The 72,089-nt window shown below is 34.9% G+C and overlaps 2 protein-coding genes across 4 annotated transcripts; one reads left to right on the top strand and one right to left on the bottom strand.

Moving 5' to 3' along the window:
- The first annotated feature begins 12,106 nt into the window (after positions 1–12,106).
- LOC129256762 (proton myo-inositol cotransporter-like) lies at positions 12,107–27,527 on the top strand. Of its 3 annotated transcripts, XM_064097645.1 has the most exons (11): positions 12,107–12,216; positions 12,984–13,533; positions 16,306–16,462; positions 16,836–17,038; positions 17,266–17,377; positions 18,298–18,461; positions 19,281–19,383; positions 20,182–20,426; positions 23,731–23,883; positions 26,308–26,475; positions 27,153–27,527. In XM_064097645.1, the coding sequence occupies exons 2-11, from the start codon at positions 13,026–13,028 to the stop codon at positions 27,200–27,202; spliced, it is 1,863 nt and encodes a 620-aa protein (XP_063953715.1). In that variant the 5' UTR covers positions 12,107–12,216; positions 12,984–13,025; the 3' UTR covers positions 27,203–27,527. The 3 variants fall into 3 exon arrangements, with proteins under 3 accessions (XP_063953715.1, XP_054750905.1, XP_063953714.1); XM_054894930.2 differs by lacking the exon at positions 12,107–12,216 and having other exon boundaries at positions 12,717–13,533; XM_064097644.1 differs by lacking the exon at positions 12,107–12,216 and having other exon boundaries at positions 12,841–13,533; positions 19,332–19,383.
- Positions 27,528–42,698: 15,171 nt separating this feature from the next.
- On the bottom strand, positions 42,699–65,931 carry LOC129255376 (uncharacterized). Its single transcript, XM_064097643.1, has 13 exons — positions 65,785–65,931; positions 60,173–60,212; positions 58,806–58,950; positions 58,174–58,312; positions 55,468–55,588; positions 54,647–54,921; positions 54,297–54,393; positions 50,063–50,650; positions 48,178–48,769; positions 46,687–46,729; positions 45,962–46,019; positions 45,583–45,634; positions 42,699–44,799 (listed from the first exon to the last, which is right to left on the bottom strand). The coding sequence occupies exons 1-13, from the start codon at positions 65,805–65,807 to the stop codon at positions 44,123–44,125; spliced, it is 2,850 nt and encodes a 949-aa protein (XP_063953713.1). The 5' UTR covers positions 65,808–65,931; the 3' UTR covers positions 42,699–44,122.
- Positions 65,932–72,089: the final 6,158 nt, after the last annotated feature.

Genomic DNA, 72,089 nt, shown 5'->3' with positions numbered 1-72,089 from the left:
GCCAGTTCACTGAAAAAGGTTCAGTAATTAAGTACATGTACATTTATTTTAAAATATGTATGAATGTTCTTGGCAAAGGGCACTAACATGACTAAATCATAACAACTATACATTTTAGTGCCCTTTGCCAAAATGATTTATGTTTGTACATTTTTAAGTGAATATTTTGAATTGAGTACAATAAAAGTAAAAATCGGCAACGTCCCTGCTTACCCAATACACCGATATTTTAACATTTCTATTCCTTTACATGTTCCTGTATTCAAATAAATAGGCCGACTCAGTAGTATAAGGGAACCCGTTTTCTTATTTTAGCAAAACTGCTGCTAAAATACTAGTTTTCCAGTTTATTGTAAACGAAATCATTTAAATCAACTTGCAAGTTTGTCAAAACTTTGCAAGCCAATGCTTTGAAACAGTCAAATAGTTCCAACTATAGCTCAAAGAAGAACTTAAAGGAATTGTCCAGGCTGGAGAAATTATGATACATGTATCAATAAATAAAGTAAAATTCACAGAGTAAAATACTGAAATTTGATCAAAATCGGATAACAAATAACAAAGTTATTGAATTTTAAAGATTTCTTTTCGATTATTCCGGTAAAACATTTCTAGGCATGTCTTCATGAATATCCGTTAGTTGGGCTTATGATGGCATATCTCCACTTGTTCTTTTGATTATGATTATGTGAAATTAGGTTTATTAAAAAGGAATTTACCAAGAACTAAAAACAATTGAATTGGCAACTAATTAAGTACATTAGTTATTTATTGCCGCAACTTATTTCATCATAATGGAGACACATTATTTACACATGTATAAAAAAAATGAAACAATTATGATTTCATGTTATAAGAAAAAGGAAAGAGGGGACGTGACATCATCAACCCACCAAATGAACATTCATGACGATGTAAATATAACTGTTTTCACAAAATACTGATAAACTTTAAAATACAATAACTTTGTTATTTGTCATCCAATTTTGGTGAAATTTTCATCATTTTACTCTATTTATTTAGATCTGAATATTTTCAGCCCGGTCCATTCCTTTAAGGTTGATACAAACAAAAATAAATGCAGTCGGTCAAAGCTTTGAAAGCCAATGCTTTGAAACAGTCGTTCCAACTGTGGCTCAAAGAACAACTTGGGGTTGAAACAAACAAAAGATAAATGCAGTTTTCTTTAACATGTATGATCTTCAATCCTTGACCTGAAAATAAAATTTAAAAAATATATCTCTTTGGAGAACTTGAATCTCTGAGTCATGGAATTCTTCCAAATAAACTGATCCTCATTAAATACCAAGAGCTTTGAAAATGAGCACCAACTTTGCATGTTTGCAGCATTAGCTGTACCAAGACAGTTCCTTTGAACCAATAAGTAGAAGCTCTCTACATGTACTTTAGACACAGCAGAAAATGTCAGCTTCTTTATGGCTTTAATATTTTCTATAAATTATATTTTGACTGGATTTGATTATGAAATAGTTAAGAATAATTTTGGTGGTGAAATGCATAATTTTAAAATTGATGTCAGTGTAAAGGGTTATATTTTGGGTGTTTGCACTTTGTTAAAAAAAAATTGTTAGAAAAAATCAGATTGAAATTTAAAAAAATCTGATTTAAATCAAATAGATCCGATTTAGGTTTATATAAAAAAATTGCCAACATTTTCATTCAGCATACTTTTGAGTTTGAAAGTACCTGATTATCACATACATTATGGCTGGCATAAAAACACTTTTAATACAAAGGTGAACGAATGTTGCTGGGCATGACAACTTACACAAGGCTAATTAAGGCTAATTAATATCAAACTGAGCTAACATAACAGTAAAACAGGTTGAATACAGTAGCATGGAGAAGTGACTACAAATACAAGATCCAATCAAGAAACTATGGTTAGAAGTTAATTCCAAACAGAAACAAAATAAAACATAGCTATCCTGTTTGATTAAAAGTATGATAGTTTACAAACTTACAATCGTGAAATTTAAGATTTTCATTTTGTAAACTATCATATTTAATATTTAAGTTCTGAATTTTATGAGAATGGTGTTTTTGAGTTTGATATTTTGGGTTTTAAGTACCATATGATAAATGTTTTAAGGAATACTGGTTTAATTTACAAACTTAAGCTTAGTTTGCTTCATAAAAATCTGATAACTTTATACCATTCCATGATTTTCTCTTATTTAAAATATTGCAATACCAATGTAACCTCATATGAATTGGACTCAATATTCAAAAGAAATGTTTAAGAATAATTACCTATTCTAATAGCACCATCCGCACCTTTATTTAATAAGCGAGAACTCACAATATTTATCTATAAGTTCAAGAAGAGGTAGTTGTTACCCATGTAGTTTTCAGATCTTTTTCAATGCAATAATCAAGTTCATAACCATTAACCCGTTCTTCCAATAAATTTCATTTATGGTCTATTAGGTCTATAGTCACGAAGCTGAGTTATGTAGGTCCCAAACAATGGAATGAGATTCCCCAAATAATAACTAATTCACAATTTATATATTCTTTTAGAAAACAGTATTCAAATTTTCTAGTAAATTATTATTAATTCTCACACATGATATCAATGCATACTTGTAACGTATCTACCCCCCTCAACTCGTGTTTTTTTCCTCCTTTTTATATACACTATTAACTATAATGATATGATATTCTGTTTTGTATTAATGTTGTTTTGTTTTTACTATGTTTTGGCGAGCCTCACATGTTTCTTATTACCTTCATGGGAAGCCACGCAATTTATTTTTATTATCTAATCACATTATTTGATGTTTCCTTGTATTTTTATCCTATTTGCGAAATAAAGATTGAATTGAATTGAATATATATATACAGCTATGATAAAACCATCCACTATTTTGGGCCATGGAGCAAGGTTTTGGCCATACATGCAGCTGCTCAGTGGAATGTCATATGTAAACACTGTCTGATGGCCTGAGCGAGGGTATTACATAATAACCCTGCTCATGGCTCTGTGGTTGAAGTAGGGGATTATCTATACTCCTCAGTGGTCATAAAATTTGGTTTACAGACAGATGAAGTTATCCAATGAAAGCTCTCTGAAATTTGGGGTGGGTGGGACTTATTTTGACCGTGGGAACAAGATTTCCAAAGAAGAAGCAGACTCTGAAACGGCTCGCTTCGCTCGCCCTTTCAGGCTGGTTTGCTTCGCAAACCAGCTGCAGATCCCACTTCACGAGCCATTCAGAGTCTGCATAGCAGACTAATTCATACTCGTGATACCGTCCCCTCACAACATAAAATCGTGCTCGTTCAACAAGGGGATGGGGACAGTTTCCCGATGCATTGTGACAAGGATAAAACATTTTAGGGTATGGCTGCGGAAGCTGAGGGAGGGGGGGGGGGGGGGGGGGGACTTCAGCCCCTACCTTTTTCCAAAACATTGTGAATCCTTCTGAACTAAAATCCTATAGAAATGCCTTCATATAACATAAAAGTGCAAAGTCTTTTTTCCAGACCCGGTTAATTAAAAATTGTAATATAAGTTCAAAGTCTTTTTTTCCAGACCCGGTTGTTTAAAAAATTATAATATAAGTTCAAAGTCTTTTTTCCAGACCCACTTTTACAAATCATTTCTTAAAGAGTAAAAAAGTAACAAAGATCCCCAATCTCTTATTATTGTTAAATAACTTCTTCTTCTTCTTCTTCTTCTTCTTCTTTCCTTGGTTGGCAACCAGTCAGGATTGACTATTTTTGCCACAGCTTTTGTTCATTTTCAGTAGCTTCTTATAATTTTTTTTTTCCTTCTCTCTTTTAATATTTTTTTTCTTTTTCCTTCATTTTCTTTTCTGTTATTTTCTTCTTTTTTTTTTCTTTTTCCTTTTCATGTTATTTTTTTTTCTTTTCTTTTTTGTCTTCTCTTTTCTTTTTTTCTATTTTTTTCTTTTTCTTTTCTTCTTATTTTTCTTCTTTTGTCTCTTTTTTGTATTCTTTTTCTTTTTCTTTTTTTCTTTTCTTTTCTTTTCTCTTTTTTCTTTTTATTTCTTTTTCTTTTTTTCTTTTCTTTTCTTTTCTTTTCTCTTTTTTCTTTTTATTTCTTTTTCTTTCCCTTCCTTTTCTTTCTTTATTTATTTTTCTTTTGTATGCGTTCTTATTCTTGCAGCACGTTTGATATTCTTCTGCTACAGTAAGCTGCAACAGAGAAAACAAAAGAAAACTGGATTTGTGGCCTGATAAAACTTCAGGTTTCGGGAAACCGAAACTAAAGTATGAGATGAAAGTGCAAAAAACAAACAAAAACAAAACAAAGACAAAACCAAAAATTTGAAAAAAGAACTAAACAAACCAACAAATAAACAACGAAACTTCTCTTTTCATCCTTATCTCCTTTCTGTCCCCCTGACAAAACGCCAAATTAAAAAAAAAAAAAACTCGGATAATTAGCAAAAGGAAAGAAAGGAGGATATATATATATATATTTTTTTTCCCCTCATTCAGATTTATATATAGTCGTTTTGTTCTGAGCACGAAACGGACTAGTGCAGATTGGGATTCTACCTTAGTACTCTTTAAGAGATCCATTATTTTTTGGGGGGTTGATAGATTTGTTTCTGTAAGTAGCATGGCTCTCTCTATTATATATTTGGAACATTCGATTAAGAAATGCTCAACTGTTTCAAATTTTTTAGGCTGACATGTATCACAAAGTCCCGTGGGGTGTATATTAAGTCTTTTTAAATCGTAGTTCAATCCTATTACGCCAAAGCGGAGTCTGTGGATAATGGTTTCGTGGAATCTAATTAGGGAACAAAAAAATGGAGAATTAACAGTGGGATGGTATAATTTGAGTAGGCGGTGGGATTCATTCCATCTTTTTTGCCATTCTAGATTGTATCTTTTGAAAATGAGATGTTTTATTTCTGTTAAAGATAATTTGTTGTTGATTTCGATTTTTTTCTTCAATGCATTTTTTGCTTTCATGTCCGCCATCTCGTTCCCACTAATACCGCAGTGGCTGGGGATCCATTCAAAGTTTATATCTATGCCTAAATATGTTAGATTTGTTAGTAGGGTAAGAATTTCTGAGACAAAAGGTACTTCTTTTTGTTCTGATATTGCTACGAGGGAGCTTAATGAGTCACTAAATATTACTACTCCTACGTATATATCAAGATTTTCTAACCAGTGGAGGGCTAAGATAATTGCTGCTAATTCAGCTCTATATGATGAAGTATAATCAGTGAGGCGTTTAGACTGGGAGTAATGGAAAGCTGGAGCGTAAAAGGAGGCAGCACAGGCTCCAGTGACGGGTTCTTTGGATCCATCTGTGTAAATATGGAGTTGATTTGACCATTTTGAGTTAATAAGATTGAGGCTTTTTTGTTTTTGGTATAATGGATGGTCATGTTTATTTAATTCCTTGTTCAGTTCTACTGAAACCTTCGGGCGTTGAAAAAGCCATGGAGGAAAAGCGTATATATATGATTCTACAGAATAGTTTATTTTTTCTGCTCTGATTCCAAAAGGTTTATTATTTTTTGAGTTTTGGATAAATCGAACTGCCAGCATGGTTTTATATTAAGCAAAATTGGATGGTCTTCATGTGTTTCAATCTTTGTCCTGAACTTATCTGTGAGTGCTCTTCTTCTCAGGTCGAGGGGCATTTCCCCGAGTTCAGCCTGTAGGGCTTCTAGTGAAGTAAGAGGGAGCCCTCCAACACAAATCCTTAATGCTTGATATTGAATTGCATCTAATTTTGCTTTCATTGTTTGGGATGCACTATCATAAGCCTCGCATCCATAATCCATTAGCGATCTTATTATTGCCCTATAAACAATGAGGAGGGATTTGGAGGAGCTTCCAAATAATGTTCCAGTAAGGCTTCTGAGAATGTTCAGTTTCCTTTTACACCTTGTCACTATATCCTCGATATGGGCATGCCATGTAAGTCGGTGATCAAAAGTGACACCTAAAAACTTTTTAACAGAGTTGAAAGTTAGACGATAGTCTCCTAGTTTTATCTCAGGGCAATTATTTTGGGGAGCTTTTGTAAATAAAACCAGAGCGGTTTTATGAGAGGAGAGACGGAAACCCCATTTATTAAACCATTCGTGTAATTTATTAAGATATTCTTGAATTTTGTTTGAGGTTACATCTAATTGATTCCCGGACATCCAGACTGCTATATCATCTGCATATATAGATGTGGTGACTGGATTGATGATAGGGATGTCCCTCATCATGATATTATATAATATGGGACTAAGAGTACTTCCTTGTGGGAGTCCGTTTTGCATTACATATATTTTTGATTCACTCTTTCCAATTGTAACTTGAAATGTTCTATTTGAAAGGTAGTTGTAGAGAAAAGTTAGCATTTTACCCTTTATACCACACTGCAATAATTTGTAAATTAGACCTTTTATCCACAATCTATCGTACGCCTTTTCGACGTCTAAAAATAGAGCCAAAGTATGTTCTCCATTGTTAATAGTTTTTTTAATAGTGTTTTCCAAATCAACAATACTGTCAGTGGTGTTGTGGTTTTTTCGGAAGCCGCTGATTATGGGAGGCAAAATATGATGTTTTTCAATGTACCATTCAAGTCTTCCTTTAACCATGCGTTCAAATATTTTGGAGAAGCACGAAGAAAGAGCTATAGGTCTATATGAAGAGACAAGTTTAGGATCTTTCTTTTCCTTAAGAATCGGAACGAGAGTAGAATGTTTCATTTCATGTGGTATATCTCCCGAGTCCCAAATTTTGTTCATTATTTTCAACATTACTTTTTTAGATTTAAGAGGAAGATTTTGATAAACGATATAAGGGATGTTGTCTTTACCTGGGGCTGAATTTTTGCAGGTTTTGAGAACCTTTTCTAGTTCCAAAATTGTGAAAGATTCATTTATTACATGATCTAAACCTTCAGATTGTGCCTGAAAAATCTCAAATTCAAGGTTGGGTAATTGTTTTTTTGTTGGAAAGGTAGATGATCCTATTTCCTGAAAATGATTACCTAATAATTCTGATTTGTCTGGATCTTTTGTTATTACCTTGTTATTTTCAATAAGTGCCGACATTCTGTTAGATTTCTTGCTAGTTATGCCGTTCATCCGTTTGATTGTTGCCCATATTTTGCCTTCGGGAACGAAACGGTTGAGTTTTTTGCAGAATAAATCCCAATATTCCTTTTTCGTTTTACGTAGAATTTTTTGTGCTTCTGCCTTTTTTTCCTTGAAAGAGGCAAGATTTTGTACAGATATATGTCTTGTTAGTTTATTTTTAGCTCTATTCCTCGCTTTTATGCTTTTGGTACATTCGGGAGTCCACCAAGGAATAGGGTTATGCTGTGTTTTTGTGTTAGAAGGAACTGTCTTAAGAATAACATCTGTAAGACTTTTTATGAAAAAAGTATAAAATTCTTGAGGACTTTCAAAATTTATGAATTCATCCATCAATTCTTCACACTTCTTTGCGAAATCAGCCCATTTTGTATTTTTGAAAGACCAACATTTCCTATGAGTAGAATTATCTTTTCGAGGTGCGGTGTCTTTAGAGATATCCATAAAAAGCTCTATCGATATAGGGAAATGATCACTGCCAAAAGAATTGTTGAGGACCTCCCAGGAGCATCGGTTCGATAAAGCTGGGGAAGTTAAACTAAGATCCAAATTGGACATTTTTCCAGAGAGAGGATCAAGTCTTGTTCCTGAAAGATCGTTTAATATAACTAAATGGTGTTTATTAATGAAATCTTCTATGATAAGTCCGTTATGATCATTTTTCACACTGCCCCAAAGGCTGTTATGGGAATTAAAATCTCCTAGTATGAGAAACCTATCAGTACCACAGGCTACAGTTAGTAATTTATTTAAAATATTTTCATTTAATTTTTGACATGGATTGTAAAAATTGACTATGCCAATATGGGACTCGCCAAAATACACTTTAATATGTTGGATTTCATGTTCCTTATCAAAATGAGGGGTTAAGTAGTCGACCGTGTTGTGGATGTAAAATGCACACCCTCCTCTATTTTGATTCATACGGTTCCTGGGTATACATGTATAATTGGGAATGTTAAAAATATGATCTTCCCCGAACCAAGTTTCTTGTATGCAAATAATGTGATAGAATAAATTGTGAGGATTGCTTAGGTATCTAATAAGTTCACTGCCATGGCAGTGTAGGCCCTGTGCGTTCCACTGCAATATTGCTAGGGACGCCATGATAAGAAAAGAACTAGCTACCTCCTTCTGCCTGTGGGGTAGGGATAGATCCACTTCTTAGCAATCGTCCAGTTACCGATTCCACCAGAGCTAAAACTTCATTCTTTGTTTTTCCTTCCACAAAAATGAATATAAGATAGGTAATAAAATTTATAATCTGTTCATTGTCTGCTGTTGTTAAAAAATTACCTTCCGTTTTAGGCTCGTATCTATGTTCTTCTTTTGTATGTTCATAATTAAGATCCATTGGTACTTCTGTTTGTGGTGCAGCCTTTTGGGGGAGGGGTTCTTTTGGACGGACCATCGGAGGGGCGGATTTAGTTTGAGCTACAAGCCCAGGACCAAAATCCAATTGAAACCAGTTGGATTTCCAACTGGTTTCAATTGGTTTCAATTGGTTTTAACTGGTTTCAATTGGTTTTAACTGGAATTTAACAATTTCCAGTTGAAACCAATTGAAACTAGTTGGGCAACTGGAAATCCTAACTGGAACCAGTTGGGTAACTGGAAATGACTTCTAGTTGGAAATGATTTCTAACTGGAACCAGTTGAGTAACTGGAAATCCCAACTGGAACCAGTTGGGCAACTGGAAATCCCAACTGGAACCAGTTGGGCAACTGGAAATCCTAACTGGAACCAGTTGGGTAACTGGAAATGACTTCCAACTGGAAATGATTTCTAACTGGAACCAGTTGGGTAACTGGAAATCCTAACTTGAACCATGCAGTTGTGTAACTGGAAATCCTAACTGGTACCAATTGGGTAACTGGAGATGACTTCTAACTGGAAAGATGGGTACTGGAAATGAATTCTAATTGGAACCAGTTGGGTAACTGGAAATAAAACTGGAACCAGTTGGGTAACTGGAAATGATTTCCAATTGGTTTCCAATTGGAAATTTTCCAGTTACCCAACTGGATCCAATTGAAACCAGTTAATTTGCATATTATCTGCCAGTGTGCACAGATTAATGTTTTATGAGATTCATCATCATTAACAATGTATCTATTTGATTCTTTTCAATTTCAAGTACCACACTTTTTAAAGATAAGTATTTAGAATACTTAGCAGTGAAAACCATGTTCATAAATGTTATGGATTATAATTAAAACAGATTAAAGGATAATTAGTACACCACTAACTGTTACCAAATTACATCAAATAAAAATACATATATTTGAAGATCTTCCATATAAATATATTCATATGAAAGTCTATATTTTATCAATGCCCTTTACATTGGTATTAATAGACATATAACACTGCTTCTATATTGGCATGAGCAATAGTTAGTGCAAATGCTAATTAATTTGTAACTAATTAAGTTCATTCCAACTGGAAGTTCCAACTGGATCCAGTTGGAAACCAATTGGTTTCAACTGGTTCCAGTTGAAACCAGTTGCCTCCAATTGGTTTCAACTGGAACCAATTGAAACCAGTTGCCTCCAATTGGATTCAATTGGTTTTAATAGGGAAATTGGAACAACTGGAACCAATTGACACCAACTGCCAACTGGTTCCAGTTGCCCAATTGGTTTTAACTGGAACCAATTGGCAACTGGTTTTCAATTGGAACCAATTGGTTTTAACTGGAACCAATTGGCAACTGGTTTTCAATTGGAACCAGTTGTTCCAATTTCCCTATTGAAACCAGTTGGCCAACTGGTTTCAATTGGTTTTGCCCTAATTGGTTTTAACTGGATTTTGGTCCTGGGAGGGGATCAATTTGGTGCTTGTTAGTGGAGTCTACATTATGAGGCGTGGTCAAGTTATTTTCTGCTGTTTTTTCTTCATTAGCGAGCATTTTTGCGGCGTTAGCATAAGTTATGTTCTTAGTTACTTTTATGTGTTGTATTTTCTGTGCCTTTTTAGCCACAGCGCAGCCATTGTATGCTGCAGAATGTCTGCCCCCGCAATTGATACATTTCCTATCTTCTTTCTTTTGACATTCCTCAAAAGTATGTGCTTCTCCGCACCTTACACAACGTATCTTTGCTCTGCATTGAGCTATGCCGTGGCCAAACCGTTGACATTTGAAGCATCTTGAAGCACGGGGTACAAAGATCTTAACTGGGAAAATTTGAAAACATAAGTTTACTTGTTGGGGTAGATTTGTTTTATTGAATGTTAGAATCACACTTTTGAGGGGTACCTCTTCGATGGGGCCATTTTCATTTTGTTTTGTTTTCTTAGTAATTCTCTTTGCAAAAGAAACTCCTTGGGTCTTTAGCTCTTGCTTGATTTCCTCTTCTGAGATAGCTGTAGAGACCCCATGAATAACGCCCTTCACTCCGGCTCGCTTTTCTTCTATTTTTACTGGGATGTTGCCAATTTGGGTTATTTGTTGAAGAGCGGTCATTTGCTTTTGGTTTTTGCACTTGACAATAATGCAATGAGGGAGAGAGATAATATTGTCAATTGGATTGGGACAAGTGCATTTAATTGCTCTTGCTATTTCTATGGGATTAACGTTGTTGAAATTCTTGTTTTTTTCTATTGGGCTAATATATATACAGAGTAAAATTGACCCTTCTGTTTGTGGATGGGGTACTGTGTATCGTAAAAGTTGTGTTGCTTGTACTATCTGACGAAGATTCCGCCCTGCATGGGCGTGATATTTTCCACGTCCAAGCTTCCTTCACGTCTTCGTTTGCCGCGAAATTTGATTTTAGGTGATCGTGCGTACGTGACAGTCCGGAATTCATCGTCAGTGGTATCTTGCAATGGCGGTCCCGTTTTCGCGTGACCCTCTGCCATGATTGGTCCGCCGCTACAGGGCGGGGTATTCAAAAGAATACGTGTTAGCCTATGCGTTAGTGTGTGCGGAATGGGAATTAGTTGAGGGCCAACAAATCCTGCTTACCTTTGCTTTCTCTTTGCAGAAGAAATCCAAATATTGGTCCGAAAAGATCCGTAAAAGATGCGGTTCGATGAAAAAATAGCAATTCTGATAATGAACACCAAAAATTGGAAGGAAATGAAGAGCTCCGCGAGAACCCTTCCTCTTCCGCGCGCCTTCCTCCAGACCCAGTTATAAAAATCGTTAAAAACACAACAAAACAAAAACCCTGCAATCTTATCAACATTGAATAGCACGGAAATATGGTGTAGTCTTTGCTCCAGTTATTTCAAAATAGGAAATCATGAGAAACAATAAAAACAAACAAACAATATTAATTAACCAAGGCCCCCCTAATATTATTGATGTAGAATAACGTTGTTGTTGTTGTTGTTGTATTATTATTTATAATTTTGGAATAACAGGGTTTGGAGAAAAGACTAAACTCGATTTTTAATTTTTGTTCCACTGGAATATCATTATGGTATCTTAGTTGGGACTTATATGATAATTTTTGAAACAACCGGGTCTGGAAAAAAAGACTTTGGACTTATATTATAATTTTTAATTAACCGGGTCTGGAAAAAAAGACTTTGAACTTATATTACAATTTTTAATTAACCGGGTCTGGAAAAAAGACTACACTTTTATGTTATATATGAAGGCATTTCTATAGGATTTTAGTTCAGAAGGATTCACAATGTTTTGGAAAAAGGTAGGGGCTGAAGTCCCCCCCCCCCCCTCCCTCAGCTTCCGCAGCCATACCATGTTTTACCCTTGTCACAATTCGGGAAACTGTCCCCATCCCCTTGTTGAACGAGCACGATTTTATGTTGTGAGGGGACAGTATCACGAGTATGAATACTGTTGGAGCTATCCCCACTGCGTGCCAAACGAACTGTGTATCCCATAGCGTGGGGACTGGATCACGAGTATACTATACTGTTGGAACTGTCCCCACCGCCGTGAAATCAAACTGGATTTCCCATTGAGTGGGGACTGTATCACGAGTATATAATAGGGAGAGAACCCTAGTGTTTATATACAGTGTGTGTTTCATTTGTGTGTGTTATCATTTTGCCACAGAGTTGTGCGAGAGTTGGGGACTGTGTTCTGGAAAAACTTCAGAAAGGAAGTGATTTTCATGCGTTCTGGTAGGTGTGATTCTAATAATCCCCACTTTTGGATTTGGGGACTATATCACGATTAACAAGGCTACAATAAGAATTTAGGATACGAAACTAGTAATTTATGGCACCACATACATCTCACCTCTCGGTCTCCTAACGACCCGTGGGGGACCAGCCGAACCTTACATCCAGCCCGACAGTTCCGGGGGAAATTAGTGCAGCGTCCCGCTCGCTACCAGCAGCAGTGAGCATTTACGGCTTGCGACGAACTCGGTTGCCATTTTTCAAATCAACGATATTTCACGTATTTTGTTATAAGATCGTACAAATTTGATAAATTTAGGTGGTCGCTAATATATTGATATGAATGTGTAGTGTAAAAATAAATTTCTAACGTCAATTTCCAATATATTTATAAAAAATGATTAAAAATTTTGCACGCATTTCCAATGGTAGCAGTCGACAAAAAGGCCCGGTTGGAACTATGAGTATTCGAGCCCCTTCAAATTTGACCTTTGACCCCTGTTGTCGCAAGAGATACGTATTTCTAGTTCAGTGGCCTTGACAAGCGCAGCGTAGAGCAACACGCTTGTCAAGGCCCTATATATGTTTATATAGGGCCTTGACGCTTGTGTGTTGCTGCCCTCTACGTTCGTTGGTAATAACTAATAATACGAGGGTCGAGGATGAGCAACTCCCACTTCCTAGACCTAGTAGCTGTCAAACATTTCATGAATGACTTAATTTATGGGTTTGTCTTTTTCCTGTATATATTGAAATTGTTTTATCAGGAAACATAGGTCACATGCTATATCCTTAGGAAATCATGTTCAATGTCATGTGATTTTGAAATGTCGACTTTTCATCGAGAGACGTCGAAGCTGTCAGACGAACACCATCATCGAAACAATAACATGTCGCAGCCCGAGAGTTCTGGCGAGAGAAGCATTCAGCATCCTGTTGACAGCGGGAGAACGGTCTCGCAGGCCCAGGGCCAGGGCAAGCCCCCTCCTATTCGACCTCTGGTGAAAGTGTTGGCATGCTTTGCAGCAATTGGAGGCTTTCTCTTCGGTTATGATACAGGGGTTGTATCAGGGGCTATGATTCTTTTGAAAAAGGAATTTGGTTTAAATACAATATGGCAAGAATTGATTGTGAGTGTGACAATTGGCGCTGCTGCACTATCTGCACTCTGTGGTGGAATATTCAATGAAAAGTTGGGCAGAAGGAAAGTGATTTTGTTCGCTAGTACTGTCTTTACTGCTGGAGCACTAATGATGGGACTTACACCAAATAAGGAGCTGCTTCTAGCTGGAAGACTTGTTGTTGGTATTGGTGTAGGTACGATTATCATTGATTTAGTTTGAAATTAAGATAGAATTCCAGTCAAAATTTAAGATTGAATTTGAATTGAACAAAGAAATTATCAAATAGCTCTGTTTGCTATAATCTGCATGGAATCTTCTGTCTTTTGATCTTGGTCGGAGAAATAAGGGTGGACAAGTGTCACTGATCATTTGGAATTAATGTCACATCACATGATTAAAGTCAAATGTCAACATGGTCAGTGAATTTAGAGCATGTATTTGTATAGACAGGAATAACCGTCGTTTCTGGGGATTTATTCAACAATTTCTGACATTTTACTGTAATCCCCATTTACCGACGGTAGGGTGTACGTGTGGGCTCGCATGTGTTCTCATTCCCTCCCTTTTGTCAATTCACAGTCCAAAGTTTGATGTAATTTTACACATCGAATTAACAATCTAAGGATGTATAAACAACAAACTTTTAAAACTTGATTTTTTAATGTTTAAATACTTTAAACGATATAGATGAAAAAGGCATGAAAAATATACTTTACCGATGTTTAATTGGGTTGAACACGATAAAAATGGTCAAAATGGCAGCCAAACTATAAAATATTTACAAACGAACGTCAACAATTATGAATGTGATATCGATATTGCTTTCGATATTATACGATCTGCTCCATATGCGAACGAAACCGAAGATAAACGATACTAGTTATACTAGTACTAGTTCTAGTTATAATCACGATATATCGATTCGAGACATTAAGTTAATAACGATAATGACGTCATTCAAGATGGCAACTTGCAAGAAAAACCGTCAGGTCAGGTGAAAATGTCTTAGATGACAGATTTCTCAATCATCCAGAGGATTTTTTTCAATAACTCCGGCCCAAGGTATGCAATTACTAATTATTATTTATATTTCCCTGATAATGGAAACCATGAAACTTTCAATTTTGCTTAAAAAACAGTTTTAAATCGCGATCTATAAAACGCTAGTTCACTATACGTTGGCTGTAGGTACGGGGCCCCATCCCCTTCAGTCTATGTATGGTGAGTGGAGCCAACGTAGTTCAGCGGAACAACCAAAATACAGAGACTGAAGCTTTTGGTCTAGTATTTGTATCACAATCGATATTAGAAATAAAAACCTCAACCAAGGTTAAGTCAGATTTCTATTTTTCAAGATCTCTTTGATGCTTAAGTCTCCATTCCATAATTATGTTTTAATCAAATATCAACAAATGGATGAATATAATTTCAGATCACTAAGCCATCATAGCCATGGTCAAAGGTCATTTGGGGATCAGTAAACTTAACTGGTATGAAAAAAATTGAGGAATTTGAATTTTCAAAATTATTTTGAAATCTTAATTAAAGGGGAATCAAACCCAAATAAAAACTTGTTTTTATAAGGAAAAGAAAAATCAGACAAGTTGATAGGTGAAAGTTTGAACAATATTGGACAAACAACAAGAAAGTTATGAATTTTTAAAAGTTGTAAATATTGGTAATCACTATACCCATGGAGACTTCAAATTGGCCACATATGGGATGTCATAGTGATGTAAGGCAAGGACTACTCTTCCATGTACTCCAATACATATTATGGCTAAAATGTCATTTTTCCCAAAAGTTTTATTTCAAATTATATTTTTCTTTCATGAGGACATAAAACAATATACTACCTGGGTTATATTTAGATTACTGCCCCAGGGGAATGGGTACTTAGGAGAAAACCACAAATCCTTGATAATAAAGTACATGGCCTATGGGAAAGTTGTCCTTGCCCCTTGTCATAATTTACTTACCCAGTTGCCAATTTGAAATCTACATAGTATTAGTGATCTTAATTTTAAAGCAGCTATAACTTTCTTATTGCTTGTCCGATTTCTTTCAGACTTTCACCATTCTGTTTAATTTATTTTCTCCTTCCCAACACAACATTTTATGGCCAAGACTGGATTCCCCTTTAAGTTCTTAGTCCTTTCCATTTAACCTTGTATTTACTCTCTAGTTTTAATAATTTATCTCCTAGTTGAGGTCATTTTAGGCCAGTGAAATTAGGGTTTTATTAAATAAATAATTTCTTTAGTTTGAAAATTATCTGTCCTGTTCCCATATACCATGAAGCTTTTGTAAAAGGAGTATTAAGCTCCCAGGCCGATACGAGTCTCAGAGTGGCATTAGCCTACCTATTCATGGCCTTGGGTTATTGCATCAATTGTATATTTCAAATAAATTCAAAAAGATAATTTAATATTTGATATTTTATGCTACTTAGTCAGCAATGTTCACTGCTAGAAATGCAGGTGAGATTGCCAGGGGCGTTCCACTTGTTTGAATCATATTTGTGTTTAGATTTAAATGTTTTAATTAGGAAATCAAAATTTGCATTTCACAATTAAAAGATTTGTGGGGTATCTGTTGGGGTTTATCTTTGTAACAATGTTGAAGGCCTCATCCTCTTATCTCATTTCTTGGTTCTGCTGTACATACCATTTGCTGTTTGACTACTATGTATTTCTCTCTCTTTGGAGTAATTTATCAGAAAATTGGGTACATCATCTGTATGTACGCTCAAGCAACATTTTGTATGAAAACAAATATCACTGCTCATCATGGTGACAAAACTGTGTTGATAAAGAAATTCCTTTCCAGCATTTAATATTATATCACACAGTCATGTTGGATTAGTAGTCTAGAAATCAAGTGTATACTGTATTGAATGTATTCCTGCTGTACGTAGAAGTGTTCATTAGTTTATAAATTGTTCTTTTTTGTACCTAACATGTAGGTCTGGCTTCCATGACGGTTCCCATGTACATTGCTGAAGTAGCTCCAGTCCATGTGAGAGGAAGATTGGTTACAATTAATAATCTCTTCATCACTGGAGGCCAGTTTGTAGCTTCAGTGATTGACGGGGCTTTCTCTTACTGGCCATGGGGATGGAGGTAAATTTAAATACTTTCATTATTGAACATAAGATGATCAAATTTACCAAGATCCCTTTCTTAAAGTTAACGTTCCTGTTATTTATTTGGTATCTGAGTCTTCTGAGACAAGCAAAACAACTTGTCACAAATCTTTAGAGATGTTAGTAACTGAGATTTCATGGTTTTAACTGGTTTCACAGCCTTAGTGGAAACACTGGTAAAAGTAATTCACAGTTCAGGACAAGAGGTTTTATTTCTAACAGTGAATAGTAATTATATAATTTTTAAGTCCAATGGCTGGTCTAAAATATTGAAAGTTGGTCAGTCAGCCTGGGCTTTATTATGGAAAAAACCCAGAAAAAACACATTACAACTGTGTCATTATTTTCAGGGCAATGTTAGGTTTAGCTGGAGTTCCATCTGCTATTCAGTTAATTGGTTTCATCTTTCTTCCGGAGTCTCCTCGTTGGTTGATTGATCATGGACACCTTGAAAAGGCTAAGGCTGTTCTCATCAGGACAAGTGGTTTGGATCATTGGGAAGAGCATTATCGACAGATAGTCCAAGACACAGAGAATACAAAGAGGGATTCTGGTAAGTCACTTCATTGCTTCAGAAGTATTGTTTTTTAATTGCATCATGTAAACAATGTAATGACAAGAATTTAAGCTAATTATTTGTAAGGCTTTGATAAAAGTGCGTCAGAGTAACTAAGCTTTTGCAGTCAAACAATAATATTCTGCTTCTTATGAACTTGCCAAATAAAATATTTTTTAATTTCATTAATTATGTTTTTTTTTTGCTATCATGTACCTGTACAGCTGATGGAGTACCCATTGTAAGGATTTTCAGGACACCACCTGTACTAAGAGCACTGATTATTGGATGTAGTCTTCAAATGTTCCAGCAGTTAGCCGGCATTAATACTATTATGTAAGTATATTTTTTTTTTATATGTCTTGAAATTTTTAATGTATAAAAAAAAGTGGAAAAGTATTTGTTGTGATATGGGATCCTTGCTTATTGGTGCCTGATTTTGTCTAGCCATCATTGTGTATGTAAGATGTAGTTTTCAAATGCAAATCCATGTGAGCTTGTTTCTTGTTGATTACAGGAGTTTTGTTTAATGTTGGGTGCAGTCTTGGATGAAAGAAGAGAATGATAACCATGTCAGTATAAGGCTTAATAGTGGCATACATAACGTATGTGTATCAGGCAGATACCAATTATGGTCATCAGGTTGATCTGCTGTCAACATGTACATTACGTACTGGGAGTCTGGTAACCCCACTTATTATTTTTCAAGGGCAGATCAAGTTTTTCACCAAGGGGGGGGGGGCAAAAATTTGTGACAATGGGGGTCAAATTTTAGGGCAAGCAGTTAAAAGGGGCTTCTCGCAAAATGGGTGTATTTCTTTCATCTTCACTTTCAAGAGGGGGACTATACAATGTTTAACTTTCAGCCAAATAGACCCCCCCCCCCAATTCGGATTTGTGCCCCTTATTTGGTAATTTGCTGTAGTTTATCTTTTGACAGTTATTTGCGATACTTCAAAATTGAAAAAAAAAATTCCTATGATACATCTTCAAAATTATGAAACAGATACATTTGCATGTATCTCTTTTTTATATGCTCGTGAACGTTTAAATAATGCAGAATTAGAAGTATGTAAAAGAGTTGATATGTCCGTTGACAAGTCTTACAAAAAATAATCCCTAAATCTGGTGGAGGTTGATATTCATAAAAGTATGTTTTACAGTGTACTTTGCCAAACTATCCATTTAGTAACAGTTCAATTCTGCATATTTTCAATACTGTTTCTTCAACAAATGGCATGTTTTTGTATTACCAGGTATTACAGTGCAACTATTATCCGTATGTCTGGTGTAAAGGATGATTCAACAGTCATATGGCTATCAGCAGTTGTAGCTTTTGTAAACTTTATTTTCACTCTGGCTGGTGTTTATCTGGTTGAAAAGGTTGGAAGAAGAATTCTCACTCTCAGTAGCTTTACAGGTGAGAAACCCCTTTTTAAAATCACAAACAGCTAAAATCATATGGATCTATGAAGAGGAAGATGTAAATGCTATGCCAATATATAAGATGTATTGATCTCATGATGCTAAAATAAAACTTGCAGTTTTGAAAGCTTATGATTTATTGTACTGTCAAGAAAAGTTTAGATTGTTTAAAAAGAAATCTTTAAAGATGAATTTGAAATAACACATGCCTCAGGGAACTGCTTTTCTTTAACATGAAATGTTTGTGACTTTCTATACTTAGGCCCGTATTCTGAAGTCAGGTTTAACTTAGACCATGGTCTAACTCTGTGCTAAAATTATGGGAAGCCAAGAGTGTTAGAATTTGTATTGATTCATCAATGATGCAGACAATAATCTATTTATACTTCCTACACAATTATGAATGATTTGAGAGCCAAATGAGGTGAAATATTATATCTTTACTGTTAGTGATTTATGTAACAATTGGCTGTCTATACTTAAACCACAACTTTGAACCTGAGTTTAAGTTAAACCCGACTTCCGAATACGGGCCTTAGTCTTTTAATGTGTCATTATTGAGATGCAATTGTATTTGTGAACTACAAGGTGATCATTATTTCTCCTTTAAAGTATTTTGATATTGTAGTTTGAATTTTATTCTGAAATTGATTTTGATTAAGATTGACTGTGTATATTTTCATTCATTCATCATTTGTCTAGGTTTGTTTTGTGTTTATACTTTTTGTTATTCATCATTATTAAATAATAATTTGTCCAAGTAATGATTTTCAGACAACTGACCATTGTTATAACAGATAATTTGTTTTAATAGGTGTTGCAGCATCAGTTCTCTTTCTTGCTGTGGCTTTCCTTCTGATTGCAGAAAGTTCTCCAGAAATTGATGTCCATTCAGCTGATAGATGCTCTATATACAAGTGAGTCATGTAACTGATTTTCTTATATAAAACCAACCTGACTTATTCATTTCTCAATTAAGCAAGCATCAGACCTTGCCTAATGTGCATTAAGAACTTGAGACACATCATATCTGCCATCTGAATGAGGCATTATTTATTTTGGATTAGGAATTGTTGATTTTATCCTCCTATTCGAGAAAAATAGTCAAATAGTAATCATCATTACTTTGTTTATTCTTCTTGTCAAGTGATTCTATTTTACCTGTCCATACTATGAAAAAGAAGCAAAATATGAATTATCCTAAATCTAGTTGCAGAACAGTTAAATGTGAAGTGACATTCAGAGACACCTGGTTTCCCATTAAAGTATATATTTGATAAATCATAGTTTACAGACAGAATACTAGTAGGTCTGGATGAATTTTGATCACAATAATGACAATGTAAACTTTTATTTGAAAAGGTTTCTTAACACGTTGCTTGCATGTGCCAGAGGAGAGTTTCATTAAATGCAATGATTTTCGCTAGTGAATTCCCTCTCAGCCAATCCGATGCAAGTAGCTTGTAACAGTTGCCAATCTCTTGACTATTTGTTTCAAGAAATGCTCCCTAGATGGCATATAGTTTGATTTTCAGTAATCCAGACAAGTTCATACAAAAAATAGATCACCCTGCCTACCTTCCCAATGGATCATGTAAACAAGGAAACATATTGCTTATAGTGCAATATACCTAAGAATAGATCCGATACACTCTATATAGCGTAGATTTAGAAGTAATATTAGTATTGTTGTTATTATCATGCTTTCTTTTTAGTACGTGTGATGCTTGTATTCTCCAAGATGAGTGTGGATTCTGCTTCCAATCATTGAATAATACAATCTACAATGGGACGTGTTTAGTTGCTGATCAACTGCATGGAAACCAATCCTTGGATGGCCTTTGTTCTCAGAGTCATCTCCTTAAACATGAGAGTGAATGGGCTTATGATTACTGCCCATCTCCATATGCATTCCTATCATTCCTGGGACTCATACTTTACCTCATTTTCTTTGCACCAGGTATTATCTTCAATTATCTCATTTTCTGTAGTTTGTATTGAAAGTTTTAACTCGGAAAGGTTTAGAAGTCAAATTGATGACTTAAGTTGCCATAATTAAGAAACACAAACTGTTTGATTTAAGATTGATTTTTTTAAGGCGCAATTTTCTGATAGTGATACCAAAGAAAGAATCAGTATCTACATGAATGACAGTATCAAAAGAAGAGATGGCAACCATATTTTGAAATGAACACTTTTCACTTTGTATTGCATTGCGACTCTACAGACCTATATTGTAGTTGCTTACCGAAATGACACCTTTGTTTAGTACACAATTTGATATTTATTTACCTTCTCATACCCCTCTTTGTATTTGTTTGTATCCACTTGGTCTACAATCAGATACTCTCAGATCATTTAACACCATCATGGCTAAACCCACTTGGTCTACAATCAGATACTCTCAGATCATTTAACACCATCATGTCTAAACCCACTTGGTCTACTTTCAGATATTCTCAGAGCATTAAAACCATCGTGGCTAAACCCACTTGGTCTACTTTCAGATACTCTCAGATCATTTAACACCATCATGGCTAAACCCACTTGGTCTACTATCAGATATTCTCAGATCATTTAACACCATCATGGCTAAACCCACTTGGTCTACTATCAGATATTCTCAGAGCATTTAACACCATCATGGCTAAACCCACTTGGTCTACTTTCAGATACTCTCAGATCATTTAACACCATCATGGCTAAACCCACTTGGTCTACAATCAGATACTCTCAGATCATTTAACACCATCATGGCTAAACCCACTTGGTCTACAATCAGATACTCTCAGATCATTTAACACCATCATGGCTAAACCCACTTGGTCTACTTTCAGATATTCTCAGATCATTTAACACCATCATGGCTAAACCCACTTGGTCTACTTTCAGATATTCTCAGATCATTTAACACCATCATGGCTAAACCCACTTGGTCTACAATCAGATACTCTCAGATCATTTAACACCATCATGGCTAAACCCACTTGGTCTACAATCAGATACTCTCAGATCATTTAACACCATCATGGCTAAACCCACTTGGTCTACTATCAGATATTCTCAGAGCATTTAACACCATCATGGCTAAACCCACTTGGTCTACTATCAGATATTCTCAGAGCATTTAACACCATCGTGGCTAAACCCACTTGGTCTACAATCAGATACTCTCAGATCATTTAACACCATCGTGGCTAAACCCACTTGGTCTACTTTCAGATATTCTCAGATCATTTAACACCATCATGGCTAAACCCACTTGGTCTACTTTCAGATATTCTCAGATCATTTAACACCATCATGGCTAAACCCACTTGGTCTACTTTCAGATACTCTCAGATCATTTAACACCATCATGGCTAAACCCACTTGGTCTACTATCAGATATTCTCAGAGCATTTAACACCATCATGGCTAAACCCACTTGGTCTACAATCAGATACTCTCAGATCATTTAACACCATCATGGCTAAACCCACTTGGTCTACAATCAGATACTCTCAGATCATTTAACACCATCATGGCTAAACCCACTTGGTCTACAATCAGATACTCTCAGATCATTTAACACCATCATGGCTAAACCCACTTGGTCTACAATCAGATATTCTCAGAGCATTTAACACCATCATGGCTAAACCCACTTGGTCTACTTTCAGATATTCTCAGATCATTTAACACCATCGTGGCTAAACCCACTTGGTCTACAATCAGATATTCTCAGATCATTTAACACCATCATGGCTAAACCCACTTGGTCTACTTTCAGATATTCTCAGATCATTTAACACCATCATGGCTAAACCCACTTGGTCTACTTTCAGATATTCTCAGATCATTTAACACCATCATGGCTAAACCCACTTGGTCTACAATCAGATACTCTCAGATCATTTAACACCATCATGGCTAAACCCACTTGGTCTACTATCATATATTCTCAGAGCATTTAACACCATCATGGCTAAACCCACTTGGTCTACTATCAGATATTCTCAGAGCATTTAACACCATCATGGCTAAACCCACTTGGTCTACTATCAGATATTCTCAGAGCATTTAACACCATCATGGCTAAACCCACTTGGTCTACTATCATATATTCTCAGAGCATTTAACACCATCATGGCTAAACCCACTTGGTCTACAATCAGATACTCTCAGATCATTTAACACCATCATGGCTAAACCCACTTGGTCTACTATCATATATTCTCAGAGCATTTAACACCATCATGGCTAAACCCACTTGGTCTACTTTCAGATATTCTCAGAGCATTTAACACCATCGTGGCTAAACCCACTTGGTCTACTTTCAGATACTCTCAGATCATTTAACACCATCATGGCTAAACCCACTTGGTCTACTTTCAGATATTCTCAGATCATTTAACACCATCGTGGCTAAACCCACTTGGTCTACAATCAGATACTCTCAGATCATTTAACACCATCATGGCTAAACCCACTTGGTCTACTTTCAGATATTCTCAGATCATTTAACACCATCATGGCTAAACCCACTTGGTCTACTTTCAGATATTCTCAGATCATTTAACACCATCGTGGCTAAACCCACTTGGTCTACAATCAGATACTCTCAGAGCATTTAACACCATCGTGGCTAAACCCACTTGGTCTACTTTCAGATATTCTCAGATCATTTAACACCATCATGGCTAAACCCACTTGGTCTACAATCAGATACTCTCAGATCATTTAACACCATCGTGGCTAAACCCACTTGGTCTACAATCAGATACTCTCAGATCATTTAACACCATCATGGCTAAACCCACTTGGTCTACTATCAGATATTCTCAGAGCATTTAACACCATCATGGCTAAACCCACTTGGTCTACTTTCAGATATTCTCAGATCATTTAACACCATCGTGGCTAAACCCACTTGGTCTACTTTCAGATATTCTCAGATCATTTAACACCATCATGGCTAAACCCACTTGGTCTACTATGGATTTGGTCCAGTTAACATTAGTTCCAACCATCACTTTGTCTAACTGCTGTATGCCAGGAGATCTAATTTCCACTTTGATTACTTATCAGAAGAATCAGAGCAAATGGTTGGAAGATGAAGTGGTTGCAGACAATCAAGAATTAAACAGTGTGGAATAGGATCACATGAAAGTAGATAAAATAGTTGTAGTCCAAGTGAAAATTTACCCCTGTATCCACTCCCATCTCTTTACCCCTCCCCTTTTCCTTACTCTGTCATTCTTTTTTTTTAATTATTATTAAAGGTATGGGTCCAATGCCATGGACCATCAACTCAGAGATCTATCCTCAGTGGGCTAGAAGTACTGGCAATGCAGTAGCCTCTACTGTCAATTGGTCTTTCAACCTTCTTATTGCAATGACATTCCTTAGCCTTACAGAAATAATTACACGACAAGGTAAATTAATAGACTTTCTGATTAGAAAAAGCATTAAGTAGATGATTCCTGCCTTCACTATGTCAATCATGTCAAATTTCTTGTTGGTCTGCATATTTCATTTTCAAAAAGTATATTTATTTTGATAATACTATTATGTTAATGCAAAAAAAGAAGCATTATTATTGTAAATTTGATGTTTGGAAGATATGCAATTCATAGACAGCAGAGGCGTCGATCCTGGGGGGGCGATCGCCCCACCAATGAAAATATTGGGGGGCAAACATATCATTTTGCCCCCCCCCCCCAATAATTCCTCATGTGCAAAAATAAAATAAGATTGTAATGTTACACAGAAATCAGAAAGCGAGATTGAAATACACAACTCGTTCTTTATTTAAAATCGTGCTCAAAATTTCTGCTTTTCAGATTGGAATATAAAAATGTTCAGCTCGCGCTTCGCGCTCGCATCATTTCTGTAGCGAAAACCCATACTTTTCATGATTAAATAGGTGAACAGAATGTCCCGTTTTCAGTTCTAAACCTCAAAAGAACTCCCGCTTCGATTTGCAATAATCTTTTGTGGGTATATATCTTGTTCTTTATCAAGAACGTCCATTAAACTGTCAATTTTTTTCAGATCGAAATATCAAAATTTTCAGCTTGCGCTTCGCGCTTGTATCTATTGTTATTTTAGACACCCATCTTAATCGTACCAAAAATTCTTAGATATCAAGCTTTCAGGTCAGAATATAAAAAAAAATCAGCTCGCTCTCGGCACTTGCATTATCTATGTAGTGAGATCCTCCTCATGATTTACTACAAACAATCCTAAACAGGTACCTTTTTCCTGTTTTCAGTTCAGTAATATAAAAAAATTTCAGCTCGCGCTTTGCGTTCGCATCAATTTCTTGGTGAGATATGTGTCTCTTTCTCACGAGTCATATATATGTAGGGGAAGGCGGGGTAAGTTGTGACACTTTTTGCATTTTGCATGTTAGAATTGATATGACTAGTAATATTGTAGAAATAAGTACCTTGCCTTTAAATTTGATTCTTGGGAAATATTTTTCACCTATATATAACTTTCTACCCCCACACTGAAAGTCGTTGTGAACTTTGAAAAAAATTATGTCAAATGGCTCAACTTGCCCCATCTGTGGGGTAAGTTGTGCCACCGTCTGGGGTAAGTTGAGCCACAAAAACTATGTACAAAATGTATGCGGGAGAACCAGGATGTCAATTTTTCATTTAAAGTCGTTTCACTTGCTAATTCTCTATAAATACTAACATCTTCTAAAAGTAAAAGAACTGTCATGTGAATTTGCTCCTTTCTGCCTGCATATCAATGGCTTTTTATGTTTTTTAATTTTTTATTATACATTACCATAAGAATTACCATGGCTCAACTTGCCCCATGTTGGTTGGCTTAAATTAGCCCCGTCCGAACTTTTTGCGATATTTTCACATCCACACATTTCTTATGCATCCATCATGTAAAAGACTATGACAAGAGTGAGAATCCATACTGGACTAACAATATTCTTATTTCTATAATATATTTAAAGATGTGTGTGGGTAAAAAGCACTTATGTATTTCACACACTTTTTTACTTTTTTGGCTGAAATTTGTATTTTTCCCTCTAAAAAAGTACTTTTTGTTTCAAAGTTGAAAACAATGTGGTGGGGTTAAGGGTTATGCAATGGGTCATCAATAAATGACACCACCACAATGTCTGACTCATTCATTATTAGCCTGGGGGTGGTGGCTCAACTTGCCCCTATGCTCAACTTACCCCGCCTTCCCCTATGTATATATATATATATATATGACTCGTGAGAAAGAGACACATATCTCACCAACAAATTATATATATACATATTGTGATGAGGCCAACTCAAAAGATGACGCAGGTCACCATTTTAGCTTTAACTTTCGTCTTTAATAAGACTTCGTCAGAAGCGTCTGAAAAAATATAAGGAGATACAACATCCAAGTTTGTCTTGCACATCAATGAATTATCATTAAATTAAATATATTCCATAATCTCATTAGAAAGATGAATGAATGAATAAATTAATTAATTGATAAATAACAAATAATTAATTCAATTGAAATAATAATTATATAAATGAAGATGACATACCTGTAATTACAGACTATTATGGTCAGGATGCCTATTCTATCTTGTTCTTATATATATATATACATATATATATATATGTATATATATATATATATACATGCCTATGTGTGTGTGTTTGTGTGTGGGTGAGTTTGTTTGTTTTGTGTGATCATGCGCCTTTGGAAAGTTGAGTCATGATTTTGCCCCCCCAATCTGAAAAATGGATCGACGCCTCTGATAGACAGTATCAGTCTAAGATTGTAGATGTTTACTTATCTTATAGTAAACAGTCTATTATTTAATTGTATTAAACCTGCAGGTGCGTTCTTCTTATACTTTGGTATATGTGTGCTTGGCATCATCTTTGTCTTCCTATTCCTGCCTGAGACAAAAGGGACACGTCTGGAAGATATTCAAAAACTATTTGAGAAACCATTCTGCTGTAGCTCAACCAATCTACTCAAACCCAATGTCAGTGTCTCTGAAGGTAGAAATTAATTCTTCTTTTATTTTCCTTACATTTCAGTTCAAAGAGATAAAAATTCAAGTAAATTTATCTGCTCCTCAATTCCGAAGCTTTAGCAATACATAATTCTATGCAGTCATTATACAGTGTCCAAATGATGTGTACATTATCTCAACAGGAATGGGAAACAGGCTGGAGGACAAAGAATTTTAATACGGATATGAAAAAAAAAAAAAACAAGTTAACTGACACAAAGCTGTATTATCTCAAAGATGGAGTGAACATATAACTTCATATTCCCATCACTGCTGTGTCTACACATACTTCTCATGCTTGTTGATGTTTGGTATCAACAATCTATATCATTTCATTTGAAAAGAAACCTATAAAATTTAAATATTTAGAATATTCCCCTTAAATCACTAACGTAAGAGGCTTGTCTGAATTGATTTTGATAGCTCTTTATTTGAATGTACCAAAAAAGCAAGTGCACCTCTTATTTAAGCTAAACCAATGTTAGAATTCAGATTAGCCATGATTACAAGAACCTACCTTTAACCATTTAAACCATTTAAAGAAGCACACAAGACATTAATTCCAGTTTTTTTGTGCATGCACAAATGTTTTTATAATCAATTCTCAAAGTTGATATATAATGACTTTCTTCAATTATAATTTCTCTTTTGAATTTCTTTCAGGATCAGATGCATCCAAACCTTTACTTAACAGTGATGCAGAATTTAATTAAAGATGATGGTCTCTGCTAGATATTTTTCTGGGATTATGGTGAAATTCTTGTTTGCTTTTGTAAAATCTCATGATAATCACAAATTTGTCAGTGCATTTTTATTTGACCTAAAAACAATGACTAGATATCTAGACTGTCTTCTTTATTTGGTAAGTATTTTTCTTGATTCTATCTTAATAGATACAAGGAAGTTTGTAATTGGTGAAAGAATCATGACTTCATGGTTCCATAATAGTTATGATTGAGTAGAGAAAAGATTATACTTGACTTTGCCATGAATGCTATTTGTTCACATTTGTTGCAATAAATCATATTTACGACACTATTTTTCTATTACAGTGCATATTTTATTGTAAAGTTTATATCTCTTTATCTCAGGCAGAGCATTATAATATTTTATATCTAATATTTTAAAGTTTATGAAGTTATAGTAACTGAATTCATGTTGAAATTGCCTCACCTAAACCTCAAACTTTTGGTTCATTACCATTTTTGCAAAGTGTCCCAAGAGGGTAAAATCAATGACAAAATTTGTTTAAACTAGATTGTTAAATGCCTAAAATTTCTCAGACTTTTAGATTTTCTAGACATAAAAAATGTCATATGAAATCAAATTCTAATCTATCATGTTATGATTATAAGCATTAAAAGCACTTCTTGTCTATATCATATCACATTATAATAAATCATCTTAATGCACTTCCAAAAGACTTGGATATCATTACAATCTTGTCATGATACAGATTTACAGGAAGGTCAGGAGAATATTGAAAATGTAACCTGCAACAGAGTCATATCATTCCGAGCCATTTGATGTGAGCAATATGGTTCTTTTAAAGGCAACATTTTTATGTTGAACTCCAAAAGTAGAACCAGTGAATAAGAATATCATTACCTACAGCTGTACAATGTTTGATTCAAACTGTTATTTGTAGAATTTATATGCCTGTTTGCCTGCCATTATTTCTTAGGCACAACAGGAAAATGACAGATTTTGTGTTGGGGTGTATGAAGTAATCAGTTTGACAGACAAAATACATCTTTTAAAAAAATCTTATTTCCAGACTGCTTCATACAGTTAATGCCTATTATGTAGCCCTTATAATTCTATGTATTGCTATTTAAATAATCACTTTACCAACATTTTGTCTGTCTACATTCCATATGCTCTTATAATATTCATTAAATACAATATTAAGATTTAATATGCACAGTAACATTTCTAATGATTGAAAAATAGTTTGTATTCATTAGACTGTAGACTGTTTTTTAGTTACATTCATATTTACAACATTTCAAATAAAATTAAATGAAATAAATAAAAAAACATTCAGGATTTTTTGTTTTGTAACATAGACTAGAAGAAACACCTTTTTTTGTCCTTAATTATATAATAATTAATTTATAATTATTAGTTCTTTTAATAGTAAATTGAGTACCAGGTGAACCATAAAAAAGTATTGCATTAAATCCCTCTTATTGAATCTTAAAACTAATGGATTCAATCTTCTGATGTTTATTTCTTTATAGTGCAGAGATAATTTTTTCAAATAACTGCATTTTACAAGAATGAATAGTATTTGGCGATATTATTTTATTATATTCCTCTTGCAGTTCTTAAATCCAAGAAATCATAGGGGATCGGTCATTTGCACGTGCTGGACCATCCTTGTGGAATCAGTTGCCATATTCCATTTGTCGCATTTCAAACATTGTTTCAAATTTGCTCTAAAAACCAATTTGTTTAAAGGTCAAGTCCACCCGAGCAAAATGTTGATTTGAATAAATAGAGAAAAATCAAACTAGCATAACACTGAAAATTTCATCAAAATCGGATGTAAAATAAGAAAGTTATGGCATTTTAAAGTTTCGCTTATTTTTAACAAAACAGTGATATGCACAACTCAGTAACACGCGAATGAGTCAGTCAATGATGTCCATCACTCACTATTTCTTTTGTTTTTTATTGTTTGAATTATACAATATTTCATTTTTTACAGATTTGACCATAGGGACCGACTTGACTGAATCATATCGTATTAAACAATGCTAAATCCACATGTTCATGGAAGAATTAATCATTGTTTCACTGAACAATGAGGAGAAAATTAGAATGTTTCATATTTCATATGATAAAATACAAAAGAAATAGTGTGTGGATGATGTCATCAGTCTCCTCATTTGCATACCAACCAGAATGTGCATATAACTGTTTTGTGAAATTAAGCGAAAATTTAAAATGTCATAACTTTCTTATTTTACATCCGATTTTGATGAAATTTTCAGTGTTATGCTTGTTGGATTGTTCTCTTTATATTCAAATCAATTTTTTGTTGGGGTGGACTTGTCCTTTAAAATTGCCTTCCAGTAGTTTCCTCTCATTTTCATGACTGTGTTTCTTTTATCCTTGTCTCTTCCTGCTCCATGTTATTTTCTTATTTCCTTTTCGCAGCGCCTTGAGCACAATCAATGTGGATTTGTCACTTTAGAAATACTCTATATTATTATTATGAATATTGTATTGCATTTTATTTATTTAATCACAGTTAAAAAGCCTGCTTTCAGCTAGAAGCTGCTTTTCAGCAAGGCCATGAACAAATGATAATAACAAATAATACTAACATAAAATAAGAACGAAAAACGTAATATATCAAAGCATGAATAAAATACAATTGGCAAAAGTAAAATTGGAGTATACAAATTAAAATGAAAAATAAAGAGACGTAATAATATACAAAGTAATGTCGAAATTACACATTAAAATAAACAAAAATGAGGGTATATAATGCAGTATCAACATGAGTGGTCAGGGGTGGAGAATTGAATTAAGAAAGTAGTATGAGACGTGCAAATGTAGTCGGGGTTTTATAATCGGGTTGTTGCGGGTAGGTTATTGAATAATTTAGAAGCTGAATAAAAGGGGGCTGTTTTTAGCTCATCCGGCCCGAAGGGCCAGATGAGCTTGTGGGGTGGCGTCCGTCGTCTGTCCACCATTTCAAAATGCTTCTTCTTCACCATTTCAAGTCCGATTTCAATTCTGTTTGCTTTATATGATAGCACTAGGTGGGGGATTCAAAACTTGTACACAGAATTTTGAAACTCATTAAATATTCTAATTTATGCGCATTTTTCAAAATTCACAAAAAATGCTTCTTTATTTGTTGACCGATTTTGATTTTTTGCTTCCATCTGGTAGAGTTTTATGAGGTTCACCAAACTTCTACACAGAAATTTGACATTTGGAGTAGAAAATTATTTATGCTAATTTATGCAAAATTCATAAATCACAGAAAATGCCTCTTCTTTATTTGTTGACTGAATTTCAAAATGCTTCTTCTTTGTCATTTTAAGTCTGATTTCAATTCTGTTTGTTTTATATGATAGCATTAGGTGGGGGATTCAAAACTTTTACACAGAATTTTGAAACTCATTAAATATGTTAATTTATGCGTATTTTTAAAAATTCACATAAAATGTTTCTTCTTTAATTGTTGACCGATATTGATTTTTTTTCTTCCATCTGGTAGAATTTCATGAGGTTCACCAAACTTCTACACAGAGTTTTGAAATTTTCAGTAGAAACTAATTTATGCAAAATTTATTCATAAATCACAGAAAATGTTTTTTTTCCTTCATTTCTTGATCCATTTCAACTTTGTTTGCTTTATATGATAGCTCTAGGTAATGATACAAAATTTCAACACAGAATTTTGAAACTCATTAAATATGCTAATTCATTCATATATTTTCAAAACTCACAAAAATACTTATTTATTTGTTGATTGATTTTGATTATTTTTGTTCCATCTGAGAGCTACATGAGGTTCACCAAGGTTCTACACAAGAGTTTAGAAATTTCGACTAGAAAATTATTTTTGCTAATTTATATGAAATTTATTCATAGATCACAAAAAATGCTTCTTTGTCATTTCTTCATCAATTTCAATTCTATATCCTCAATTTATGTCACCAATATCATTCACTACAGTGTCAACTGGGCTGAAATTAAAATTGTGTTAAATTTTGTTGCGAGATGCCGGATGAGCTCCACATCATTGATGTGCTAGTTTTAGATAATTAGAGTGAGGCTTTGGTAATTGAATTTGTCGGTCTATGTTTCTTAGAAGATATTCTCATGATTTAAGTGTGATTTAGTACAAAGTACAGATGGAGCTAGATTATTGACCAATTTGAAAATGGTAAAAATTGACTGATTGTTCCATCTCTCGTTGAGTTGATCAACCTTTAAAATGGCATATATGTTCGCTGTACTAAATCGACTGCTTACTTCTAAGACAGATTTCAGTGCCCTGTTTTGTAGAACTTAGACTCTAAGTACAATTTAGTTGGCTTTTATTGTCATTACTCCAGATTGTACAATAGTCAAATATCGGTTGGATTAAAGCCTTGTACAGCATAAGAGCTGTGTTTTTGTCTCGCCCACCAGAGGTGAAGGCAAGACTTAGTGATCCAAATGTCATCCGTCCGTCACAAACCTTATGACACAAAACTCCACAACCGTAAGTTACTTTTCAATCAAACTTGGATGGTAGATGGACTTGGGGGACCTGCATGTTATGCTGCAGTTGGAGGTCACATGGTAAGGTCAAAGGTCATTTTCAGGTCAACGTTAAAGTTTACATGCAAGACTCTCTTATGACACCTAACTCCACAACCGTAAGTCACTTTTCAACCAAACTTGGATGTTAGATGGACTTAGGGGACCTGCATGTAAGGCTGCAGTCGGAGGTCACATGGTAAGCTCAAAGGTCATTGTCAACGTTAAAGTTTACATGCAAGACTCTCTTATGACACCTAACTCCGCAACCGTAAGTCACTTTTCAACCGAACTTGGATGGTAGATGTACTTAGGCGACCTGCATGTTATGCTGCAGTCGGAGGTCACATGGTAAGGTCAAAAGTCATTTTCAGGTCAACATTATAGTTTACGCGCAAGGTCCTTATGACAAGTTTTATTCCATCCCAGTCATTTCACAATGAAGTTTCGATACAATTCTGTTGCGTACCCTCGCAAATCACAATATTTCTGGTTATTTTCATAAGTGGGCGAGACACAAAATCGCTTTTGCCTTGTTTGGTATATAACATCGAATGCGTTTTAAAGAATGTCTGTAAAACTTTTTTCCAAACGCTCAATATGGGGGGTCCAGATTAGGGAGCTGTCTATTATATTATATTGGCTATTAACATTGGCTTACCCTTTACCTTTTATAATTTTGCATTTGTATTTTTATATCATCAAAAAGACAGAGCTTTGCTTTTGATCCTAATAACATAAATTGACACTTATTGGTGTTGATTAATAGTTCATTATTAGAGAACCATCAAGAAATTAACTGTAAATCTTTGTTAATAGTCATTTCTAAATTTCTGGGCTCTATAGATGCAAAGTAAATGGATGTATCATCTGCATAATATAAAGAGAGGGAACATTCATGAGTATTCTAGATAAACGATTGGTCAATTTGTGATCATGTGACAAAGTATGATTTCAAAAGGAAAACACATCACTGCAAATAGCTCCGTATATTTTTTGATATACTTTCATGGGCAGAACTGCACACTGTCATGCTCGATATGTTCTCTCAACGTTGAACTGCGCATGCTCCATTACTTTACCGGATCCCAGGGGGGGGGGGGGGGCACGTGCCCCCCTTTTGAGAAGAAAAACCAAGGTGTGCCCCCCCCCCCTTTGAAATTGAAGACCTTTTTTGCTTGTCAAATTTTTTCGGGTACGAAATATCCTGAATTTGTGGTTGAAAACCATTTTTTTGCTTGTCAAATTTTTCCTCCAAAAAATTTGCCCCCCCCCCTTTTGGAAAATCCTGGATCCACCCCTGCCTGATCCAGATCCGTTACTGTTATTCGCAAATATAAATAAAGTAAAATACAAGCTCTTGATCAAATTACTTGCCGCCAATCTCAAAAGTGTGGAATTGGGTCAGATTATCACGCGGAAAATGAAATTCCGTGACGGCCATTCGTACAGGATCCTTAAATTTGGAATAAACATACCTAACAAGGTGAGTCATGATCCGATACTATAGTCTATATTAATATTTAGCCTGGGCATAGACCTATTTATTTACATCTTGAGTGCAACTGCAACGACGCAGCGCAGCGTACCTCATTAACTGCAGTCTGGTAGAAGTCGGGGGCGCAGCCTACCCAGGAATTGTTTAGCATTAGCTCGGCAGGCCTAGAGTACGACTAGGTGTGGCAATGTTAGAATTGGTCTAGATTGGTTAAATATCAGCAAGGACTAGGTCTACAAGTTAAAGAGAGATATAAAACAAATATATCAGGCGTTTCCTTCTAAAGCACATTGGGAATCATTAATTCTTGGACCAGCAATATAACTATTTTTCCTAGTAATTACCAGTCCAACCTTGGATAAATAATTCCCACTATAATTTCTCAAAGCCTGATATATTTGTATGTTATATTGTTATTTAGCTGAGAATTTGATAATTGTCTGTTTTATGTTTATAGTGAACATATTGTTTTGTTTTAGAATTCCAAATATGCCTTTTCTACAATGTAGAGTGCCTTCTTATCTTGTGGAGGTCTCATTTATGATACTGGCAATATGTAACTTCTTGTGGGCAATGGATGACAAACTTAACCAATTTATGTCAGTTTAAGAGGTCATATAATTCTGAGTAATGAGCTTGTAACTAATGTAATAATACTATTTAATGTACACAGCACTTAATAGTATACATAAAAGTATTTCTGTTCTTCATTCCTAAATATTTTATGTTAGGGTTATTCTGGGACAATTTAAATCAAGTTGTTTTAGATTTTGCTTTAATAGTAAGAATGCCTGTTATTGTATTTTACTTTTTTATCAACCCTGACATATGATCTGTTACTAAGTGGTTTACTATTAAAGTACTTCTTCTGAAATGCAATGTAAAGAGTGGCAACACACAAATAAATCCATACTTTTTGCTTGTATTGCCAAAATATTAATAGTAATTGTTTTTATGTAAAGAAAAAAAGAAAGGAAATTAACTCTTTTCTGGAGGGAGGGCTAAAAATGATAATCAAATCAGTACTATTCTTACAATGTATTTTTCACATTTGGCTCTATGTGCCTGGGTAATTGATTTAAAGTTTGAAATAAAGGTGCACTGACAATACTTCAAATTACATAGTTAAGTTTCGTGATCACCTTTTAGCAACTCAATTTGGGCAAATGCAAGAAAATATAATGAAAATAATAATAGGTCCATTTATATAGCACAGCTACTGTATACATTTATTCTACTGTGCTTAATGCTTGGTATCTTATGATTACCTTGGCTGTAGCTGCAAAATTCTATAGGAGCTACAGCATTCAAGCATAAAACCTACCAGGTACCAATTCACCCAATCTGGATCAAGAGCAGCCAATATGGATAAATATCTTGCTGAAGAAAATGAATGCCTGAAGTAGGATTAAACCCAACCCCCCACCTTTAATTTCAAGGCAAGAGTCAGAACTATCACACTGTGATGCTTCCATGAAATGGTTCAATTGTGTTTATTCATTGCTACTCTTCAAGAAGTTAAAAGTTAACACTTCAGATGATATGATGATAAATAGAACAAGACAACTCACTTAAACACAATGCATTGAGAAATAACATGAATTTCAATATAGGTGTTTGAACTTACCCTAATGTCCAATTGTTTTAATTCTTAAACATTAAGGCCCGAATTCACAAAGGTGGTTTTGAAAACCCACGGTTGAGTCCATGGTTTATGCTGATTTCCTGTATAAATTACGCTTATTTACCGCGTATACTAAAACATGTCCAATGCTGATGCACGCTTTTGTCACAGTGCGCCAAATTGACGCCTGTTGCCCTGGTTATCCACGCTATTTTATTAATGAGTCCACTGTTTTGAATAATGAGTCCACTCTTCAAACAGTGGACTCATGAATAAAATAGTGATCTAACCATGGTAACAGGCGTCAATTTGGCTTACTGTGACAAAAACGCGCATCAGCATTGGTCATTTTTTATACACGCGCCCGATTTGCGCTAAATTATTAAAGCGTAATTTATACAGGAAATCTGCATAAACCATGGATTCAACCGTGGGTTTTCAAAACCACCTTTGTGAATTCGGGCCAATAAATACAGATTGAGATGCTAATTCAAAGAAAGAATAGGATTATCAAAATGATCAAATAGCAACATGAAAGGGGCATTGTTAAACTGAATATAAATACCTGAAATCAAGCAAGTGAAAATTTCATCAAAATCAGATTAAAATAATGATAAAGTTATTATTCAAATTAGTGAATTAGGCTGCGCCCAAGAGAATGGGATGATGAAAAATACTCAACTCTTTGGAGGTATTTATTACATAACATTACAAATGTGTAAATTTTCTGTTCTTAAAGCTAGAAAATGGCTTGGCTCCATATGGACTACGAAAAAAAAACTGCCTTTGACTTATTTTGATCTGAGGAAAATACTGTTTATGTACATCTAATATACAAGATATTGAATATCTCTGGAGTTCAAATACATACATGTATATAAAAAAAAAATTGACTATCATATCGTGAGTGCAGAGCCTCACATGCAATTTACAATTTCACAAAATAAAACTTCAAATACCATGACTATCCAATTTCAATGACATTTTCTGTATTTTTGTTTATTTTATTTTCAAAAATACCCCATTTAATCAAATTAACACTTAATCATGGGGTAGACTCTTTAAGAAATAATTGCGTTTATACCATTTTTTTATTTTTTCATAAACCAGAGATCGAAGACTCATCATTGCTGGAGCTTGAGCGTTGTTTGTTACACTACTTTAAAAACAGGGCTCTGCATCCAATGGTAACTACCATGGTAACGATGATCAACAGCCAATCAGAATCAAGGATTCTATTATGGACGTTCCACAGTTATGTTTGTGCGCATCATGATCTGCGCATATTTTACACTATGCGCCCTGACGTCACAATGATGAACTGGTGATTAATCAGCTGTAGGTATTGTGAGCTGATGTTTCTCCTTATCTGCACTAACTGCAGATCCGTGTGTGTTATTTGATGAAGCTAATTAACTGGAATTATTCCATATTTCCATGGACCATTTTTTTTTTATTCCTCTACGATTCCAAAATACTTTTCTCTGTAGTGCTACAAAGTATGATGAATTTGACCCCGAGTTTAAATAAATGATAGAGTGGTTCGGAGTTTTTCCTCACATACATGTAGATATAAAGCTTTTGGCGCGTTTTGAGGTGTTTTAAGAAGAACATTTGCTCTAATAAGAGTGCTGATAGTTTGAAAACAAGTGCATGAATCCATATTTTTTAATGTTTGCACCTCTTAGGTATACCTTCCTCTACAACTTTGCAAAGTTTGGTGAAAATGACATGGATTTTGAATAAAGTGCAGCAGTTCTTTTTCTTCTTAAGTTTGCTATTGAAATTTGAAATTTTTGAGGTTGAGTATTTGTCATCTTTCCCGCAATTTTTAAGAACTGAGAGTACTGTTAAACTTAAATGAGCAAACGATTGAAAGCACTATAAATATATTATCCATCTTACGGATACAATAATCATATTGCAAAATTTGATGAAATTTTCAAGGGTTTTGACTGAGTAATAGAGCTTTAAACTCCTTGTTGTAATCTCGTGAGGTCCAAATATGCCAAATTCTTTTGAATGCGCAATTCTTAAGAACATCCATTTGGGTTAACTTTGAAGCTCTATATCAAAAAATGAAGCACATGGACCCATATTATTTTTGGCATATTTGGAATATTCAGGTGCTAAAGTATCTATGTGCAGAGAATGATGAAAATGACATGGATTTTCAAAGTTTGGGAGCAAGACTACGGAACCATTCGCATTTTAGACGGTATTAACAGACTTTTGCTTGTTTTCGGCGTATTTTGGGCTGTTTCAAGCCAACTCGCAATATTTTGGACACTGATAATTTGAAAACGAGCACATGTACATCATATTTTTAATATTCTAACGCCTTCAGAATATATTCCTCTACAAATCTAGAGAGTATGATGAAAATGACATGGATTTCAAATGTTTGGGAGCAGAACTAAGGAACCATTTGTATTTTAGACGGAACTATTATAGACTTTTGCATGTTTTCGGCGCATTTAGGCGATTTTCAAGCCAACTTGCAACACTTTGGACACTGATAACTAAAGAACAAGCACACGGACCCCATATTTTTAATATTTAAACGGCTTCAGAATATATTCCTCTACAAATTTAGAGATTATGATGAAAATGACATGGATTTTGAATGCTTGGGAGCAAAACTTCGGAACCATTCGCATTATAGACGGTATTATTAGACTTTTGCACGTTTTCGGTGCACTTTAGGAGGATTTCAATATTTTCAAGCCAACTCGCAACACTTTGGACACTGACAATTAAGAAACGAGCACATGTACATCATATTTTTAATATTCTAACGCCTTCAGAATATATTCCTCTACAAATCTAGAGAGTATGATGAAAATGACATGGATTTCAAATGTTTGGGAGCAGAACTAAGGAACCATTTGTGTTTTAGACGGAACTATTATAGACTTTTGCATGTTTTCGGCGCATTTAGGCGATTTTCAAGCCAACTCGCAACACTTTGGACACTGATAACTAAAGAACGAGCACATGGACCCCATATTTTTAATATTTGAACGGCTTCAGAATATATTCCTCTACAAATTTAGAGATTATGATGAAAATGACATGGATTTTGAATGCTTGGGAGCAAAACTTCGGAACCATTCGCATTATAGACGGTATCATTAGACTTTTGCACGTTTTCGGCGCACTTTAGGAGGATTTCAATATTTTCAAGCCAACTCGCAACAGTTTGGACACTGACAATTAAGAAACGAGCTCATGGACCCCATATTTTTAATATTCTAACGCCTTCAGAATATTTTCCTCTACAAATCTAGAGAGTATGATGAAAATGACATGGATTTTGAATGTTTGGGAGCAAAACTTCGGAACCGTTCGCATTTTAGACGGTATTATTAGACTTTTGCACGTTTTCGGCGCACTTTAGGAGGATTTCAATATTTTCAAGCCAACTCGCAACATTTTGGACACTGATAACTAAAAAACGAGCACATGGACCCCATATTTCAAATATTTCAACAAATTCAGAATATATTCCTCTACAAATCTAGAGAGAATGATGACAATGACATGGATTTTTAATGTTTGGGAGTGAAATACGGGAACCATTCGCATTTTAGACGGTATTATTAGACTTTGGCACGTTTTCGGCGCATTTAGGCGATTTTCAAGCCATTCGCAACACTTTAGATACTGATAACTAAAAGACGAGCACATGGACCCCATATTTTTAATATTTTAACGGCTTCAAAATATATTCCTCTACAAATCTAGAGAGTATGATGACAATGACATGGATTTTGAATGTTTATGAGCGAAATACGGGAACCATTCGCATTTTAGACGGTGTTATTAGACATCTGTACGTTTTCGGCGCATTTTAGGCGATGTTCAAGCCAACTCGCAACACTTTGGACACTGATAACTAAAAAAACGAGCACATGGACCCTATATTTTTAACTTCCCTACATCTTTCATATACATTTCTTTACAGTTTAGCCGAATTTGATGAAAATGACATGGATTTTGAATAAAGTGCAGCTTAAACTATACTTTTTTAATTTTTGAGTAGATTCACGTCTTTGAAGATTTGGGTTTTTTCGAGTTTTTGCACCATTCTTGCCAAATGAGGGCGCTGCTGACTCCAATTAGATGTAGTTTTACCAATTAAAAGACTTTCTCCTACTTGGGTATCTACTAAGTTACACATTCTGAAAGTTTGATGAAGTTTGATGCGATATCGAGAGAGTAAAGATGATTTAAACTCATTTGGTGAATTCGTGAGGTCTAAGAGAGGCATAATTCTCATGATTGCGCAGCATTTCATATCATTCAAATACGGCGACTTTGAAGTCCCGTAGAAAAAAAATAAGCACATGAACCTATATTATTTTTTGCATTTTCATAATGCATAGATACCAAAGTAAAGGCCACCGCACACCTTACGACCCGACCGGTCGCCGACTGGCTTGCGACTGAGTGAGGGGAGATGTGACGTCACAGCTCTTGTCAGCTTGAGCGTCGCAGACCGGTCAGAGACAAGTCGCAAGGAAAATCGTAAGGATTTGACATGTCGAATCCTTATGACTGGATCGCAAGCTCAATCCAACTTCCAGCCAATCACACAGCAGAGTTGCACGATGCGTATTATGATAAACAACGCGCATACGCAGTAGTAAGCGCACTTTCTCAGTTGCAATGCCAAAAAGCAAAAAGCGCATGCGTGAGTCGCAGATCGGATCGCAAGGTGTGCGGTGTCGAGGCTTATGACTGCCTTGCGATTCATCTCCCCTCTCTCAGTCGCAAGCCAGTCGCCGACCAGTCGGGTCGTAAGGTGTGCGGTGGCCTTAACTCTCTGCAAAATTTTGTGAAAATGACATGGACTTCATTTTAACTGTGGAACGTCCTTAAACTTACCACTGGATGGCAAAGTTACCATAATGGTAACTTATATGCAACAGCCCCTGTTCATACAATCTTTACATATACATGTATGTACTGCCTTTTGTCTAATTTAGGTTGTGGTTATTGCAGGTAGCACATCACAATGTATTTTTAAGTCACCAATACTGTGCATTCAAAAAGTAAAAGTCAAATACAATGGATTATGATCTATTCCAATTGAGCGATTTAACTCACAAAATTATGTACATTTATACTTCATAAAATGTGTCTCCAAGATACATTGAATATCATATATGTACTCTTTGTTTTCTTAAATGTATGTTAATGACAGTGTATAGAGAAGTTAGTTAGTGTGGATGAATGAATTAACCTATCAAATTGAATCTTTTTAATCATCCATTGTAAATAGTAACAAGATATTTCAATTCCCTTGCTATTAATCATGCATTCAGATTAATGATAATTTGGTTGTTATTCATCATGCATTCTAATATGGTATTGCAATCATTAGTTATTAATCATGCATTCTAAATAATAAGGTATTGAAATTCATTTGTTATTAATTACGCATTCTGATAAATATTTAGCTATTGCAATTCACTTGTTATCAATCATGCATTCTGACTCATATTTTGGTATTGCAATTTACTTATGCAATCTGATTAATAGCAAGGTATTGTAATGCAAAACAACCAATACAGGCACAAGAGATATTCAAATGTAAACATTTCAACATTAACTTGATTTTTTAACAAAACATTCAACAAGTTTAGTATATCAACAATACTTTGTAAGCATACTTTGTAAAGATTGACTAATAGATAGACCCATGTAAATTGAATTAAAACAAGTGGAACGCCTCTGGCAGTCTCGCCTGCATTACACAATTTAATATAGCAGCAGTGCTAACTTTGAAAACTACTATAAAATAATCATTCACAAAAACATCATTCATATAATGACATAATACCACGTTCATCGACCATAAATGACATTTGAACGGAGACTTAAGACTGTCAACTACACCCATGTCCACATTTCATTCACTCTATCCATAAACTTTCAAAGTTATGATGGCACTTCAACAATTACCCCAACATGGCCTAAGTTTATTGACCTTAACTGACCTTTGACTTGGTTTTGTGACCTGAAACTCACAGGGGATGTTCAGTGATGCTTGATTACTCTTATATCCCAAGTTTTATGAACTAGATCCATAAACTTTCAGAGTTAGGATGGTAATTCAACAAATACCCCCAACACGGCCAAAGTTCATTGACCTTTAATGACCTTTGACCATGGTCATGTGACCTGAAACTCGTACAGGATGTTCAGTGATACTTGATTACTCTTATATCCCAAGTTTTATGAACTAGATCCATAAACTTTCAGAGTTAGGATGGTAATTTAACATATACCCCCAACAAGGCCAAAGTTCATTGACCTTAAATGACCATTGACCATGGTCATGAAACCTGAAACTCGCACAGGATATTCAGTGGTACTTGATTAACCTAATGTCCAAGTTTCATGAACTAAATCCATAAATTTTCAAAGTTATGATGGTAATTCAACAAATACCCCCAACTTGGCCAAAGTTCATTGACCCTAAATGACCTTTGACCTTGGCCATGTGACCTGAAACTCAGGCAGGATGTTCACTAATACTTGATTAACCTTATGTCCAAGTTTCAAGGACTAGATCCATAAATTTTCAAAGTTATGATAGTAATTCAACAAATACCCCCAACTTGACCAAAGTTCATTGACCCTAAATGACCTTTGACCTTGGTCACGTGACCTGAAACTCGAGCAGGATGTTTACTAATACTTGATTAACCTTATGCCCAAGTTTCATGAACTAGGTCAATATACTTTCTAAGTTATGATGTCATTTAAAAAACTTAACCTTCGGTTAAGATTTTGAAAATAATTTTCCCAACATGGTCTAAGTTCATTGACCCTAAATAACCTTTGACCTTGGTCATGTGACCTGAAACTCAGGCAGGATGTTTAGTAATACTTGATTAACCTTATGTCCAAGTTTCATGAACTAGGTCCATATACTTTCTAAGTTATGATGTCATTTCAAAAACTTAACCTTAGGTTAAGATTTGATGTTGACGCCGTCGCCGTCGGAAAAGCGGCGCCTATAGTCTCGCTCTGCTATGCAGGCGAGACAAAAACAATGGTTATCTGTTTCTAATATAGTTGATACTTAAGATTTAGATGTGGCTTTACTTCAAAATTCAATCAAAGCATTTTTTAAGACCAGATAATGCAAAGTGTTGTGCCTTTCTTCTAAGTCGAAATTCTCACACATTTTTAACTGAAAGAAAGGTCTACATTTTTAAACCAAAATACATGTAATGCAATTTCTATAAAATACAGATGGTAGTAAATTGGATCAATGCCAAACCTAATGCTATATTGATGTTTTAATATTTACAATCTAAAACACTGCAATAAAGCAATTCAACACGAAGTTTTTTATTAAAATCTCCTAATGAATTTGTTCACGAGAAGACTTGCTTTTGCTATGCTACCTGCAGTCATTGCTATCTTGGAATTTTTCTCCATTATTTTTTTTTAAATGCTATTGACTATCAAACAGAATTTCTGACACACTTGGGTAGTACAAGTACAAATCACATTTATATATATATATATATATATAAGATTTATATTACAGTATCAGTTCTACAGTGAATATCAATTATATAAATTACATTGAAAAAGTCCATATTCACAATATGGGAAAAAAAATCGTGTATATTTCTCTTCCATCAGATGCCAGTATGATTATTGACAGAATATTATATGATTGAGTGAGCACTGCCTAATACTGTAAAGCTCACAGAATTGGGTCGGCACAAAATTGCTAATTTTCATGCTGTGTCAAGGAAGAAGTGTGCTGTTAATTCCTTTGTATATTTTTGTCCATTAAAATAAAACAAGTAATTTGCAATTTGTTTGAAGAGCTTTGCTTCCAAAATAATAAACATGACGTCTAGATTGTCAGTGGCAGCTGACTACATAAAATGAAATAAATAATTGCAAACAAAATCATTTCAGACATCTCCAGCTTTTTTAAAGTAAGTTTTGTCCTTTGTTAAAAATTAAAGGGTTTCACAGTTCATACATGTACTTCATTTAATATTTGTTTTTCCACACTTTCCCAAGCCTTACGGTCAAGGAAACACTAAGAAAAATCAGAGTATTTCATTTAGTTTATGGCTACATGTAACAACAGATATGTAGCGATAGTCTTTTTGGAGAAAGAGGGAGGGGGAGCCAGTAGAGCTTGAGGGAATGTTTGGGCAAGGAGAAAACTTACAATAGAAACATATCCTCTTAGCTGACATCCACTTTCTTCCATTTATCTCTTTCCAGTTTTTGCGCAAGTAATTTTCCACAAACTTTTTAAACGGAAGTGGTGCTCACTCAAGCAGAAGCTTTTGTTGACAGTCGTATTGTAAGACTCTGATAGACTTGTACAAATCTACAAAAGTGGAAAAAGTTTCAGGACATTACACATATTTCATTTTATAGGATTTTTTTCCTCAAAGTTCATAAAGTTTATTTGCACTGTAGAATGAGAATATTTTTATTTAACAGATATTTTTCTCAACCTTATCTCCAACTATGAGAAAATTTACAAATGAACAATATCATAGTTGTTAAATTTACTGTTAAAGATTAATTAATATAGTGAGCTGGTTCATTATCAAAATTAAATTGTTTCAACAATACAAGAAGATACTTTCTTGTTTTCACTCACAGGCTGCTTGAGTTCTAAATAGCAATTGTCACATGGTAGAGAAAGAACCCTTGGAACAAGTTAGATTGTGTAAAAATAGAAATATCAAAGAATAAGATAAATGAAATATTGAGATCAATTGGACAAACAATTAGAAGTTTATGAATTTTTGAATGTTGAAGGCACTAAAGCTATGGAGATTGTTTTGTTAGCAATGCGACCAAGATTTGTGATGACATGCAAGTACAAATCTACCCTTTTAGTAACACTGAAAATATACACCCAAAACATCTATTTCTGCTAATTATTATAGGACAAACTCCTTGTCCATTATATATTTTTATGAAACCTCTATTACATGTCATCCCATGGAAAATATGCCTTATCTATGGAAAGACTCAATAAAGTGACATCAATAAATAAATAGAAAAGTGAAAGGAGTTGTACGTTGTACAAGTGTGACATCACACATGTCGGTTACATTTAAATGCTCGTAACTTTTATTATTTGTTCAATTTTTCTCAAACTTTCATTGATTTGTTTCTTCAATTTTTCTGTTTTAACACAAGCTAACCTGTCTTTTATTCTCATTTGATATGATATTATTGAGGTGTTGATGCACAGGATTCAAAACCATTTTCATGGGATAATACAGTATCAGAATCACTTATCATTGTATCGATACATGTCACATCAATATCAGATGAATGCATGGATGATTCTACATCATTAATCTTTCCTCTAGATATAGACAGAGGATGTCCAATCAATGAGCACTGAACAGAGCGATCACACGTCACAACCTCTCCCTTTGGTTGGAATGCTGTGAAGGTGGATGTTGAAACAACAGAGCCCATTTTAGCAGGATCTTCATTGGTGCTAACTACAGTTGTGCTGATGGTATCTGTCTGTGATGTGAGGATGTTTTTCAAGCTTTCTTTTCCACATAAGCTTGTATTCTCTTGCAGCAACTGGGCTACTGATTGTTCTTTTTGAGAAGAACTAACACTATTCTTGACTAGAACCTCTTTTTTCCCCTTAATATTTGTAATTTGATCTTTGTGACAGTGTCCCTTTCCCAAGGTGTCTTTAAGAGTGCTGTTCTTAGTGTTGCTTGCTAATGTTTTTAACTTTGAAACTGGAGATGTGTTATCTTTGATGCCTTCAACCCTGTCCTTGACACTAACTTCAGTATACAACTTTGAGCTACTAGTACCAGACAGCTTTTCCAACCTTCTTTCCTCACCACCAACAAATGCAAGAGTACTCTCCCTATCATCTAGAATGATAAAACAATGTCTTGTAAGATAATCTGCATTTCCTATTTCAGGGTTTACATAGTATCACTCAATAGTTATTGTGATTAGAAAATATGTATTTGTGTGAAGTCAAATGGTCTATGCCAGATGAATTAGAAAGTTATCAATTTCATGTGCAACAATTGAAATTAAAATAAATAATATTGATGATAAAAACAGTAATATTTTCAATGTTAAACTATATCCATTTATTCAGGGTTGGACTCAATTACAAGGTAATTGATCAATGATGTAATTAATTATATTTTTTGAGTAATTTTAATTGAGATTCTGAAAAGGAAAGTAGTTGTAATTGAAAAAAAATGTAATTGACATATATTACTGTCAATTACTTTTAATTACATTCAATTATTTTACAATGAACCTACTTAATTTATGATCTAATTTCATGACATTTTTCATGTCAACTACTTCAGCATTAAAGAGTGTAATAGGCAGAATCTGTTTAACATAAACCATCACTTTGTCAGTTTTTATTATGTTGAAATGGGTGGTGTTAGGGACAGAATACAAATTGATTTCATTTATGACTTCTATAGAAAACAGTAATCTAATTGAAAAGTTATTGTAATTGAACATTTCTTCAATTATGTAATTGTAATTGCAATTGGAGAAAGTGCATTTATCAATTATGATACTCAGATCAAGAAGGGTTTGCTGGTAAACATAAAATGAAATGCTGTTGATATTTTTGTTATCTGGAAAAGAAAATGCTTGACATGTCATTTCTCCCAGTTGTGTACCTGTTTTGGATTCCATTGCCTCCTTTTGCAATTGCCTGTCCAAGTCAATAACCTACAAATTGAATGGATGAAATCATAAAGAGAATATTATTAAAAGTCCAATGAAATATGAAGGTAGATAACCTACTGTAGAATATTTTTGTGCATCACTGTTGGGGACAATATACCCGGTATATCCAATGACAGAGGATGGAATGATCTGTGCTCAAACAATTGGAGAGGTAAATCATTTCTTGTAGCATCTACCATATGTTACACAAATAAACAATGTGGATAGTTGAATAGATGAAATTCAGTAACAGAATCTACTTGTTTGAAATAAGAAATTATTTCTCATCCATGTTTTCTATCCATTGTTTATTCTTCCAGTATTACTTACCTCCTGTAATATTTGCTGAGCTGTACAAGGGACATCTTTGACAAATCTGCTGTCATTTCTGTGATATCAGGAAGATAAGAATTAGCAATCTAGCCTTCAAAATTACTCTGTTATTATTTTGTATGGGGGAGGGGGATGTGATCAACTCAATCCTGAAACTATTTCAATGTAGCTATTATCTCAAGCAAATTTGAGGACAGATGGCATGGACATTCATATTGCTAGGGAAGTTAAAGATATTCTTATTCCACTGACACCATTAAGTGATTATTTGCTATTTAATTAATATCATAAACTATCTCATTAGTAGGCCTGTACAAAAACGGAAGCCTATATTTTTCATAAACTTACACCTAACATGAAAAGGCCCATTCAGTGGAAAAAATTACAATTCAGTAGTAAGAGTTAAAGCAGGTAAGGCAGAGCCAGGTTTTTTTTCTTTTGGGGGGGGGGGGGGGGGGAAGACAACCTATTAAAATGGTTTTTTTTTCTTCAATGAATGATGGGAAATATTTAGCTACACAACTAGGATTTCTCTCGATACTCTTTCCCCCCTTATTTTTCTCTCCTTTTTCACCTCGGGGGGGGGGGGGGGGGGGGGGATGGGGCATTTGACCCTGCAACCCCTGAAAAGTAGTAGTAGAATTGTAGTAGTTCTAGTAGTGGTAATTACATTGTAGTATATCACCATTTATACAATCATATTAATAATGAAGTAGACTTACTGAGCAGCCTTTCTTTCTGTGTTGTTCATTCCATGTACGTCTGCTGAAAAATGATATGAAATAGGGCAAACTTGTTCATCACGTTTTGTATTATACATCATAAAGGAGTAAATTACGGTAGACCTTTAGTGCTCCATCCTTGGTTTTCTTTTGTTTCTTACACTCTCTGTTTGCTTTGATCTAAACCCAATCCAACCCTTCAATAAACTTCCTCCATACCTTCTGGATTCAGTTTTTATCAAGTCTATCACATACTTCTTGCATCCTGAGAAATACCTAGAATGCAAAAATAAAATGTACATGTACCTGTACTATGAAGTAATAGTTTGTCCTGATTGAGATTCCTATTTATTATAATTTCTTTCTTCCTCTTTCTTTTCCTTTCTTTCTTTCTTCCTTCCTTTCTTTCTTTCGTCCTTTCTTCCTCCCTCTCCTTGTTTCCCCTCAAAAGGGCTCTACATTGACCCCTAATCAATTTCAAACTGTTGCAAAAAGATTCATAATGGGCAATCAATTAAAATGTCTTACAGATCTTGCACATTTTTGCACAAGCACTTTGCAGTTTTGTTACTGAGCAAAAAATACTACTCTAAAGAAAAATATCAGTGCAAAAGTATTTGAATCCATTTTCAAGATATTGACAAAACATTCAAGGTAGTTTTTGGCAGTCAGAAAAACATTTACTTAAAACAAGTGGGACGGCTCTGGCAGTCTCACCTGCATCACACAATTCAATATAGCGGCAGTGCTGACTTTGAAAAGTACCTCACACAAAACACAATTCATATAATGATACAATACTATGTTCACTGACAATAAATGACATTTGACCTTGATCATGCGACCTAAGACTTGTCTTAAAATACCCCCAACATTGTCAAAGTTCATTGACCTTTGACCTTAGTCATGTGACCTGAAACTCGCACAGGATGTTCAGTGATACTAGATTACTCTTATGTCCAATTTTTATGAATCAGATTCATAACCTGTCAAAGTTATGATGGTAAATCAACAAATACCCCCAACTTGGTCAAAGTTCATTGACCCTAAATGACCTTTGACCTTGGTCATGTGACATGAAACTCAGACAGAATATTCGGTAATACTTGATTAACCTTATGGCCGAGTTTCATGAACTAGGTCCATATACTTTCAGTTATGATGAATTTTCAAAAACTTAACCTTAGGTTAAGATTTTGATGTTGATTCCCCCAACATGGTCTAAGTTCATTGACCCTACAAGACCTTTCACCTTGGTCATGTGACCTGAAACTCAGGCAGGATGTTTACTAATACTTGATTAACCATATGTCCAAGTTTCATGAACTAGGTCCATATACTATACTTTCTAAGTTATGCTGCCATTTCAAAAACTTAACCTTCGGTTAAGATTTGATGTTGACGTCGCCGCCGGAAAAGCGGTGCCTATAGTCTCACTCTGCTATGCAGGTGAGACAAAAAATGAACTGGTCTAATGAAAGAAATGCTTACTATGCATAAATTCTTGCCAGTTGTTTATTGACGATGCATGAGAGTCTGTTCCAAGATCCATATCAGCTGATTCATCTGAGCTAGTTGAAGCTATGCTTGAACTACACCCTGTCTCGTCTTCATTGACATCGCTTATAATGCCATCATTGCTATCAACTATCACAGGAGCTGTATTTTCATGTCTTAGCTGATTGCCTTCCAATGACATACTATGACTATCCTGAATATATGGCATTAAATGGTGTTTGCTGTATGGATAGACCTGCATGATGTCTCTTCCTTTCTCTTCACCTACTGGAACAACATGCTTTGTTTCTCTTGTGTACAGATTCATAATGTCAATCTTTTTGTCCTGGTGAACCAATGCCTTTCCCCTCACAAACTTCTTGATAACTGATCTCTCTTTCAATTGTACTTGATTCACATTACTACTGGATCTGTTACTTTCTCTTGTAATAACATGTCCATCGACAGATATTTCAGCCTTAGCCCCAAGTGGATTAGGAAACTGCAATGAGGCATCGCTTTCCAAATGATGTACTTGACTGGCTTTAAAATTCTGTAGACCTGAATGGTGCTTATATCTGTCAATCTGTGGTAAAAGTGACGAAGCAAAATGTGTTTTTCTTCATTAAAAGAGACATGATGGCAAAAAATGGATCAGCTATTTTATCAACCCACTGACTCATGAGAAGGAAAGAAGCAAAATGTGTGATTATTCATTCAAAGAGACACAACTGCAAGTAATTAGAAAAGCTATTTCATTGATGCACTAATTTATTCATCTTAATTTCACGCATAAATATCTGATATTCTACAAATGGTATTCTGAAAATTAAATTAAAACTTTTACCAAATCAAAAAAGTGCATAAATATTTGCCTTTTGTTACTGAAATTGCAGTGTTACTATCTTCTTAAGATATGAAACAAGTTTTCACAACCAAATTTTGGGAATTTTTTTAAATCCTGTCTGGACAGTCTGCTTAAATGAATGAATGAATTGATCACTGCAATCAATGCTAAAAGAGACAAAATGATAACAAATAGAACTTGGCCAATTCTATAATAAGTTATGTCGCATTATCTTCTTGAAGTTTAGAAACAGTTTTGTTTTTAAAACGATGTAACTTGATAAATCTGTGAATTCTGTAAGATGACATAACAATTTTATCGCTGTGAATAAAGATAAAGGGCCAAAATAAATTCATTCACATCTTGGTCCCTTTTGCCATTAGGTATGTACCACTATCTTCATGAGAAGTAGAAGTTTAGTTTTTTTCTATTTTACAAATAAAAATGTATATTTATCTGAGTGTGTTTTCACAGGTTGATTGGAAAAAATTCTGGAATGGAAATTGAGACAAAACAAAAGCAATCAAAGTTCAGACTGTGGCCTGTTCTGTTAATTGGTACGTACCTCTATCTTCTTGAGATGTAAGACTATTTCTCTTATAGAACATTAATGAAGGATTTAGGAGTATTAAACATGACACAATGAATTGATAACTTAACTCATTATAATTCAAAGTTAAACAGAGAAGTGTATACAAACCTGGGATCATTGTATCATTATCTTCCTTAGACGTGAATCTAGCTTCTCATATATGACAAATAATGTATTTACATCCAGATATGATATAGAGTAGACAATCAAATTAATCAATGTTATCAATATCAATTTATTTGTTATCCTATATGATACCCAGATGAAAATACATTTTTGTTCTGTGAGAAACTAGATTCACATCTAAAGTAGATAATTCTTCATACCCCATGATAAACTGTTCCCAGGTCTGTATATACTTCTCTGTTCAGCTTTGAATTATAATGATTTTTAGAAAAAAATCAAAGTATTTGCTGAAAGTGGAATTAGATTATACAGACCCGAGCTTGTTCTGTCATGAGGTAGGTGTCGCTATCTTCTGGAGATGTGAAACTAGAACATTCATTACAGGCCAAATCTCTCTGCTCCTTGACATCATGACTCTGATCTAATGATGATCTCTGCTTTACATGCCCTTTGAACTGAATTCTTCTATTTCTCCTCTGGCGTTTGTTTTTATGTTGCTCATTTTTTTTTACGATTGTAACCTCAGGGGCATCAGGCTGATCTCTTAGACCAGGTTGGTCCGCGTTATAGTTTCTTGTTGGAATTTCATTATGAGCAGACATTTCATTTGCTGGATGCATAACGGTGGTGATTTGTTGAGGATATGAATGTTTCTGGACTCCATAGTCTTCTTTCTTGTCTGAACTGGTATAATGTTCATCAGTGGTTGGTTGATGTAAAATCTGTGTGGGACGCCCTGTGGTGAAGCGTCCTATATGATAGTCTATGTTATGATAATCCTTGAAATAATTGAATGACGAATCAGGCACATCTGACAAAGACTCCTCAGTTGCTTGTAATGTCCACTGTTGCGAAGGCACATCATTAGATTGAAGTGATTCAGGAAATGACTGGTAAGGAACCTGTTCAAAATATTGGTGAGTTAAATATAAATATATCATTGTAAAACTTATCTTGAATCATGAACCAAAACTTACAATACTAGCGTTTTTAAAGGAATAGTTCAAATAGACTCATTGTGAATGCGAAATTGCAAAATGGGAACATGCTTTTTACAAAGTATAATGATTTTCTTTTACTGAAATTGATTTACAATTTGTAAATTCTACCATCTGTTTTAATCACCTGGCAATCAGGACAGATCTTTTTGCATCATTGAATTTTTATTGGTAAATATTGATTGCTCATTTTTTATGGCTTTTTTTATTCTGTCAGACAAAAGCCCACAATAATACAATTATTTTTAGATTTCATAGTAGCTGAAAGTATTATTAAGGTTCAAATTAATTCAGTTATTTCATGACAAAGCTCAGCAACATTTTTGTCTCACCTGTGAAGCAGAGTGAGACTATAGGCACCGCTTTTCCGACGGTGGCGTCAACACCAAATCTTAACCGAAGGTTAAGACTTTTAAATGACAGCATAACTTATATAAACCTAGTTCAAGAAACTTGGCCATAAGGTTAATCAAGTATTACTGAACATCCTGCCTTAGTTTCAGGTCACATGACTAAGGTCAAAGGTCATTTAGGGTCAATGATCTTAGACCATGTTGGGGGAATCAACATCAAAATAGTTTTTGAAATGTCATCATAACTTAGAGAAAATATATGGACCTAGTTCATGAAACTTGGACATAAGGTTAATCAAGTATTACAGAACATCCTGCTTGAGTTTCACGTCACATGACCAAGGTCAAAGGTCATTTAGGGTCAATGAACTTTGGCAAAATTGGGGGTATCTGTTGAATTACCATCATAACTTTGAAAGTTTATGGATCTGATTCATGAAACTTGGACATAATAGTAACCAGGTATTGATCAATGAACATCTTGTGCGAGTTTCAGGTCACATGACCAAGGTCAAAGGTCAATGGACTTTGGCCATGTTGGGGGTATTTGTTGAATTACCATCATAACTCTGTAAGTATATTGGTCTAGTTCATAAAACTTGGACATAAGAGTCATCAAGTATCTCTGGACATCTCATGCAAGTTTCAGGTCACATGACGAAAGTCAAAGGTCATTTAAGGTCATTGAACTTTGGTCATTTTAGAGGTAATTATTAGATTGCTGTCATAACTTTCAAAGTCTATAGATATAGTGTATAAAATGTGAATATAGGGGTAATCAAGTATCACTGACAAGTTTTAGGTCACATGATCAAGGTCAAATATCAATGAACGTAGTATTGTATCATATAAATTGTGTTTTTTGTGAATAATTATTTTATATTAGTTTTCAAAGTCAGCACTGCTGCTATATTGAATCGCGTGATGCAGGTGAGACCGCCAGAGGCATTCCACTTGTCAAAGTCAATGGGATATGAGCCATCAAGAATAAACCCTGAGGCAGGTGAATTTTGTTTTGTTGCAAGGACCATTCAAGTTTTATCGAAAGATTGAAATTAACCATGACGAAAAACCTCCATTTGAGAACACTATACCCCAGTTTCCCTTTTCATCAATTCTCTTCTCCAAGTACTACAAACCCTAATTGCCCAAAGCATGAAATTTAAGTATAGAAACACCCGTTTCTTGACCTCGGTCCGAAGATAACACAACAGCCCAGCATATACAGTCACAGCAGGGGGGGGGGGGGGGGGGCACACACAATGGAATGCAATGTGTGTAGTTCTGGTGAGTGTCTAAGAGCCTGCTATGGAATTCCATTTATACACGCGGTGAAAGTGCAACTTTTTTCTTCTTTCTTTCTTTCTTCCTTCCTTCCTTCCTTCCTTTCTTTCTTTCCTTCTTTCTGTCTGGCTGTCTTATTTTTTTTTTCTTTCTAAACCTATTTTTCTTCATCCACCCCCTTTCTAAACCTCTAAAGAACCTGCATTTGCCAAGCATATCTGTACTGAGGCCCAGAAATGTCCTTTTCTCAAAGTTGAGGTATATACATAGAACATTAAAATACACAGGCCAGCATTATGAATCATAATGTTTGGATAGCATTTCAATGTTCTATTTATATCAGAACGTTTTATAATTCACAGGCATTATTAGCAGGTGATCTTTTCTTTGAGTGTTGTTCTTTCTCTCCCATTATTGTTGTTATTTTGCAGGCCTATAGCCTGTGTATATGGTAAACCTCCCTCTGAAATACCTTTCAGATTTGTTTCCACCCCCCTCTCTATTTCTCTCTCTCTCTTGCTCCCGACAGTAAGGACAGGGCGCTAATTTTTATAATCACCTCATATTAGCAGAATGACAAATTTTGAACTAGAAAATAAAACGGGCATTTATCACAATCAAATATGGGCATATTTAAATGGGTCGCTTGATCAAAGATAAAAAGGGACACACTGCAAAAGAACTTTCACTATGAAAAGGGAGCTAAGGGAGGGGGGGGGCAAAATACATCATTTTTTTAAAGTGATTATTCAACAAGATGTACTTTTGACTTACAAAAAAATTAGCACAGCATATCTACGTTAGATATTTAATGGTGGAAACTAAAAGTAAAATAATAAAAAACAAACGGTGGAATGGGTGCAGCGCACATGGTCAGTTTACCGGAGAACCACGTATGGTACAATAGTACGTTTGCGATTTAAAAAATAGTTACAGTCATAGTTTGTATTCAAATTACGAATAAGATTTTTGGGGTAAAAAGAATAATGATTTCATATTTGTTTGCATATCAGCCGCATGATTATTCTACTGTGTATGTTGGTATGCCATTACTTCTTTTTTTCGAACGTTAGGACTGTATCAATGCGCGGCTGAACGGCATGCATCCCATATTTTCTTGCTGGATGGACAGAAACTATGGGATGCATCGCAGCGCTGAGCGCGGTCCTTGCATGCAAAGCATACCGTAATTTTTATTTGTTTACTTTCCTTATTTCGAGGTCGATTTTCTTCATTCGAAATTGAAAATGGACTAATATTGGATGTCTGAATATAATATGCCTTTGAAAACGTGATTAAATATCGAATAAAATAATTTCATTCCAAAGGTCCTTCTACAGGCAGAGAAGTCTTACGTAATAGCACAGCTGTTGTTTATCATTTCGTCCTTGGCTCAACGCTCATTTACTGGCCTGTGGAGGTGAAATTGAGACAACGGGGATTACCTGGCCAAGATGGGTTTATCGGGGCTTGGAAATGTTATTGAGATTTTCTAACGAAATTTGGGGTAAAGAACCGCAGTTTGCAGTCTGAACTGCGGTCTTTCTCCAAACGGGGGTTTGACGTAATGTATTGAAAAACAATCTGTCTAGAGCTGTCAAGCCAGCAAATCATGATATTCAATGATTCCTAGGATAATAAAATCATGGAAAAATAATATGAAATGAGCTGTGATATCAATCACATCATTATCAAATTATTATGGTGTCAGGATATTTTCAGGTCAACTTCGGACTATTTTTCAGACTTTAAGTGTATGATGCAATTTGGGCATTTTTTTCTCACCCAATCTAAACACCATGGGGAATGTTACTTAAATCATAAAAGTGCATTTAAATGAGGCTTGAGTTTTTTCAATACTCTTTTGAAAATACAGAAATCCCCATTTTTGCCAGAATGATCAGTTTACTCACCTGATTGCTTCCTAGAACTTGATAGTCCAAATCATCACTGTCTATTGAAGGAACGGTTGCTTCATCTGTGTCTTCCATTAATGTTGAGAAGTCTGACCTGCATACAGTAATGGAAATGAACCTTCTAAATACAAACATGAATATTGCTTGATTGGCATTGACTGACTTAGGGAGTGAACAAAGAAATAATGAATATTCAAGTTCTTGCAAGGTTCATATTCTTATACAAAAATTTTTACTGAACCTTTTAAACATGTCATTTTGTGTACATTTACAATCACAACAATATTGTTTTCTTAATTCTGAAATTGTCCCAATATTGTGTACTTTTGTGCAATTGGATCATTTACCAGTCACTTCTATTACTGCCTGGAGTTTTGCCATCCAAGTAATCACTATCATCCATCATCTTCATCTGATCTTTTGAGCTATTAAGTAGAAGTTTTTCTGAAGTAGAAGGGCTGTGGAAAGGATGCTCTCTCTTCACCATGTCATGATGATCTCCTTGTCTCATAGGATGCTGGGAGCCTAATGCAACATTGTGTCTCTTTGGCATTTTTTTCTTGTGCCAAAAGTCAATAGGAGTTGATGTCCAAATGTCAGACCTTTCCATTTGACCAGAAAGCTGTAAATGTCAGAATATAAGCATAGCTCATTAGTTAAATTTATTGCAGTTCTAATACAAAAGGTAATTCAATTATCAATTTTAATCGGGAGGCTAGTGCAAGGTTTGCCAAAGTTCAAAATACTAGTATGAAATACTCCCTCAATAATTTTTTTTTTGGGGGGGGATGGGAAATAGTTGAAAATGCAGGAAAATTTACTTCTTGAATATTTTCAGATACTGCCCAAGTGTTTTTCAAGCATATCCTAGCACTTCCCTGTACCTTCCTGGACATCTGAACTACGTCCCAGTATTTTTTATTTATCTGCAAAAGCTAATTTCTGAATTAAGTTCAGAATTCAACTTTTAAGCATTCTTATCCCACCAAAGATTACATTTAACATTCCACGCCAAAAATTACTTGATAAAAAAATAAAGGGGAACATCTCGGGAAACCTTTTCTAGGACTTGGCGATGTCATTTCCTTAGACTTAAAAATAATTATTACAAATTTACGTTGAATACTTTTTTTTGTTAAATATATTTATTTTTGCAAAAGTGACTCACCATTTCAGAGAGATCTTGGCTGCTGAGGTCAGTGACAGAAGACTTGTCCTCTGTAATGGTTGATAAGCTATGTCTCTTGTATTTTGAATACTGTTTTTGACATCTTGTGCTCTCCTGGGGACTGTTGGAATTTTTCAGTGTATTAAATTAATGTTTTGCATTTGTTCTTTAATAATTTAATCTAATCCTTTGCTTGGTTAAAAGATAAGGTAAATTAGTTTTAATGTACAGGGCTATTGACACCAGAAGGGCAATGGTACAATTCATTTAGCGGCCACGTAACAACAATTCTCTCTTCCAATTTCTGTGTTGACATCTATCATTCCTGAGTGCTGATTTTCTAGTTCAAATCTAAACTAGAAAATCAGCACTCGAAGTGCAGTCACTATACAAGCACTGTAAGTGCTAAATTAGCACTTCATTTTCTTATAGTGTATATACACAGATGGACAGACAGAAAATATATCGATATATTCATTGATAGATAAACAGATAGAATAACATATTAAACAGATTTAATAAATAGATACCGGTAGATATTAGATAGACAGACAAATAAACAGAAATAATTATTCAAACAGATCAATAGACATTAGATTGAAAGATAAAAAGATAGACATACAGATAAACATACATATTTAAACAGATAGATGGATAGTCGGATAGATAGATAGATGGATTGGAGGATATATAAAATATAGGTGGATAGATTGATAAAAGATAGATAGATAGAGAAACATACATAATAAATTGAAAAATATAAATATTTATTAGATTGAAAGATAAAGGGATAGATATACAGATAGACAGACATATTCAAACAGATAGATATACAATAAATAGATAGATAGAACATAGATAAATAGATACAGACAGACATACAGATAGATAGAAAGATATATCATGTAGGTAGAAAGATAGATAGATAGATATATCATGTAGGTAGATAGATAGACAGATAGATGGATAGATAAACAGACATATAGATAGATATAGAAAGATAGACATATATTTAAACAGATAGATATATATTAGACAGAGAGATAAATAGATATATAGATATGTCATGTAGGTAGATAGATAGACAGACAGATAGATAGATAGATAGATAGATTTATAACATAGATAGCGGATAGATAAACGGATATGATTAGATAGATATAATATGAAAAAAAGTAATTATAATCTGTTTTATTTTGCAATATTTTGACTTTTAGTTATTAGAATTCTTATAATTGATTGTGCGCAAGATAATTAAAGAAAAAATTTTTTAAAAAAATCAGGTTCATCCTCGGACTCGAACCCCTGCCCGCATGACTGAATGAGATGCAAGTCTGACGTCTTACCGATTGATCTAAAATATTTCCCATAGACTTTACACGAATGCAAAATACGAGAATCTCAAATCCAATTTTGCAAGTGAAATACGGGCATGATCCCGGCATCTGATCGGAAAATGAAGGCAATACTTCCAAAAGCTTAGAATCTCTCAAATTAAGAATTTTACAAAATGGCGCGTAGATGACGTCATCATGACCAGATGACCTTGAAAAGCTTAGTAGCGTCTCTATGATAGACTCTATATATGACAGAAAAATCAGCTAAATTGATGTAGCCAATTCGGAGAAAAGTTGGCGACAAAAATAGGTGCGAAAAATAAATAAAGCAATAAATACAGAAAATTCTGACGAAATGAAGAGGTGATCTGTCTAAGACTGGTGTTTCTAAGCGCACTGTGTTCTGTTTATGGTTGTACTTGGGATTAAAAGAAAAGAAAAAAAAATGTGGCAGGGGAAAATGACACAGCTAAATGCAACTATACTAATAATCAAAAATCAAAATTGGTGTGCACCTCCAATTGACCAACCTACAACTGTGAATCATCTGTTAAACAGGTAGGTTTTGAGTAGGGTTTTGAACTGATTCACAGAATTGGCATTATGAATGTAAGACGTGAACTTATTCCAAAGGAAAGGGGCAACTGAAGAAAAAGCGCGGTCACCATACATTGTAGAGGTTTGAGGTCCAGGAGTTAACTGCATTGTAGATGATGAACAGAGGTCTTGAGGTACTAGAGCTTAAGGAAATGAGATCTGTAAGATATTTTGGGGATTGGCCATTGAGAATTTGTAGGTGAGAAAGAGAACTTTTATGAACAGAAAATCTGTTAAAAGAGCCAAAAACATGACAAAAAAGCAAACAGACATGGGTAGTAAATTGAAAAAAAAAAAGAATAGTAAGTAAATTATTTCATAAATATCTGCTGAAGAATTGCTTGGTAATGGACATTTAACCATTTTAAGAGAATTGAATTTGGACATAAAGGCCAGAATTCACATGATAGCAATCGGTTGAACCCATGGTTTATGCAGATCTCCTCTATAAATTATGCTTATTTACCGCATGCATTAAAAAATTCCAATGTTGCTTTTGTCGCAGTGCACCAAATTGACGCCTGTTGCCATGGTTAAGTACGCAATTTCAATTGTGAGTCCACTGTTAGAAGAGTGGACTCATTTATTCAAAACAGTGGAGTCATGAATAAAATAGCCTGGATAACCACGGCAACAGGCGTCAATATGGCGCACCGTGACAAAAGTGCACATCAGCATCGGACATTTTTGATATATGCGGTAAATAATTTGTATAGGAAATCTGCATAAACCATGGGTTCAACCGATTGCTATCATCAGTAGATGTGAATACCTTGGTTTGCTTAGGTTGAGAATAGATGGCTTGGAGTCTGGAGAAGCATCGGGAAGTACAACAAACTTTTGTCTCAGTAATCCTTGTGACTTGTCAAGGTCAACACGGTTCACACGATCACTACTTCTAATACCAGTACCTGCACAGTAATTAATTCAATTTCATAACATTCCTGCTGTCTGTACCATGGATGGCATCCTTACACACGTAGATTTCTTAGAGTGACATTTTCTGGATTTTAATGCTTTTAACCTGACTAGTTGAGTGAAACCTTTATTTTACTGGAAATTGTAACATATTAAGGATACACTTATAAATATACATAACCTCTTAACACTAATGGCACCATGGGACACTACAATTATTTAAAGATAGTTATTTTATGGCGATGTAAAGGAAAGAGTGTAAATCGCTTGGCTATGTTTTAAAAAAAAAACTGGGATCCCCAGTTTCCATTTTTTTGTGAGATGCACTGTATAACAAAACCAGTTAACCAGAAAATTATTTTCGCTACTGAGATTAAGTAGTATCAACAAACATACATATATCTTTTTTTTTCTAATATGACTTTCCTTTGAAAAGATACTAACAACTTCCCACCTGTGAAATTAATGGTTTATAACTACAAATACCATTTTTGTTAAACTGAGCTGCACTGAAGTTTGCTGCCTGTAATGATACAAGATCCAAACTCATGGATTGTTTCTTCTTTGCTGGCTTAATGGAAGTCTTGTGTTTATGCACCCTGCTTGTGAATTTCTGCTTCTCAAAGAAATCCTGTGGAAATTGGAATGAATCATATTGCCTTGGGTTCAATCATTTAAAATCATTAAATAAAAAGATCTACATGCCTACACATGTATACGTAAAAAAAGATAAATTTCTTTTTGATATATTTTAACCCAAATACTCCAAGGGGAGGGCATAATGACCCCCCCCCCCCTTCGAATTTTTGTTGGTATTTCCTAACGCCTCAATATTTCAAAACAAACTTTCATGACTTTTTTTCTGATCCTTCTCGCACATTTTGATACCAAATTTACGGCAATCGAACCTACTGTGCGTGTGTCAGTTTACGTTTACCAAACACATGTCACTATATGACTGTGCACATGTATAACCCTAAGGACAAAATCAGGATCTTTTCCAATTTATGTTAGTAAGTCTAGTATCATCATTGTTTTGATTACCACACCCACACACCCACATATATGCATCTGAAAACTCTTTGATGGAGAACAAAGAAAAACATAAGGAAATTGAAAAACAATAAAATAATTACCACAACTTATCTTTTTCTTTTTGGAATTAATGAGGGAGTTATGAAACACATTTGTACCAAAAATTGCTATTCCAGAGGTTTTATTTAGTGAGAAATACCAAAATCTATGATTTCTTACATATATTAGCATAAATTGATTTTAAAAAAGGCTTTCGTAAATTTAGCTATACAACTTTGTAGATTACATAACTCTTTACCATTGTGCAATATTTTCAGGCAATCGACTGAATCGAGCAACCCATGGCCGAGATCTCAGGGGAGCCATAATTGCCCCTCCCGGTAATAACAAGCTTTGAAATACCATGGGAGTATTATGGTTAAATGCTATACACGTAATGAAAATGATTTAAAAAAATGTTGTGTTGGCTCAGTTGGTAGAGCGTCCCTCTCACAATTGGGAGGCCGGGAATTCAAACCCCGGCCATGTCAGACCAAAAGATGTAAAAAGATGGGAGTTGCTGCTATCCTGTTTAGCATTCAACATTTAAGGGATACAGCTTCTGCGATCTAGTGCTGCAAAGTGACTGCCGGGCCCACAATTCATTGGGCAAAAAAGAATTTTTTAAGTATTTCTTTTATCAGATTCGTATTTCAAACAATAAAATGTCAATTTTCTTTTTTTTTCCTCATGAAAATATTCATTGTCAATATAAGGAATGCCCTGCCCTTATAATCAGCAGAAAAAAAACAAAAACAAACAAAATGATCATTAGTTACCTGTTGTCTTTTTCTGTCATTCTTGACTTTCAATCGATTCCTATGTAAAGACAATATATCTAAATACAATCAGTAGGCTTATCAACTGGAGATGAAGTGTGGATATTTTTGTGCATTGTAGCTGCAGTATTAAGAGCAATTACCTTTTTTCATGAAAATTAGCACCCCTAACTGTAAGCTGGCTGGACCTTGTACTGCAAAACTGCTCACTTATTGCTTGGTAAACATAAAGATTATTCATCATAAATTTTGACTTCATCATCAGGTAAAATGAAAGAGTTTATCGTATAACACACTTTATGCAAAATTAAGATGTTGTGTGATTTAAGATATTATGTCAAACATAAAAGGAGTGAATAGTATGGGTAAAATGTAACATTGAATTGTGTTACTTAACCAGATGTAGAATCTAGATCTATCAGTTAAACATCTCGTAGTTTAACGAATTCCCGTCATTTCATATCACAATGGCTTTATCTTTATGGACATATTATGCAGTTAGCAATCTTGCACGTCTTCACTCTAACTTCCAAGACAAGTGTTTTTACCATGTCTTATGAGTAATACAGTAGTTAAAAAGGATGTGGTTTGCTCGCCAAGTCCAGGTTTTTATCTAGAGTATGCTGAGTCCAGGTGAGCTGATTTAAATCCTGATTTAAATTGCAATTTAAATCACTATGATTATTTTAAATCATTGATTCAAATCATATCCAATGAAACATGTACAAATGATTGATGACTTTTTAGTTACAGTTGCTGTGGCAGTTTTATCTATTTTTTTACTCAATAGAAGATTTTATCAACCTTATATCATCCAAACATGAATAAACCCTTCATATTTACTCAGAGCAATTGAAATTAAGTCAATAAAGTCGATTAAATTTTGCAAAACCAAGTGTACATTTATGATGTAGCGTAGCCTATAAAGCTGTAAACACTTTCATGTACTAGACACATTCTCCACTTTTATAAGTGGACTAACAAAATTTTCCCTGCAGAATTTGTCTTTGATAGTATACACAATATCCTTATTTCTTGATGTCAAAACCCACAGTGTTTTTAGAGGACAGTTTTTAGTAAGTCAAGGGTCATTGGCAGTTCTTCTGATCATTCACATGAACTACTATATTGCTCTCCAACATTAACAATTAGTTCATATCTACATCTATCCATAGCAACAGCACTTCAAAACAATAAATATGCAAAAATTGAAAACGAGGAATTTAAAAAAGATACCCTCAACTTATAACGCCGAATTCCATCAGTGTCAGAGAATTTTACCAGGATGGGTCCTAGACTAAAAAAAAATCCAGCATTTCTAGTAAAAAGCATTGATTAGACCTACCTAAATATTCTTTATTAACATCATTATCAGTGACATTGCTCAAAACTTACCTCAAAATTTCCTAAAATAGTGAAAAATAAGGCTTAAATACTAATGAATTGTATGCGTACTGGTCACTATGCTGTGTGGGCTAGTGGCTAAAAATAGGCACTAGGCCTAGGCTATGTTTATGCTGACCTAGGACTGTGTACTCCTCTGAAAGAAACCATGGAAACATGTCACTTTACATGTAATAGATAATCAACTCGGCCGCTACAATGTGAAGATGTCATTAAACTTAAACGCGGTTCACTCAAAATATAGACAAACAGTTGAGGCAAACTCACGTATTGAATTTTTGTGCACATGCATTACAGCATCATCTAGTGCCAGTGGCAGTACCTCGCACTCTAGCCTAGACTAGAGTCTAATGTTAGACTAGATCTAGGCCTAGACTTAAGTTAAGACAGTCAAGACTCACAAGAGTCGAGTCTTAATCATAGATCTACGCCTAACGTGTCATCTAGAATCTAATCTTCTCTAAAACTAAAACTTAAAGACTAACGTAAGTTAGGCCTAACGTTAGGTCTAACTCAGACCTAGGCCTTGTCTACTTATTATTAGATCTCCATTGTCACTTTCCTATGACACGTTAGATCTTAACCCTAACTTCTTAAAAGACTAGTTAATGTCCTAACGTTAAACTTAAGTCTTAACGTTAGGCCTAGGTAATTAAACCAGGGAGCTCCAGCCCGCTTCGCAGGCCGGAGCCCAGGACTCGTCCGTGTAATATTAGTTACTAGGCAGCGGGTACTCTCCAAAATGGGATAGAATGGGGTCACAATAGCACCCCAAATAAAACTTTTAAAGGGGAAAAAGTTCATAATTTATTTTTCCCCAATTTATTTGGAGTGCTATTGCGACCCCTTTCTAAATCTAAGTTACCCCATTTTGAAGAATACCCATGACCATGTCTGCCTAGACAGTACGTTTATATGTTTAGATCTTCTACACTTGAATCCTAGTCCTCTCTGCTGAATACATATCTACCTTCTCTGACTGACCCCTCTTACAATACATACTAAGCTACATATACCATTTTGTGCAGGATCTCTCTGCTGATCTCCGAAGCTAACGGAGGAAGAAGAAGAGGAAGAAGAAGTACCAGTATGGTAGTGGATCGTATTACCGAACACTTTTCATGAATTCAATCATATCAAACACATTATTTTCATAAAATTCACCAAATTTTCACCATAAATACACAATTTATAAATGTAACAATTTTGCCGAAATCGTTTTTCATTTTTACGATATCAGCTTCCAATCGGACCCCTCTTCGCATGTGAATTATTTTGGTCACTTGAAAAAGGTATCGTATTACCGAACGTGTGTTTTCTATGGGAAAAGTTGAGAAAACAACAAAATGACTGATGGGCTATTTTGACCAAATTTTATAATTTTTAGAATATGAAGACTTTGAAAATGTGTTTTTGACATTTTTCATCATCTTTCTATTCAAGTTCTCTTTGGAAGGATGTTGCGAAATTTTGAGCGTATGAAATTAGTTTCTAATACGTATGATGCGCGTGTTCGGTAATATAATCACTCACTATAACTTACTATATTACACGGACGGGTCCTGGGCTCTGGCCCGCTTCGTGGGCCGGAGCTTCCATCCTGGGTTAAGGCCTAGATTTTTACGTTAGGCTAACCTTCTTAAAGGTCAAGTCCACCCCAGAAAGTTGCTGATTTGAATTGATAGAGAAAAATCAGACAAACATAATGCGGCAAATTTCATCGAAATCGGATGTAAAATAAGAAAGTTATGACATTTTTAAGTTTCGCTTATTTTTCACAAAACAGTTAAATGCACGACTCAGCGATATGCAAATGAGAGAGTTGATTATGTCCATCACTCACTATTTCTTTTGTTTTTTATTGTTTGAATAATACAATATTTCCATTTTTACAGATTTGACAATAAGGACCAACTTAACTTAACCATAAACTGTTAAAATGATGGTAATTCCACATGTTCAGGGAGAAATAAAACTTCTTTTCACTTGACAAAGAGGAGAAAATTTGAATATTTCATATAATAAAATACAAAAGAAATAGTGAGTGGGTGACGTCATCAGTCTGCCAATTTGCATACCGACCAGGATGTGCATAATACATGTTTTGTGAAATTAAGCAAAACTTTAAAATGTCATAACTTTCTTTTTTTACATCCGATTTTGATGAAATTTTCAGTGTTTTGCTTGTTGGATTTTTCTCCTTTTTTTCAAATCAACGTTTTGTTGGGGCGGACTTGTCCTTTAAATAGATCTAGACATAGATTTAACTTAATTTAGGTCTAGATCTAGCCTAGCCCTAGGCTAGGTCTAACTGACTTAGTGACTAACGTTAGGCCTACCATTGATTTAGTCTTCCCCTTTTGTGACTTTTGGTTTTGTCTTTGTTAAGTTAGATCTAGACCTAGGCCCTAGTAGGACTTAGGAGTACTAGTACCGTACTTGACCAAAATAAGTTATAAGTTAGGAAACTTAGTCAGTTAGTGAAATAGCCTGGACTCTGGTCTTCCACCCCCCCCCCACCCCACCCGGGCTAGAGTCGGACTCAGATAGAGTCTGAATCGTGGATCAGATCCAGACGCCGCGTTCGAGGCCGCGTGTTTGGGGTTTGGGCAGCCGCTCCGAAGCGCGCGAGGGCTGTCGCAGACGCAGATCGGCAGCTCAGACCAGGGGCAGACCACCACCGTGACATTGTCATTGACAACAACTCTAACTTAAGACTAAGTAACGTTAGTTAGTCTTAAGACTTAAGTCTAAGTTAACCCAGGGAACTCCCGCCCGCTGTACGGGCGGGAGCCCAGGAGCTTACCGTGTATTTGACCATACTCACGGGACTAGGCCCTAGGGTGATTTATGGTCTAGGCCTAAATATTTCTCCAAATGAATTATGAAAACAGAAATTATGCACTTACCACGATTATGGATGAAGGTCTAACGAGTGGCAGTTTCCTGACATCTGGGCACAGACTGGAACCTCAAAAAATGAAAAGTTCTCTCCTTCTACCCCCGTCTCGATCGGCATTTTTGTTATGAATTGTAACATTAACAAAATGGCCGATCGAGACTGGGGTAGAAGGAGAGAACTTTTCATTTTTTTGAGGTTCCAGTTTGTGCCCAGATGTCAGGAAACTGCCACTCGTTAGACCTTCATCCATAATACCATATAATCGTGGTAAGTGCATAATTTCTGTTTTCACAATTCATTTGGAGAAATATTTAGACCATAAATCACCCTAGTCCCGTGAGTATGGTAAAATACACGGTAAGCCCCTGGGGCTGGGCTCCCTGGGTTAAAGTCTAAGTACGGTAACTAAGTCTAAGAGCAGAGAGTAGACTAAGTTAGACTCACCGTAGGCGTAGGCCTAACTTAGGCCCTATGTCTATGACTAGTAGGCCCTATGTGTTCTGATATTTATTCTATCAAATGTTACCTAGTCCTAGGGTTACCTAGGGAAGTTTCTGAATGTAGGCATGTTATTGTTATGCCTCTGTATTCAGTTCTAGGTTTTTCCTCCTCAAGATGGCTGGCTCACTTCCGGGAACAGGGCTTTCGTAGTCATAATCATATTTTATTGGCTCATTTTTCCAGCATCTATCCAGGGCAGCTTCAAAACTGTGCACACTTGGGGCAGTGACAACTTCATTAAGACATTATTTAGGCTATTCCAATGTCTTACGTATTCTAACATAAAAAGAATTCCTATAGGCTAGGCCCTATTTCTGGGTCTTTGTCCTTGGTATGAACAATTTTTTACTGTGACCTCTGGTATGTTCACTATATTTTTCTTCTAAATTAAGTTTTGTACATAGATCATAATTATTAAAGTGTTTATATGTTTCAATCATGTCACCCCTAACTCTTCGATACGCCAGAGTTGGACTATGTTGGACTAGTAGGATGGGGGGTCGGGTGTCCGGACACTTTACATTTTTGAAGCCTTCTTTTTTGTCTTTGGATTACACTAAAAATATGAATTCAATAGCTGTAATCATCTTTTGTTTTGTTCTCTATAATATTTCCTAACATTTTGTATTAAAAATTGATAAAACTTTGCTCGTATTTTTTTCCAAATGACTTTCTAAAATTGATCGTCCGGACACACAACCTGTCCGGACACACAACAACTGGGTAGTAGTAGGGCTAGGCCCTATGGCTATGTTGTTTTTTTTCAATTAATTTTGAATGTATCTTTAATTAAAAATAAACTTACCGGACGCCACCCATCCAGTTCATTTTAAGCGTTAAACCTGTGTATAACGTTGTCGTTAGACAGCTATTTTGGACCGTCTCAATCTCAAGAAAATCGCGCTGGAGTTATTATTATATAGGCCTAGCGCCCGACCAATATAAGGATTTTGAAGATAACTAGCGGACTATAAATCAATATATTTTGTGTACCGTGTCTACAACAGCACGAACTGAAATTGAAATTATATTAAAAGATATCGGTATCAAGAAGTAACTGTCATATATATATATGTACAGTGGCGTAACTACGGGGGGGCATGGGGGGGGCACGTGCCCCCCCAATCGGCTGGCCAAAAAAAAAAAAAAAAACGGGGAAAAGGAGAAAAAGAGGGAGAAAGGGAAAGAAACGTAGTGGGGAAAGAAGAAATTATTGTTAATTATAATGTTATATTATGTTATAATTATGTTATGTTATATTACATTAAAAAAAATCATAACTTTATGAAACATATTTCGCAGGGCCTATGTCTCCATTGTTCCTGGTGCTCGCATTGTATGTTTAACAAGATATATAATCCTGTTGTACTAAAACCTCCCGTTTTCAAGTCAATATACACCAAATATATTTCCTCGCACTTCGAATTATTATTGTTTATGTAGTGACATATGCTTCTATTTCATGACTCTTTAAAGTGATTGCCCCATTTTAAGGTCTTAATATAAACCATTTCCTGACCGTGCTTACGTTTGTATTCGTGGATTGGTGAGATATGTCTGTTCTTCATGAATTCCCAAAATCAGTCGTTAAAATGTCCCTTTTTCTGATCTGAATATCAAAAATTTTCAGCTTGCGCTTCGCGCTCGTATCATTTGGTTAGTGAGATGCGTATATGATAATGACTACAAAAAGTGCTTCATGTGTCATTTACATGTAATTCTAACAAGATCAGCATGCGTTTGGCACTCGCATTAGATGACTATGGTGAGAGATGTACTCTTAATGGATTCCTTAAAAAAATAGTCCTTATATCCCTGTTTTGGGTCAATGATATGCAAAAATTAATTGCGCTTCGCGCTCACATATTTTTGTTAGTGAAATACGTATGATCTTCGTGAATTCCTACAAACAAGCCTTAAAATGTCCCTCTTCAGGTCTGAATTTCCTAAATTTTCAGCTCGCGCTTCGCGCTCGCAATATTTGATTAGTGAGATGCGTATGTTAACCATGATTACAATGATTAAAAAAAGTGCTTCATGTGTTTAGATGTATATTATTCTAACAAAATCAGCAAGAGATTGGCACTCACAATAGATGACTATGGTGAGATATGTATACTCTTAATGGATTCCTAAAATATAGTCCTTAAAATGTCCCTGTTTGGGGTCAATATATACAAAAATTTCAGCTCGCGCTTCGCGCTCGCATGGTTTGTTTAGCGAGACAGGTATGTATTATGATTACAAGAATTTGCTTATAATGTCCTTTTTAGGTCTGAATTTCAAAAAAATTCAGCTCGCGCTTCGCGCTCGCATGATGTGATCAGTGAGATACATATCCGTTTAATGACACTGTCCTAAAAATGTCTCTATTATGTCAGTATACCTGGCAACTGAGCGCACTTCGCGCGCACTTTAAGGACGTTCCACAGTTATATTTGTGCGCATTATGATCTGCGCATATAGTTTACACTCTGCGCGCTGACGTCACAATGGATGAACAGGTGATTAATTAGCTGCGGGTATGAGCTGATTTTTCTCATCTTCTGCACTTTAACTGCAGATCCGATACGTTATTTCATGAAGCTAAAAAATTGAATTATTCCATGGACCATTCAAAAAAATATTCTCTACAATTTCAAAATACTTAACTCTGCAGTGCTGCTAAGAATCACGAATATTAGCCCGAGTTTGAATAAATGGTAGAGTGGTTTTGATTTTTTCTTCACATAGATACTAAGCATTCGGCCCATTTTTGGTGTTTTAAAAAGCACATTTGCTCTAATAAAAATGCCGATAGTTTAAAAACAAGCACATGAACCCCTATTTTTTAATGTTTGTACCTCTTAGGTATACCTTCCTCTACAACTCTGCAAATTTTGGTGAAAATGACATGGATTTTGAATAAAGTGCAGCATTTATTGTACGTTTGTAGTTTGTTACTGAAATTTTACATTTTTTAGATTGGGATTTTGTTATCTTTTACGCCATTTTTAAGAACTGACAGTGCTGTTCAACTTAAAATTGCAAACAAATAGCACTATTAATAGATTCTCCATTCTAACGATACAATTATTAACTCTCTTGTGAAATTTGATGACTTTTTCATGTATTTTGAATGATCAATGGAGGTTTAAACTCATTGTAGTAATCTTGGGCGGTCTAAAAATGCCAAATTCTTTTGAATGCGCAATTCTTAAGAACATCAATTTGGGTGAACTTTGAAGCTCTATAGCAAAAAATCAAGCACATGGACCTATGTTAATTTTTGCATATTTCGAATATTAAGGTTCTAAAGTATCTATGTGCAAAGTTTGGTGAAAATGACAGGCTTATTATATTCACTCGCGTTCGTAATCACTCGCGTCGGGCTGGTAATCACACGCGTTTTTTATTTTTGGCGATTTTTTTTTTTTCGGTGCGATTTTTTTTCTAACGGTGTCTTCAATGGGACAAACGTACTGGAAAAATAAAATGAAATTGAAATTCGAGTTTCGTTTTATTTTAAGCTGGTAAGTGCCTTAAATAAAACGTTCTCGACCACTGTTTTAAGATAACAAGCAAATTTTGACTACTGTTTTAACATAATCACATTCCACATCTTAAATCTTAGAGCCATAGGCGGCGGAAGCGGGGGGGGGGCTCCCCCTAAAAAAAGAGAGAGGGGGGAGAAAGGAAGGGAAAGAGGGAGAAAAGAGAAAGAAAAAAAAGACAGACAGAAAGAAAGAAGCAAGGAAAAAAGGAGAAAGAAAGGAGAAAAGGAATAAAAAAGAAAAAGGAGGAAAGGCTACTCTCGATTTAGCTTTGCCTTTGGAGGATTTTCCTGAAGTCTGTGGTATTCTTTATAAAGCATAGCGAGGTGCTACAATTTCATAATATCACTATTTATTTGCTTCTCCCTTTCTTTGTGAATTATTCTACACTAACGTAAAAATCAGGGAGGAAAAAAGTGCTGAAGAAGAAAAGCAAGAAGGAGGAGGAGGAGAAGTAGAAGAAGAAAAAAGAAGATGGAGGACATAAGGGGGTAAAAATTAAACTAAAAAGAGAAAATTGAGGGGAGGATGTAGAAGAAGAGAAAGAGAAGATAAAATAAGGGGAAGACTGAGAAGAGAAAAGGAAGAAGTGAGAAGGGAGATGAACAATAAGGAGAAAGGGAAGAAATTGAGAAGTAGAAGAACAGGGAGAAGAATAAGATGACATAATAATGGGAATAAAAAGAAGACTGAGAAGTAGGAGGGGGAGTAAAGTGCACTCTGGTTATAAAGAAGTCCGAGGGACCAACAAAATTGTTCCTTTATACAAATAATCGTGTGTGTGTGTGATATAAGTTTTTTTTTATATAATGATGGTGCACTGAACAAAATTTAAAAATGGTAAAATGGATTTTCATTAATCTTGCAGGACGTTGCAGGGTGAAAAATATGAAAAAATTTGGGGGTTATCAAGGACAAGAAATCTACACTGTATTGTAATTTGTATTGTAATGTATTTACAAGTGTATATTTGTTGTTGATCACAATGTTTTATTTATGTTTATGTATCCAGCCTACTGTGACTCCCTGAAGCCATGTCTTCTGTTTTCCAATCCATTATTTCTGACTCAATCTGAGTTACCTCGTGCTTGGAGTTGTTTAAGGGGCCTGGATAAATGACGTAGCCGACAACTTCTGTTTTCAGGAAGGCACCGGGACGGTACGGTACCTTGACTTTGATCGTCGCGCGAATTTTTACCGTGAGAGCGCGCACAGCCACAGGGGCGGATCTTGACCAAAAGCTTCGGTCTTTGTGTCTATTAATTATTATGTTGGTTGTTCCGCTGAACTCCGTTGGCTCCACTCACCAAATACAGAGAAATTCAAAAAAAAATTAAAAATGTTTGAAAAAAACTCCTCGAAACAGACTGCTGCCAGCTGTCTGGGGCGGATCAAGCTTGTTTTCTTTTCTTTAATTGCCGGCTTAAAACGAAACTCAAATTTCCCTGCATGTCTGTCCCATTGAAGACACCGTTAAAAAAAAATCGCACCGAAATAAAAAAAATCGCCAAAAATTCAAAACGCGAGTGATTACGAACCAGAACGCGACGCGAGTGATTATAAACTGCCAAATGACATGGATTTCACTTTAACTGTGGAACGTCCTTAAGTGACTCAAAATTTTTGCTGGTGCCCCCCCAATGCCGTGACCCACGGTACGCCACTGTATATGTATATATATATATATATATATATATATATATATATATATATATATATATACAGTGCGTCCCAGAAAAAACGAAACCGAGATTTAGCGATGATTTATCATAACTTAATCAAAAATAAAATAGACAAATGAACTAGCAATGTAAAGCTTAGAATCTCCTCTTTCATCTGATATTACTTAGATTATTCCTCATTCACGCATGAGTGAGCAAAAACAATTTGAAGGAAGGATCCCAACAACTCATTTGGCGGGGTGTATATGAATTTCAAAAAGAAAATCACATATCTTAAAAGTTCAATATCTGCTCTTTAATTTGATACCTCAATTACAGAAAATGGTCAAGAAATAACAAAGTTCTGGTTATTTGAAATAAGGCTTGAATTTCCATTATTTCATTAAATAAACTGTTTTCACCGGTTTCCCACAGAAGCTAACGCACGGTAACAAAAGACTTAATGCATATGGCTGATGGCAAACAAAACGGAGTGTCGAGTGAGTCTGAACGCTATACTATAGCCTGTAAAACCTCTTCATTTTATGAAATTATTTATTTATTTATTTATTTATTTATTTTGTTTTATTTATTTTATACTGCAGGGTAGGCCTGTTCAGTTCTTAAAACTGCTTTACAAAGGCGCCCTGCAGTTTAAAATACATGTCAAGATAACTATGAACAACAACAACAAACAACATCAAAAATACAAAATACAAAATATCTAACATCAGAAACAATTAACACCAAAATATAGAGTGGGAAGTGACAATTTAAACATACATAGCATTGTAAATCAAAGGAATATCATTTCGCTCTTTATCAATTCGTATGAAAGGCTTTGCATAATTTTTTAAAAACTAACAAGGAGGTACAAACTTGTAAATTTGAAGGAAGTGCATTAAATAATTTGGGTCCGACATATGCGAAAGATTTTCTTTTATGTTCAATTCTAGCTTTGGGAAGCTGAAGGGGGCATCGTAAAGAATACCGTGTCCTGTATTTCACGGGCCGTTTACATACTAAAGGTTTTAAATAATTTGGAACTAAATCATTCATTATTTTATATACAAGAACACAATACTGATATTTTATACGCTGATCTACTGATTGCCACTTCAGTGACTGCAACAAAGAAATTTGTGATGTATTATAATCTTTTTTCAAAAGCATTCTGGCATATTTATTTTGAAGTTTTTGTATCTTATCTAAATGTATTTTTGCACTGCTTCCCCAAGATGTAATACAGTAATCAATGTAAGGTAAAACCATAGAAAAGTACAGCTTCTTCATTATATCAAAGGACAGTAAGTGCTTAATCCGCCTTACACAACCTATTGCCCGAGATATTTTACAAACGATATTAGTAATATGTTCGCACCAAGTCAAGCCCGGATCGAGCATGACACCTAAGTATTTAATCTTTTTTACATTTTCTAATTGTATGTTCCTGAATTTCACTGACAAATGAGCACCCCTCAACTTTTTCTTTTGACCAAATACCATGGCTTTTGTTTTTTGCGGGTGTAAATGCATATTATTTAAGTCTAGCCATTTACTTATTGAATCAAAATCATCTTGCAAATACTTTTGTACCTCCTTAATTGATTCACCGTGATTAAAAATGGCGGTATCATCAGCATAAAGAGACATTTTAGAATGTACATGCAATTTCAAATTACACATGTCATTAATAAAAATACAAAATATCAATGGACCCAGTATAGATCCTTGTGGGACACCTGATTTTATCTTCAAAAATTCACTGCGACAATTGTTAATCATTACAAATTGCCTTCTGTCTGTTAAATACGATTCCATCCAGTTGTATTCATTGCCAGTAATACCATAGTACTTAAGTTTTGCAAGTATAAAATTGTGAGGAATAACATCAAAAGCTTTGCGTAAGTCCAAGA

Source organism: Lytechinus pictus, chromosome 3, assembly GCF_037042905.1.
Source record: "Lytechinus pictus isolate F3 Inbred chromosome 3, Lp3.0, whole genome shotgun sequence".
Lineage (NCBI taxonomy): Eukaryota > Metazoa > Echinodermata > Echinoidea > Temnopleuroida > Toxopneustidae > Lytechinus > Lytechinus pictus.
This window is presented reverse-complemented; position numbering and strand designations above follow the sequence as displayed.

Coding starts and splice junctions, on each gene's coding strand:
- LOC129255376 (XM_064097643.1), bottom strand. CDS start 65,807: ATGAACTGGATGGGTGGCGTCCG. Junction 55,589..58,173: donor CTCAACCTAAGCAAACCAAG/GTATTCACATCT, acceptor AAATTCCAACAG/TCCCCAGGAGAGCACAAGAT. Junction 45,635..45,961: donor CTCAGCAAATATTACAGGAG/GTAAGTAATACT, acceptor TTCAATTTGTAG/GTTATTGACTTGGACAGGCA.
- LOC129256762 (XM_064097645.1), top strand. CDS start 13,026: ATGTCATGTGATTTTGAAATGTCGACTTTTCATCGAGAGACGTCGAAG. Junction 17,378..18,297: donor GCCGGCATTAATACTATTAT/GTAAGTATATTT, acceptor TTGTATTACCAG/GTATTACAGTGCAACTATTA. Junction 19,384..20,181: donor GATAGATGCTCTATATACAA/GTGAGTCATGTA, acceptor CTTTCTTTTTAG/TACGTGTGATGCTTGTATTC.